The sequence below is a fragment of the Pteropus medius genome, unplaced genomic scaffold (genome assembly GCF_902729225.1).
Source record: "Pteropus medius unplaced genomic scaffold, Ma_sr-lr_union100, whole genome shotgun sequence".
Classification (NCBI taxonomy): domain Eukaryota; kingdom Metazoa; phylum Chordata; class Mammalia; order Chiroptera; family Pteropodidae; genus Pteropus; species Pteropus medius.
Window position 1 is genome coordinate 9,496,681 of NW_024347791.1, and position 62,905 is coordinate 9,559,585.

Here is a 62,905-nt window from a genome sequence, read left to right on the forward strand (position 1 = left end):
GCAGTGGAGGCAGCCAATAGAAGGTACATTATCAAGCCAGGTACCTGTGGGTCACTAGAGCACATGAGGAGCCACCATGAAAAATGCACCTCGGTCCTTTCCTACCCAAGGAGCAAGAGCTGGGGTGCCTATACACCAACTCCATCTGTCACTGGTTAAAGGCTGCTGGGCTGTGCTGGGTGGGGAGTGAGCATAATTCCCCAGCATTCCGGCCCACTCCAGTGGCCAAGGAAAAGCCCTGGGACAAACAGAGACAGACCCTGGCAGTGGGAAGTGATCCAGTGTCCACTAAAACGATGAGGACCTGAGGGACATGGGAGGGGTACTGACAGTACCCACTGCACTACTCACCTATAAGCATCAGTTTCCCCAGGTATAAAAAGGGACTGATAACAGCACCTCACAGGGCAGCTATGAAGATTAAGCCGGGTGATGTGTGTGAGGTGGATGGCTCACGGAGTTCACAGAGAGTTCAGTCCATGTGAGCATCAGAGGGAGACGGAGAGGGAAGCACAGGGTAAGCCCAGGGGGAATGAGTAGAGAGAAATGGGACAATAGGAAAGAAATAACTCATATGGATTAAAAATATAAAACACACGTTGTGAAAGATGCAGTGTTCTTCAGCACATTCCAGAAGCACACAGGCTTCCCGCAAAGAACTTTCAAGAGGTTTGCTTCTTGAGAGTCAGGAAGTGGGTTTGAGCGGCAAAACCCTCTATTCTCCAGAGAATAATTTCCAAATACAGTAGCAAGAAAGAGGAGAGAAGAGGAAGATCTGTCGTTTTGAAATGATGCTTCTACTTGTCTTTACTAGTGAGGAGGGTAATTGGTTCTTTGAATATGACAGACACATAGGTTTCTGTCTTTTCTAAGAGGGAAAGAAATTCGGTTCATAAAGGCATTAGTGTTATAAAAAAATGAAATGAAGCTCTTTTATTCATTTATTTTAATTTATTCTTTATTAATTTATTCATAGTGGGCCTCGGCTATGATTTTTTTCTTTCCAACAAGCCCTGTAGCTTGTACTTTCTTAATAGTTTTATATATCTGCTCCCTCCTTAGTTCAGATTCTAATCATTCCTTGCACAGAGGTTAGATGCTTCATTCAACATGTATCCATTCCACTAATATTTAGTGCATGCCTATATTATGCCAAGGATTGTTCTAGGCACTGAGGGTACATCACCAACAAAGTCGCAGTTCTGATGGAGTTTACAGTCAAGTGTGTGTGAGGGGGTGATTGGGGGAGGAGAAGAGAAACAACAAAGGATTTACCATATATGCCTCAGTTGGTATCAAGCACTAAGAGACAAAACAAAGGACCTTCGGTGGTGTGAAGGTGGCTTTGTTCTTTCCTTTGGGTGTGGGAGAGAAAGTTCTCTGGGAAGGAGAGGTTTGAGTTGAGGCCTGAAGGAAGCAGGAGGGTTGTGCAGACACCTGGAGAGGAGTATTACAGGCAGAAGGAAATGGCAAGTCCAAAGGCCCTGAGGCAGGAAAGTGCCTCGCGTGTAAGAAGCACAGATGGAAGCCTGTGCAGCTGGAGTGGAGTGAGCAAATGAGAGCCTGGGGGCAGCCGAAGATGGCATCCCAGAGGCCGAGGTGAGCAGGCAGAGGAAGGGAGAGAAGAGAGGGAGGGGAGGCAGGGGGAGGGGACAGAGTAGAGCAGATTGGGACTTATCAGTGGAGGAGAGTGAGCAGAAAAGTGACATGATCTGACTTACGTGTTAATGGGGTTTCCAGGTGGCTGTTTAGAGAACAGACTGTCCAGAAGCAAGGATGGGAACAGAAAACCCAGGGAGAGGCCCTCTTGTGACAATCCAGGTGGGCGATCGTGTGGCTTGGGCCAGGGTGGTAGTGGTGGAGGTGGTAAGAACTGGTCATATTTTGGATCTATTTTGAACAGAGAAACAACAGAATTTGCGGATGTATCGGATGTGGGATGTGAGAGAATAAAATGGAACCAAAGATGACTCGATTCGTTCAGTAAAACGATGTGTACCACATGCCAGACACTGGCCTGGACATAGCTGACGATCCTGCCCTCAGGAAGGTTCTTTCTAAGTGGGGAAAACTTATCATAAAAAATATAAATATAGAGCACGTTGGGTGGTGGTAAGTGATAAGAACAAAACCAATGCAGCGAAAGGGATAAAGAACGTCAGGGGCAGGGCTCACAGCTGTGAGGAGAGTTTCAGGAAAGGGGTCGCTGAAGGTAAGACAGGAGTAAAGATCTGAAGGGGTGGAGGTAAATACATTGATGTCGAGATGACAATTGGACCTCAAAGGAGAGCTGTCCCATAGGTAGCTGGATGCATAGAGTCTGAGGTTCAGGAGGAATTACTGAGACAACCTCCTAAGTGGTTCTCTTGGCTGTGGGTCCCCCCCACCCCACCCCCACCACTTCCAGGTAGGGTGACCGAATGTCCAGGTTTCCCTGGGACTGAGGGGTTTTCCAGGACACAGAACTTTCAGTGCTAAAAACAGGACAGTCCTGAGTAAAACAAACAGCTGGTCACTCTCATTCCAAATTATCCTCCGTCCTGCTGCCGGGGGGGATGCTTCTAAAACGTAATCCTAAAAAAATGGATCCTAAAAATCTTTCGACTGTTCCTTCTAGCATGAAGGATAATAGTTCAAGTTGTGCAGACCTCAGCACGGAAGTCCCTTCCCACACTGGCCCAACATCTCTTCTGCCCCTCCCTCACCAGCACCCCATCCTCCACCGGCTACCCTCTTCCTCAACATCTCTTCAGCTCTACGGCATCACTGCCTCCCGAATAAGGTGAGATTTTTAACCCTGCCTCTACCCTGGCCTTCACTCATCCTATTCTCTTTGCCCACCCCATGCCCTCCTCTCTACTTCTCCGTGTAGCTAAAATTCTTCTGTTGCTTAAGTCTCATTTCAAGTGCCACCTACTCAAAGCCTTCCTGATGGATATAGATGTTGTACCTGAATGTCCATGGTCCATATAGCCTGCTGAGGGCTAAATCCAGGCTTGGTGGGTCCTGAAGCTTATACAGTTTGAGGGGCACTCTTTAAGAAAAATAATACAAAATGACAAATACAAATTTAGTTATAAAAGTGGATATTTATCTAGAAAGAATACATACAAATGAGGACTCCCAAAGCTTCAGATTTACAATAAATTGCCCCCTGACCCCGCCCTGTCCATCCCACACGGAGATTGTAAGTTCACTTGTCTGCCTCCCTCCCTAGACTGGGAGCTCCTTGGGGGCAGAGAACTAACCTGAAGTGTCATTGTGTCCCAGGTGCCTGGTACCTAGAGATAGTTCAATGGATTTTTGTTTACCGACTAAATGAATGGTCAGAGTGGGTGTGACAAAGAACAAGGGTCTTTGAGTCAGATCCTAGTTTTAATGACACTTGCCACTAACCAGTTAGTTGTATTACCCGAAGATAAAACAGAAGGAACTTAACCTCCCAGAGACTAAGACAAGAGATGAGCTACGGGTGTGAAATGACCAAGTAGGGTGCCTGGCCAGAAGAAATTCTTAACAAATATTTGTTTCTCTTCTTTTCTCGCCCTTTGCGGGGTTCTTTTTGCCTCCCATTCATCACATGTCCCCATGGCTCAGACACAAGCCAGGAAGTATGCTACTGTCTATGGATACATAAATTTATTTAGTTCCTCTGTCTTACATTTCAGAACCAAGATCGATGTTTTAGCTGAAATATTTTCCCTGCCACTCACGAGTTAAGATTATTTAATTGATCTTTTGACCCTCATATTTGTCTGCAGGTCAGAAGGTACATCTATAATGTGCTATCGTACACTTGAACTCAATCCAGGGTCTGTAAATAGGGATGAGAAAGTGCTGTTTCTGCTATTTAAGCCAATCAATGTTACTGTTTTAAAGGAACCAATTTCCTTTCTTGTAAACCCAAGTATATAATAAATAAATAATTCAGCTTCCCTGAAATATTTATTACTGGCAGGTGGCATTCTGCTCTCTGAGAAAAGCAAGTTGTCTAAGAATCGGATGCCTTTGGGTAGCAGCTCCACCACTAATCACAGCGACTCTGTGTTGCTTTTGGTCATTTGTCTAAAGCCCACAACAACCTTGGAGGTTAGAGAGTCTCCATCTTAAAGACGAAGAATCATAAGAGATATTACATAAGGTTACAGAGCCAGTTCGGAAGAAAATATTCTAACTGGTCTCTTTGGGCATGCGGCTACTCTCTGCGTGGGGGCAAAAATTCAGTTCTTACAAAGGATAACAATCCCTAGAACGTCTTTCCAGATGAGCCATTCTGCTTCTCTGCACTGCCTGGATACAGCCCAGCTTTTACTGCTCTGTGCATTGTGTCTGATTCTCTGTGCCTACTTCAGTAGCCAGCATCCCAAACCAGTCTCTGGTCTGTCGGGCTGTCATGTATTTGAACCAAAAAAGATCTTCAGATGACATCCTCATGCATTTCTTTTGTAAATTTCTGCTTTTGAGATGACCTAGCACACCTTAGTGTTTGCTAAATATTGTTCAAGATGCTGGTACAGTGAGTCACTGCTTTTTCTTGGTTGGAAATCACCCACTGATAATAATGATGATGATGATATGATGATGGTTAAAATTATCATTTATGTAGTACTTACTACATGCCAAGGATTGTGCTAACAGCTTTACAAAATTTCTTTGAATTCTTAGAATGACTCTTTGAAGTGGATATTAAGTCCTCATTTTTTACCTGAGATACTTGAAGCCTATAAAGTTGTAGAAAATAACTAATTCTAGACCACACAGGTAGTAAATAACCAGCACAGCCAGAATTCAGGTCAGAGTCTTGCCAATCACATGATGTATGCCTTTAGCCACTATGATACTTCTAGTGGGATAAAAGTCAGCATTAGCCATTAACTAGCATATGCTCTATCTATATTTAGGAGATAATTTCATTCCTAGATAAAGTGTATCCATCTATCCATCCATCCATCCATCCATCCATCCATCCATCCATCCATCCACTCGCTCACACAGTTTCTCTTACCTGAAATGTTGCTCTGCTCTTCCTGTATTTATGGAGCAAAACTCTTCTCATCTTTTATGACTCATTTTTAAGTTTCACCTCCTGGAAATCTTTCTAGACCGACACAGTGTCCTATCTTTGTGTCCTCGTGGTTCTCTGTGTACCCTCCTCAGGGGTGGATCCAGATTTTGTGGAGCCTGTCATGTGGAGACAGTCATGAAAACGACTTAAAGGCTGATTAAGGGTAGAAACTTGAATTAAACAGGAGCTTAACTTCATTTCCTCTTTGAGTTTGATTTTCCTGGATGCTCGATGTAGCATAATCACAGCCATTTATGGCTTAATGTTGAATCCAAGTATTGGAGTTTTATTTCTCTAAGGTATTGACGATCTCACCTCAGTAAATAGACCAAGCTTCAAATGATTTAAAATTATAATTTCTGAGGTTCATATTGGAGGTGCTTATTTTTATATTCAGAATCCCTAACAGTTGTAGCTAATAGAAAAGTGAGAGCAAAAAGTGCTGGCCTAACTCGAGGCTCTAAATGCCAACATCTGTCATTATCATGTCAATCATCAGCTTAATTTGCAATGTGTGTTTATTAAAGTTATTTTTGCTTATATAGACTTTGTTAAAATTAGTTCACAATATTATACTGTATTAATAACGCATGCTGAAACTTAGAGATGTTTCTTACCTATAATAACAGGAACTCGACAGATGTTATTATCCACATTTTACCAATACAGGAACTGAATCTGAGACATGTGAGGTGATCTCTTTAAGCTAGTAAAAAGTAGACCAAACTAGGTTATGATTACAATATAAATGTCCTTTGTACTATGCCACACTGAATCTCCCAAGAGCCAAATCAAAATAAACAGACTTTACGGCTTCAGCAATCATATTATGGATTTACATTTCTGTGTACAAATTAGTCTCACTAGATAATAGATTGTACATGGACAATCCAATACAGTCACTACTTGAGGTATTTCCAAAGAACCCATGTTGGAGCTATCCAATATTATCCCCTCCCATTTACTCCATTTTATTGGCAATTAGGGAACTAAGTAGACGATGCCTTGAAATCTTATGTTGATTTATATGTGATCATCCCTCTTATTAATATAATTCAGCTCAAACCTTCTTCCCAGAATCTTTGCTTATAAATCCCTAGACATTTCAAAAGCTAACTCTAGACTCTGGTTCTCAGGGGGAATTAAAGGAAAGCTGAGTTGATCTTCAGAGTCCCTGTGTGATTCCTTGACGCTGCTGGGGCACCAGGGCACCAAATCAGTCTTCCTCCAAATTCTGTTCTCAGCCAATTAAGTAAAATAGCCCTGCATTATTTCTCACCTCTCCTCTTGTGTGGCACAAATTGTTTATCATCTAAATAAGCGGACTCGAAATTATAGGTGGAACCCACATCTCTCTCTCTCACCCTTCCACCCCAAGCTATGGTTTGGGGGAATAAAAGGGTAATAATGGGTTACTTTGACAGTAACAACTCATATTTCAATACATCCGTGCCACTCTCCTGTTCCATCTCGTTTTCTCAAGTTATTTCTGGAAAGCCTGGGGTGGGAGAGCTCATGAGCTCACCCATACAAGATTCTGGGCTTCCTCCTATAATGGCAGCCATCATTTCAGACCCCATGATTGAGGTCCCTGCCCAGGTCTCAACCACACAGAAAAGGACCAGCCTGGAAAAGGGCCAGAGGTACTCCCTCTGGTGCCCCCTAGGGGGCACTGTCTCCCATCACACCCGCTGCCTGCCTTTGCTCTTGGAGGAATTGGGACCCCCAATTGCTGCACCCAGGCCCCTCCTCGTGGCCAACACTGCTGCCATCATCCTTCATGCTCCCTGCATTGATCCCTCAAGTCTCACTGTGATGCCCACAGCTACTCTGCTAGAAGGAGGAAATGTCCTTTCTGTGCCTTTTTGGCCCTCCCCAAGCATGGCCCAAAGCAGTGCTGACTTGTATCCCAGACACTCACAGGATATGTGGGAGCAGCTCTTACGTTTATATTTGTAGCTTCTCCTCTAGGACTCTAGCAGGTGGACTGCACTATACTCAAACCACTCCTGCCTCAGACTATTGGGACATTGTTCTTGAGCTGAATTTGTGTGCCTGCATCTCCAGTTCTTTCCCAGGAGGATCTAACAGCCCCTAAAGCAAAGTGGCTCCTGTGTAAGTGAATCCAAGGAATGAAAGAGAGTCTTCTCCAGTCAGGACCCTTGGAACTCAGGCATACACGCAAATCGCCTGCTTCCAGCCCTGGGGTTACCATCCCTCAACTGCCAAACATACAGGAAGTTGTTAAGAAACTGGACTGGTCGACTTCCACAAAGCAAGCCCAGCAGATTCACCCCACTTGAGGCAGATTTTTCAGGCGTAAGGGGTCACTCCCGCGCCCTTGCTCCCCATCCTGAACATACCACGGAAGGAGCAGACAGTCTAGTCCAGCTGCAGATTCATGCTGTGGGACAGCCTGCTCCACTCTGTAGTTCCGTGTTATCTCCATAGATCTTCCAGTCCTGAAGTAATTCAGGACATCTATCTGCTCCCATATGGGGTGGCCCCATCTTAACAGTTGCTAAGGTAATAGAGCAGGAGTCAAGAAAAATATAGCAATTGTGAGTCTTTGCAATACTGGAATCCCTATGATATGCCTGAGTTGTGAAGGTGCTTACATAAGCTTGATGATGTCTTCCTTCTTATGGGATTTTTGCTTTTCTGAAAGATTATTTGCCACTGGCCCTTTGACAGCAGCAAATATGAGGATATTGTGGGCTCTGACAGAACCAATTTCCTCCTGGAAACCATTATCTAGAAAGAGGACAAATGAGGCCAAAACAAATACAAATGGTAACAAAAAACCTACCAATCTCAATATTTCTTCCTCCCTGACCCTACCACCAGCCCTGCCCCCTGAGCTTCAATTTTAGCTCATGTAGGGAGCTCAAGACAGCAGGGAATGCCGACTGCCAAAAATGCCAGTACAGATACGTTCTGCGTAGCCTCACCCATGCCATGGCTTCCTTCTCACCTGGAAAAATAATGTGATAAATGCTGAATACTCTCAAGACATATTCAATGCTCTATTTGTGTTGCTGCACTTATAGGACAAATGGAGAGCATATAACCAAGATGTTGACAGTGAGCAATGAATACTTCCTGACCAAGCACTGTTCTCAGCAAAGTCTGATTTAGTCTGAGCAGAGTGAGGGAAAATTCAAGGGCACAGAGAAAATGATAGAAGCTTGGCAGATGCCCTAGTCTTTTGTACATGTCTCTAGCATTCATCGGTTCTCTAAAATGAAGCAGACACTGTGAAGTATTTATCTAGTTCCCTCCTTAGTCTGCACAGCGGGTCCCCCCGAAATGGATATTGTTATCCCTACGGTCACCTAGGGCTCCCTGGTGACCTGCCATGGCTTCCACAATGGCAAAATACACACACACACACACACACACACACACGTGTATATATATATATATATCCCTAAAAGATTCTGACCAAGTCCTTAAATCATAACTGCATTAGTCAAAACCAGTTGCAAGAGACAGAAACACAATTCAAATGAGCTTAAGGTGGTGACAAAGAAATTTACAGATGATCTAACTAACTGCAGGCATGGCAAGATCCATGGACCGAAAAATGTCACAGGGACTAACGCCATCTCTCTTCATTGATTCTTTTTCCTCAGCTTGCTCTGCTTTATGTTGTGTTTGAATTTTAATCTCTTCTCCTATAGAATGTCCCCCATAAAATCAGGAAGATGGCCACAAATGGTTCCACCCAGCATTATCATTTCTCTTCTGATCCTAGATGAAGAGGAAGTCTTCTTTTTCAGAAACTGTGTGTAAGAAAATGCTGGCTCTGCTCAGATCACTTCGGTCCCTCTTATCCTTTGACCAGTTACCAAATTAGAGAGGTTAAATCCCATGAATGACAGCTGACCAAGGCCACATGGAGAGGGAAGTGGTAGCTTTTTGAAAGGCAGATTGTTGGACCAATGACGCAGGTGTCCACCAAAGACAGAATTTAATAGAACTAGCTGGGACTAACGTAAAAGTAATCCCTTATGAACTTGAGTCTACCAGTTTTCACAGTACTAATTTCCTTTTGTTTCACATATTCTTCATTACCTGTGATACGCCTGTGAAAATGAGATCAGAACGACAAACCAGGAAGCACCAACAGGTGTGTGTGTGTGTGTGTGTGTGTGCGCGTCTGTGTGTGTGTGTTTAAGAGATTAGCAATTTTCTTTCTAAACAAAAGTATATTGTTAAAATAGAGTTGCCAGAATCTTTTAAAAACTTTTGAAGAGAATGCAACATCACCTTCTGGTGTTCTTGCCAAAAATATTTGACTCAAATCTAATCATGGAAAAAGAATCAGACAAATGCAAAAAATTGGCCTAGACTCTCTAAAAATGTCAATTTCATAAAAGATTTTTTTAAAAAATGAGAGAGCGAGAGAGAGGAAGAATGTGACCAAATGTTAAGAACTGGTGAATCTAGGTGAAAGGTATATGAGTATTCATTGTATATTGTACTATTCTTGTAATTTTTCTCTAGGTTTCAAAATTTTTCCAAATAAAATACTGATGAGAAGGGAAAAACTAAGGTGCAGCCTCATAACAATCTAAAATTTAACTTCTCTATCCATAATATAGAAAGCGGAGCCCAGAAAACGCAGCCGTGCAAACATAGGGCCTTCATTGCCAGGTTAATTAAATGACTGAGGCGTTTTAACAGCCAGACCAGCGAGATCCAAATCTGTTCATGTCCTGGCCGCTGCCGTTGGTGCCACCTGGTGGCAGTGGTCTGCCTCAGTTTAGATAAGGGCGGAGATGGTCCTGGGTCCTATAAATGGTAATTCTAGGAATCTCCAGGTAGTAGCACCCATTTCTTTGATCCGGATTTTGGCCAGGAGTATTCTGGGAACCAAGAGACCTGCCCTTCCTTTTCCTGCTTCCCAAGCAGAGTTGCACGTCGTGGGCAGGGGTGGAGGCGAAGGGACCCGGGTCCAGGCCACAGGGGAAGCACTGGCGTCCACGTGCTGCCTGGCTGTGACAGCGGGCAGCAGGCTTAGCTGTTCTGGGCCCACAATAAAGTCCTTGGCTATGGGGACCTCATGTCTCCCAGCTCAGTGGGGAAGTATTTGGAAGAGTTTGAGGAAGTTCAGGGTGTCAAATCATGGCTCTGCATGGGGGCACCATTTAACCAGTCACATGAAAGGTAACAATAGCAACTTCTAAAAATCAACAGACAACTTAGAAATTATTTGAGGCATTCTTTTCACTATAATTGATGTCATTTAAAGCAGTTTTATAGAGAATAACGGGGAATGTATTTTTTAAATTTTATTTATATGGGGATTTAGATGACCATATTGTTTTAAAATATTTTTAAAATCACTTGTGCACACATGTATGTTTTAAATACCAACCTGTACACATACATATACATAGGACATGTTTATATATACAAATACATACACACACATACACATTACATTTATAGACACACAGAAGGTATTCTAGCCCGTTTTCTGAATGGAAAATTGGTCACGCAGTAACACTTTGATATCCCTTATCCCCACTGCTTCATCCTCTTTTTTCTTTAATGCTGTTATTCCAAATAGTATATATGGTATGATTTAATAACACTCTTTGCTAATGTTTTATATCTTGCCTATTTTAAGAAAAGATTTAATGAAGCTTATGATACTAAATCATATACAGAACAAGACAATAAAAAAATATAAGGTTCAAAAACCATCAAGAGAAAAGATGAGCATGGGGTAAGCCAAATGGTCACAAGTTTAGCTTTGGATTTCTTAGGGGGAAAAAGGAAAACAAGACAGGCCATTGTTTTTGGATCCTCACCAGGGTCTAATCTGGCTGGAAGGACTTCCAGGTGAGTAGGATGAATGCAGACACACAGTTGCTTGGTGGTGGCAGCTGGTGGCCCCAAATAAGAAGAGTAGCATTGTGAGGACATGGGTAAGGGGCCAGACTCTAAAAGCCAGAAGAGCACTGTGAATTGGCTAATCCAAGGGGTCCAAAGCAGGGACAGGACACCAAGGAGACAAGGAAAGAGAATTCCTGAGTGACAGCTGTTGGCCACAGCTAGGATTGCAGGTCCAGCCTAGAGTGGAAGGGAACAGTATTTTGAGGACCTGGGTCACATGGTGACTTTGATTTTGTAAATGATACATAAACATTCTTCTCATGACTGCTTCTCTCACTACTCCCACTACCAATAAGCCTCATGGTTTAAAAAGGCTGAATAAGAGCTAAATGCATTTTGTGAAAATCAATAGCATTTCTACATGAGAAGCTACTGGAAATATAATGAGAAAGAGATTCCAGTTGCAATTGCAAGAAAAAGATGATGCACTTGGGAATAATTTTTATGAGAAATGTGTATGACCTCTATAAAGAAAATCCAAACTTTTACCGAGAGAGTTAAAATACTCTACTAATGAAAAGGCATTTCGTATTGGAAAACTAAATAACATAAGATGTCAATTCTTTACAAATTCATTTAGAAATGAATGACATCCAAACAAAATTCCAACAGGATTGTTTTTATGAGAAAAAAGGGAAAACATTTTAAAGTTTGTGTGACTATAAAATAACTTTCGAAAAGCTGTAGTAGCATTGTTGGTGAGGTAGACAAATAGTGGTGAAGAGTCCTACATACAGGAAGATTTTAAAGCAATATTTGAAATAGCATGGTAATCTTTTAAGAACAGACAGATCACTGGACTAGAATAAATGTAAAAGGTGCAGATCCTACTACAAATAAGAGCTGAATATATGATTTTACACAAAGGAGCACCAAACACTGTGGAAGAGAAGAGTAATTCAATTAATGGCATTAGGATTGCCGGTTAGCAATTTGGCAGAAAAATCATTATTTAGATATTTATCTCACACATGCATCTCAATAAATTTCAAATGGATTGTCTTTATTTATAAAAAATCAAACCATAAAAAATGTAGAAGAAAAGAAAATATTTATCATACTTTTGGAGGCACTGCAACTTTCCATACTTGAAAGTGATTGAAGAAATCACAAGAGTGAGAGATTTCACTGCTCACATTTTAAAACCTCTTCATATAAAAAATATAGCCAAATGAAAGACAGACTGTAAATATGTGCATGTGTGTGTATGTGTGTATTCTAACATTTGAATCAGTGATCTACAAGAACCAGGATCTGCAAATACACATTCACAGGCTCCCTAGCCCTGTTCCAAAGTGGAGGGTCTGCTTTCTAACCATAAATTCATCTTTAATTCCAGCTGAGGAGTTTGCTAAACTTTTCTTCAGTCAGGAACCACATTCTGCCTTTACCTGTGTATTTATGTACATTTTTATGTTTAAAAAAGTGTCCAATAACCAATTTTTTAAAATTGGGTAATTTTCATGGGGGCAGGCTCTATTGAACAAGTGAATCTTAAAGGAAAGAAACTCATATATAAGGCTATTCTATAAAAATTCTTTTCCCAAAAGCTTAGTGCTTCACCTTAGTTTTCATTTCTGATGCTATTTTTTAGAACCACTGCATATTTGGTATGTATTGATTTTATTTTTGTTTCTAGAGATTTAAGCAGTGAATAGAGGTTAATTTGTTATCTGGTCCATTGATTTTTCTCCTAAAAGAATGAGTTTCATTTTCAGCATTTCCATCTGTTAATTGCCACTCATACCATAAATGGATTCTCCAAGCTAACGTCTATTGATCTCTTATCTATTTTCTGAGTCATAGAATATTTTTGTGGTTATTGTGGTATTTGGTCATGATTGTTTGATCTCACACTTCATTCTTGTTTCTAAACTCCCTGGGATATTGTAGATGTGTAGGGGACCCTCCAATAAAGAGTAACCCTATCCTTTGTTCAGACTCTGAGCAAATTGAGAAATAAAATAATGAGTAAAGATAGAAACCAAAATATTAATGGTATTTGTAATAGAAGCTAAATGGGAAGGCAAAGTTTAGGTTTTCAACCAAACAGGCCTGCTGATTGGATTAGGCGAATTTAAGCACCAAATTCTAGGCAAAATGAACTAGAAAATCTCCCCTGCTCTTACTCACCTGCCTGCCTACCACATACCTCCTGGAATTTCAGAGCAAAGTAGAATATTGCTCTGAGCAGGCAGGGTCTCTCCCAAAAGGAATAAGGAAACAATTCTTCTTAAATTTACCAATCAGATAAATTACTACCCCCTTTCCCCCAGGGAATGAGAAGAGGGAGAGAGGCCAAGTGTTACTCTGATTGAGCACCCTTATGGGAGAAAACATCAGGAGATGAGAAGAAGGGTTCTCCACTAATGAGATGCATATTGAGAAGCAAGAATAAGAAACGGAAAGAGCAAATAAATGGAAATCAAAATGTTCGGCATTCATCCTGATTTTGCCATATCTTCTAGCCATGAGGACATGAGCAAATAACAGCATCTCCTTGAGCCTCAGTTTTCTCATCTGTAAAGTGGAGATGATATCTGTTCTTCTTATCCTCCAAAGTTTTTACAAGACGATATAAAATAATGAGACATAAAAAACTGTTAAGCACCAAGGTATGACATTAGCAGATAAAAACATACACGAATCATAACTGAAAGCTATAGATCAAGAATTTGATCTCTTAGTGGACAGATTCTCTCAGCTTTTAGGCAGAGTGTGGCTATTTTAAGAAACATTAGACTTGTTTCTTAAAATGCTCCTAAATTCCTTCGCCCTCTTTCTGTGCACTTCTTATTGTGACTCTGAGGAGATGAGAAATTCCCCAGGGACTCTTGGATAGTTCTGACTCAGGCCCCACATTTCCTTCCTGTACTGTGTTAACATTCTGCCTTTCCTCAACCACGGTACAGATGAAAGCTTTGAAATGGTTCTCTAACAAAGCAAATGACCAGCTCCCAGGAGGCCTGTTGTATCTGATCCCTCACTACAGCTTGATCTTTCCTAATTGGTGGGCAGGAAATCTGAGGCAAACTTGCTCCTCCTCCAAAGTCACTGTCTCCAAGAGTAGCATCAGCAACTTCTCCGTTGCTAAACCAGAAATCTGGGTTTCATTACTGGTCCCCCCAGCACCCTTGATCTCCCAGGTGAAAATAATAGTTACCAATTTTTGAGAATTTGAGTTAGGTACATTTTTAAGTGCTCTACATGTCTTGTCTTTTTTAATCCTCAACACAATCTCATAAGATAGGCCCTATTTTCTCTTTCTTTTTTTTTTAAATAATTTTATTTATTTATTTATTAGCATTTTATTTATTTCCCCCCTTCCCCCTCCCCTCTGGCAACCACTAGTCCATTGTCCATGTCCATGAGTCTCTGTTTGTTTATCCTGTTCATTTGTTGTTTTTAAGTTTATACCCTACATATAAGTGATATCATGTGATTTTCAACCTTTCCTGTCTGGCTTATTTCATTTAGTATGATTATTTCAAGGTCTATCCATGTTGTTGCAAATGGCAGTATTTCATCTCTTCTTATGGCACTTATAATCTTCATCTCTACTCTTTACAACGACCTCACACAGTATATAATATGATCCCATTTTAGAGATGAAAACACTAAGACTTACTGGTCTTTGTATAACTATACTTGGTACACTCTGGGCAAAGTCATTCAATAATTGTTTGTTGAAATAAAAATAAATAAATGAATGAATGACTTCATAATCCTCAATTCTTTATCTTTGGAAAAACATTACACTTAAATATACATAATTCAAACAGAGGTAGAACATCAAGTTCATATAGAAAAGTCTTAGAACTATAATCTATCTGGAATTTTTTTTCATTGTGTCCTATTTAACTCTGTTTAAACACATTTGATATATTTTTCTGCTTTATCTTTTCTCTCTGTCTTTGATTTTCAAAAATCAAATAAATTGATTTCTAGTCCTCATAGAGAAGTAAGAGCACATGAAAATTTTCTTTCCAGCCCAGATACATCAAAATGACATTTATTTTAAAATTTAAAAATTTATAGTCATGATTTTTTTAAGTTTCTATTGAACAAAAAAAAGAGTCATCAATAGTTATGAGGGATGAGGCCACAAGCTTATAAACTCATGAGATAATCCAAGCCCATGAAAGATATTTAACAAACCAAACAAATAAGAAAACTTATATTCAAAGAAATAGAAATATAGCAATTCCCAAGGGTCTTTTAACTATGTTTGAAATCTTGAAAGAGATAAAGGATAAGGATTATAATCAAGAACAAAGAATTAGGAAAAATTACCAATACAAATATTTTGAAAAATAAAAAAATCATAATTGCCATGAAAAGGTATAAACAGTTCACTGTATTCGGTTAAAAAATCATTAATTGAAAATAAAGACATCATCCATAATACAGCACAGAGAGATAAAATGACAGAAAATATGAAAATAAAGAGACATAAAAGACAGATTTTTTAGGCCCTGATATAAGTTTTTAGGATAACAAGGTATCTCAAAAATATACAAAAAAGGTATATCAAGCAAGATAACTTTTCAAATTTTGTTCCACTCTTAAATACCTTGTAAAAGCAGAACTGCAGAACATCAAGAAAGAGAAAATTCATAAAAGCCACCAGAGAGAAACTATGAAGAATGACAATCAGACTGATGCAAAATGTCTAATCAGCAAAAATAGATGTCAGAATAAATGGATTTATACCTCCAAAGTGACAAGGAAAAGCAATAATCTACAATTCTATACGCAACTAAAATAACATTTAATTTACTTGAACTCTGTATGATGTGAAAGTATTCTTTTTTCCCAAAGGTCGGTACAATTTTTTAAGAAAGAGAACTAAAGAGAAGGAATAAAATAGATAAATTTCTGGCAAAGACTAAAATAGTTTATTATTCAAAGATCTTCCCTGACAAAATTACTAAAGGAAGAAGAAAAAATAAATCGATGAGGAAGGTGAGGGATGCAATTGTTGACTGTAAAATAGAAATAATTACTGGCTGCAAAACTAGAAATGATTGTTTTTTCTTATTTAGGGACAAGATGAACCTAAAATTCTAGATAATAACATGGAAGATGGTGGTAGGTGGGATTCAGAGAATAGATAAATATGTTAAGTGCCTTGTTCTCTTTGAGAGTAGTATTTTGTATGTGCGTTAAAATTTTTAATGTAACCATTGAAAAAGAGAAATAGAATGTTTGCAAACTGGTGGAAAGAAGAGGAGGAGAAAAGGAACAAAAGGCAAGAAAGAAGGAAACATAAACAAAAGAGAAAGTATGAAAATAGAAACTCAGAGTAAAGTAGCAGAGAGATTCCAAACACATCAGTAATCACGACAAACATAGATGTATTAAATTCGCATAATGAAGAGACTTCTAGATTGAATGAAACAAGGAAAACGAGATACTTGCCTGTGAAACACCTAAGTGGAATCAGTTGACTTCCTCCGAGCTGAGTGTGTATATGTGTACATTTGAGGTGTGTGTGTGTGTGTGTGTGTGTTTGGGAGTAGGGGTTCTGATTCAGTGTACATGCTCTTTTTAGAAATTTTGGTGGCATCTAAAAGTTTCAGGGTCCAGTAGCACCATTTTAACTCTCGTACATATTTTTTTACAAAGCGTAATTCAATTAAGTTTTTTTCACTGAAAGTTCTTCATCTGAAAAATACAGAAAACTGAATATGTAGCAGATCATAATGAATATTCAAAAGAGTAATATCTATGAGAATGATTAAAGAGACACCCCAAAATATCATCTGGTTTATTCACTGTATGAAAAATAGGTCAACATTCCATTTTATTCTAAATGTAGCCATTAAAATCCCAATGAGGGAAAATTTCACATATCACTGATTATTCATTTGATAATTTTAGCCAGAAGATCTTCATTCTTTTCTAGGGCCTGTACAAGTCAATTGCAACAAACTGTGCAATTATCATTCTTGCAACTGACTGCTTGTGGCAGATTAAATTCTGTTTTGCGAGAGAGCCAAAAACTCTCCTTTGCCTCCAAAGCTCAAATGCCAGAAAGCAGCTGAAAAATGGTCACTGCTTTGTTCTTGAATGTAGCTAATTACAGATTGTCTGCAGCAGGATGGGCACTAGGCAGTCAGTGTGTAAATAGGGACAATTCGACTCATTTTAAGCAGACATTACTTCTAAAAAAAGAATCCGAGCTTCAGATTTTAATTACTCTCAAAAGAATTGTTACATTAAACAGAACCTGACCATTCTTTTTCCTTACAATTCAGTTCGACGAACATGACAATTCTCTGACATAAGAATGCTCTAATTTTAACATTTCTACAGATGGTTTGGTAAGAATGTGAAGTTTATTCCTCCTTTCTTTCCTCACTAGATTTATTTTAATCCTGCACCACCATCAGTTTAAAATAATTTGCATAGTGTCGAAATCCGTATCTTCCTACACCTCCTTAGAATTGTCATTTTTTAATTTTTAATTTTCAACCAAGCAGCCATTTATTAAATTCTATATATGTTTTTCAGGCATTTCGCTTAATGCTTTAGAGACTTTTTCTTGCTTAACCCTTATATCTACTTTATGAGGAATATTTTATAGTTGAGGAAATCGAGGTGGGATTGCTTGTGCAAGGTCACACAGCTAGGAAGTGGTGATTTAAATCCAGTCTACTTCCAAAGCCCTTTCTGGCCAGCAGAATTTAGAAAGCAGTACCGAAGGGTGTCTGCCCCCAGGTAACTTAACTAAACCACTGTAGGAATTTTGGACGTGTGTGTGAGCATGCATGTGCACATGCACATGTGTGTGCGTGGGTCTGTTTGTGTGTCTTTCTGGGAGAGGGAGCACTACAGCCTTGGAATTCACAAGTTATCCAGATGCAAGGTTATGGGAGTCAGGACTGGGAGAGCAAATTTTAATGCACATACAAAATACTATTCTCAAAGAAATGTCTCAGATGAGGTGGCCCTGTGCTCTTGGCAGTTTTTAGGTTATGGTCCAAGATCAAATCACTGACCTTTCTCCAGGATCTCCTAAGCTTATGGACAGATGCTTCTCCTTTTTCTAATTTATGTTTATTTTTCTGTGTCCATGTTCTGAACCTGGTCACATTGTATTACCTCACTGATTTCTCTCTCCTTTCTATTTTTCTCTTTTCTCTCTCCTCTCTGTTATTCACATTATAGAAGTCAGTGATTCATTACATGTTGTTTTGGATTCCATTTATTTGTTTTCAGAATGACACCTCTGCTCAGATAGAATCATCCATCCTTAAATGACTTATTTGGCAAGTACAAAGCCATGTGCCAGAATGTTCTCTAATCTACAAAAATCCCTCAATGGAAAAGAACAATCGTATCACTTTGTTATTGTTCATTGAAAATTAATTAATAAATCTTTTTTTTCAAAGCCAGATCCTGTTCAGCCATGCCTACAACTCTGTATAGCATATAGGCTTGAGATTCTAAAATAAAATGGGTTACAAAGAGGGCAGGTGCTAAAGAAAAAATAGAGGTAGGGAAGTTAGTTTTATAATTCGTGGCCTCTCTCTCTCTCTCTCTACCTGTCATCCTCCTTCCCTCATTTCCCTCCCTTCCCTCCCTCCCTCTCTATTTTTTCCTGGAAAGAACAATATCACAGGTCAGGTACCTGAGGAAACAGACTCTGAGATAAAGATTTGCATTCTTCGTGTTTCATGGGGAGTGCTCTCAGGCCAACCCCTGCAGGGAAAGGGAAGGAAACAGATTGGGCAGAAGTGAGAGGGTGTGATGCTATCACCACTCTCAGGAAGAGTTGGAGCCAGGATAGCCTTTCAGAACAGTCTCAAACTGAGGCAAGGAGAGTGAGTCTTTAGACCTCGTATCAAGTAATCATTGACTAAAGGCCACCTCCATAGATGAAGTGGAGCTATTCAAAAAAAGGCAGTTAGGAATCGGGGAAGTTCAGAACTCCACTGTGAGTACAGAAACAAACCTGTCAAACTCTGGGCAGCTGGAGGAGTGAGTGTTTCACTCTCAAAAGCTGGGGTGAATCTAGGTGGCACACCATAGTATCCACTACAGTTTTTCTGTTTTATTTCTTAACTATGAAATACTTTAGATATACACATGGAGGATAATATAGCAAACACACACATACCCATAATCCAGTTTAAGAAATAGAACATTACAAATTCAGCTGAATTACAGCCAGCATACCTTTACCCACTCCCATTTCTTTCCCTCCCTCAAGAAGTAATCATTCTAAGTTTGACATTTCTCTTTTTCAGGTAAAGTGACCAATTGTCTTGGCTTTCCTGCAACTGGGGGGTTTCCCAGGATACAGAATTTTAAGTGGTAAAATAATGAAAGTTCGAGGCAAATTGGGGTGGTTGGTCACCCTATCAGGTATATTTTTTACTTTTAATACATATATCTATCCATTCCCAAATAATATATTATTTCTTATGATTAAACTTTACTTGTCTACGGCCATGCCACCCTGAACATGCCCAATCTCATCTGATCTCTAAGCAGGGTCGGGCCTTGTTAGTACTTGGATGGGAGACCACCTAGGAAGACCAGGTGCTGTAGGCATTAAGTAAATAATGAATGAATGAATGAATGAATGAATGAATGATAAACTTTACGTAAACGGGATCCTGCTGTGTTATCATTCTACAACTTGCTTGTTTTTTAAGCTCTTTATAAGTTTTGTGAGATTGAGTCATATGGATAATTAAAGCTCAAATTCATTCGTTTTTACAGCTCCAGAAGTTTTCACTGTTTGGATACAATCATACTGTATTTATCCATTCTGCAGCTCATGGGACATTTTGGTGGTTTCTAGATGTTCATTTCAAGTGCTGTAATTAGCATTATTGTATCTGTCTCTATGCACATGTCTGAGAGTTTTTCTATGTCGGAGTAGAATTGCTGGGCTGTCTCACACACATCTTCACCTTTACTAGATAACTGGAAAATTGCTCTCCAAAGCGATTGTACTAATAATTTTCATCCCCATTAGCTTCGTTTTATTGAAGGGGTGGTGGGAGAGGAGTTGCTATGGCTACACATCTTTACCAAACTTTGTTATTATCAGACTTTGAAAATCTAAGGGATATTGAAATCTAAGGGATGTGAAATTCTTGCTTTCTTTTAAACAAAAATCTACCGTTTATACTGTTCTCTACTGATTTTTGTGTGTGTTAAAATGCAAATATTGTTCTCACTGTGAATTCTATTCTTTGAGGATAGAATCCAGGTCTAATTATTTTTTGAAGACCCAGAAACCATCCCCATGCTTGTCACACAGCAATCACTCAATACATGCTTGCTAACTTAATGAAGGATCAAATTCATTGTGTTCTATTTCTTGTTAATGTTTAATTTCTTAAATATTTATGGAGGACTTAATAGTCATTCATTTATTCGACAAACGTTTATCAAGTACCTACCATGTTCCAAGCACTGTTCTATGTGGGGGAATGTGGCAGTGAAAAGGGAGACAAAAGTTCTTGCCCTCATGAGTATAATCTAGTGTAATGTACTTAGCTCCGAACCTCAGTAGATGAAGGCACAGTGGACCAGTTAGGCAAGAAGTGGTCAGAGACTGCATGAAGGAGATGAGGCATAAGCTAGGCTGGGAGAATAGCGCACTAAAGACAGCTCATGGGAAAAGGCAAGGGCACCGCGATGGAAGCAACTGGAATGTTTGTGCGACAGTGAAGAGAGAAGCGTTCAGGGCCATAGGGGGATTTTAAGGTTCAAACCATGGAGTAGACACAATGAAGGGCCTTGGAAGGAAGTTCAAGAATTCGTATTTGTGGAGTAAGAAACACTGACTCTAAAGTTCCGAAGCGAGGAAGCAACATGGCAAAAGATCTGTTCAAGGAAGAGAAGTCTGAGTGCGGCCTACAGAAGGTGTTTAGTGTGAGAAGTCTGGTGTCTGGGGTCAAATAGAGGCTGCTGCAGAAAGCTAGAAGCCTGGGAGACGCACACACACACGCACGCACGCACGCACGCGCACGCACACGCACACGCACACGCACACACCTACCTCTGCATCCAGGAATGCAGGGAGAGGCCAACTTGCATTGATCCTGTCTTATTAGAAGCTCCTGGAGTCACAATGCTGGTAGATGGAGTTTCTAGAAGGCAAACCCAACCATCTCATTCCTGTTTTACATCCATCAACAGCCTCCATACACCTCACAATAAAATCCAAGCTCCAAAACTTGCTTCACAAGGCCCCGCATGTCCTGGCTTTGTCCACCTGTTCCCCAACCCTCAGAAGTCTGCATTCCAAACTATGAACGAGGTTTCACATTTCCATACCTCAGCATTCTTCCCCCCTTTCTACTCAAAACATGTTTCCCCAAATGTCTGGAAACTTTTCTTCTTTCAAGGTCCAGCTACTGCATCAGGTCCTTAGGGAAGCCTTTTCTGGACACTTGGAGAGATCACCACTCATTCCCAATTAATGCTTATCACATTATATGCTCATCACACTGTGTTTGTAGTTATGCTTACAAATTTGTCTTCCCTGCTAATGGGTAGGCTTTTGACAGCACAATCTGTATCAAACCACATGCATAGACAGCACTTTTGTTAGACCGTAAGCTTTATAAGGGCTTGACCCTCATCTATTTCGTTCACCATTACCCAAAGCTGAGCACATATAGGCAATTAATAAAACTTTGTTTAATTTATGAAAGATAGCAAGTACTTAATAAATGTTGAATGAATGAGAGTTGCAAATGCTAGGTCATGGGGAGGGGGTCGTTGGACTAAAATTTCCAACCACCTAGGGGTTCATATTTTTGGACTCACTGTCTGCTGATTAGAAATTGTAAAGCTAGTCATCTGCAGAACCCAGTTTATTTAATATTCAGTGTCCCCCTTGTGATATGCCTAATGTTGTATGGCTCACAGTTACTTGCACTTGTTTGCTCTCGGATGCACCCCATCCCTTCCCCTGATCCCTCCCCTCTGAGCCCTATAGTCTGTGTCTTCCAGACCCCCAGGTCAGCCAGTGAAGGGCAGCAGTACAGGAAAAGGGAGAAACAGAGTTTTTCTCTTTCTCACTGCCTTGGGTGGCATCTCTGGCAGCTGCTGCACCTCCTTCAGGCCTGCTGTGATTTCAGCTTCCTGGGGTGGGAAGAGGGGAAGGAGTCCCAAGGATGTCACCTGAATTCCGCCGTGCTGAAGCAGTAGGATGTACCCTCTGTGATTCTCATTTCTGTGAGTAATACAGTCACTTTTAAGCTTAAGCTATTTGCCTTGGATTTTTCCACCATTAGCAGCAAATAATCTTCATGACTTTAATCCCTTGAGTAAGAAGTAACTTCTCACTTACCAAGTAAGTAGGAGAAAAACTGTTTTTGAGTCACTATAATGCAGGGTAGAAAATGCTACTTGGTGTAGGAGTGATGTAGAAGATCAAAAGAGAGGTGACTTCCATCATGACCTGTGGGAGGAGGGAGCCAAGGCACTTAGCCTTTAGTCACGTTGGTTGGGAAGCCATGGATGTTTTTTGTGTAGTGATGTATCAGGATTCAAGTTGAGCTGTAGGCACATTGCTATGGGCACAGCGTGGGCCACCATGAAGGGCCATACTACAGGGCCTCCATATTGCACAACTTCATCGGGTGCCATTTGCACAGAATGTATCATGTACAGTGTTCCCTAGAGTAGGGAAGCCTTGAGCCATGGAAGCTAAAAGTGTGGTCACAGAACTATTAGGGGATATTGTCATCCAGGAGAGAGGTGAGAAGGCCATGAACTTGGGCAGTGACAGAGGAATGGGTTGGTTTTGAGACATGTGCTAAAATAATTCCTAAGTTTCAATGTGGGGAGAGGAAGGGATGTCAGCAGAAATACGGGAGTCAAGAGTAAGAGTAGGTTTAATGAAGACAGTTTCTTTCTAGAGAAAAGATTTTGAGGTAGTAATGGGAGAAGGCTGATTGCTGCTGACAATGGAACTGGGGCTCGGGGAAACAGGGCTGAAAATAAAGATCTGAAAATCATTCGCACAGAAATGTTACTGTACTGGAAACCACAGTTTAGAAAAAACTGACAAAAGAGAATATTTATTAGAAGAGGGTCAAGGAATGGTCCTTCAGGAGTAGCTACATGGAAAGGACAGAGAAGGAACACAGCCAGAAAACAGGGGTAAGGAGTGAGGGATTAGAGAATCATGAGAAAAATCAGAAGTGTGTCAGGAAGATCACATGGAGGATTCAACAAAGAAAGGCTGGCCATTCCCACACACACTTCTCCCTCCACGGAAGTCACTGAAGCCTTTGTCAAGATGGAGCTTCCATCAGCTTGGGTCCCTCTACAATGAGCAGAGCCACAGGTGACCCTGATGGACATCTAGCATGAAAGAGAAGCAACTTTTGTTGCTACAAAACATGGAGTATTTTATTGTTACTGCAGCAAAGCCTAGCCCACCCTGATGAATACATAGTGGCCACTTGGGAATGATGGAGTGGAGAGAAAAAGGAGAGAGATTGAGCATGTTTGTGAGATTAAAGGGGAAAGCTGGGGGAAGGGAGAAACTGAAGATGTAAGAGAGGGTGCAGTTGGTTGGTCTTGGCTTTGGGGAGACCAAAGTGGCTGTGTGCAAGCATGCTGACGTATCACAGACGAGGCACACTGGACATATGGCCAACACATCTGACTATGAAAGATTTGTGACAGGCGTCATCAGCACATTTTTCGGCCCAATAAATCACTTCTGGAGAAAGCGAAAGAGAACTGATGATCAAGTATTTGTCTGAGATGATTTATTGCCAGGCGGTCTGTAACACGCAGAGGAATGAAGATACATCTTAGTGCCTCAGCTTTGTCATCTATAAAACAGGAATAACAGAATATACTTCATAGAATTGTAAAAATTAAATCAGTTGCTATGTGTAAAGCACTTAGAACAGTGTCTGGCACAAAGTGAGTTCTGTTTACATGAGTTTGGCAGAGTTCTGCTATCCTGGGAGGCACACGGGCATGGTAAGCAATGAATATATTTAACATTTCTACCAGTTCCAAAGCTAGTGTTGTTAAATAATCGATCTTAATTTATCTTACGTACACTTGTGTCATTTTATCTAATAGGTTTTTTTTTTTTTTTTTGGAAGATGCAAGAAAACACATAAAGAGAAGCAGAAACTTGGAGGCTGGCTAGGGTATGTTCATGGAAGCATGAGTGAAGGGGAGGGAACTCGGGCTACAGAAGGAAGATGAAATTACCTGTCTCTTGAGCTTCTAGAGCTGCCGAATGACTTTAGTTCTAATTTTTGCGAGATTCACTGTACAGAAATTTCTGGGTTGCTGCCAGATTCTTGTCCTTTTGGTTTTGTGTATCCATAGAACAACTCATGATTAAAGAAAGCCAAGTGAATCTGTCTTTTGCAACCAAACATACTAGGTCTTCCCAAGATGGCTATGGGTCCTTTGGGGCTACAGGCCAGTCAGGAAGATGCTTCAAAGGCCCACAAGGTGTTGAGTGATTCACAACAATGCATTTTACAGGACTAGTTTCCTCTGTCATCTGCTGGGCAGCAGGATAAGGCACTGAGATGTCGAACCACAGGAAACATCTTCTCAAAGCCGTGCTCCTTTGACACAGCTGAGAAAGCTGGAGGGAGACCAGTCTTCCCATATGCAGCTGGTATGACATCTATCTCGGCTAGGTGGCGCACTCGTAAAGACTGAGGTGGGGCTTAGTGGAAGTGGGGGAAGGGGATCAAACCCCAGGTTATAGGAAATAATCTATAGAGTTAGAGAAACATCTTTGTTTTAGAGACGCGCATTTCTTGATCTTTTAAGTAATGATTTACCCAGAGAAAGCTCAGATTCCTTCCTGTTCCTAATCCCTTATTTAGAATTTGATTCTTATTGCTTTATTTTCTGAGTAACAATTGGCGGTAAATGACTTGTTCTTGACTCAGCAACAAACACCATTTTTTCATTTTATGGGCTCCTCATCTGAAGTAATATGAGAAAAGGCAAGCTGTTCTCATCAAGGTGTTTTTATTCCATGGGTAAAATAAATCACAAAGAAAGAAATGAATGGGCTACAGTCAAAAAGCACATCGCATTTTTTAAACCACGTGAATGAAGATTGTATCTCCTGGAGAGCAGTGGCCAGTCTTATCACTATATCCCTAGCACACAACATAGCGGCTGGTAACAGAGTAGGCACTCAGAAAAATTGCTACATGTATCACTGCATTGTGGTTGAATAGATTGCTTTAAAACCAACCACAAACCAGTACTAGGAGGAGTCTGCTGGGCTGGACCCAGTGCATTTAGCACCCATTAAAGGGGCCAGCAACTGGGACAATCCACATAACCCCTGGGACAACTACCTCTTATCGTTTTGACGTCACTCTGCTGATCAGAGGTTGGTTTTAACGCTACAGCTAACAGGTTCTATCAAACCCCCTGCTTGAGTTTTCCCGATCCGTTCAACGTGAGGACTGAATTAGGTAGCAGCTAATCTAAGCCTATATATTATGTTCTGAGTATCTGGTTACAAGCCTGGAAATAAATATTTTAAAACAAAAATCTGGAAAGTTGGAACATTTCCAACATTTTCTTCTGTAAAACTGCAGCATTCTCTGTTGTATTAATGTGACCAAAAAAGATCCATTGCTTCGAGGCCACACTTATTACCGCCCTCTCCTTTCCTCTCCCAAAATAAAGTCATGTGGGCAGGCTCCTTCAAATTCTACCATGACTTTTTCTCAGGGAAAGTCCTTTCACGGTAGCTGGATCAACATTAGAGACTCTCTTCAAGCTTATTTCCATCAGTGAAAGGATATTTTCTTCCCTCCTTCCTTTCCTCCATAAACACATAGGCATTCAACACAGGAGATGTGATTGTCAACAAGCGAGACACAGACTCCCCATTCTAGGTTTGGTGAGGGATTTAGACAAGTTCATGGGAAACGGTCAGGAGCATTGCAATGACAGGAAAAGTTTAAGTGGGAGGCATCCAACACAGGCTTGGAGCATCTGGAAATTTCTAAGTAACGTTTAAGCTGCGACAGAAAGAATAATTGAGTCAGGTGAAGGGCTGGGGGAAGGAGAGGAGCAAGTCAAGAGAATAGTGCCTCTGAAGGCTCCAAACTTGTCTCCCTTCGTAGCTTTCCTTTGAGCTTCCTTGATATCAAAGGCTGTAATTCTCAGCAGTTGGTGTGTTTTTAACCTGGGAGGAGACCCGGGACTTCACGAACTTCAAAAATTATTTTTGCTGATGCTTAAGGTAAATGGAAACTATTGCAAATTGCTGTTTAAAGGCACTTGCCTTCATTTTACCTCGGTGCTTAGGATTAAAATTTTAAATTTTAAATTTCTCTCTTCCAATATACCTATTCTTCCGCAGCTTTTTGGGGGGGCTCACGAGCACCTAGCATGGTGCAATGAATTATTGGAGGGATCTACATGACACAACTTTGGATCACATTTTCAGGGCTGTGTGAGAGAAATTTGAATTTACTCCTTTTGGAAGAAGCTTATGAAACCTCACGTAGAGGACACTTATTTTTAAATGTTTTTTCTTTAAGTGGAGATTCTAGCGCCACCTACAGTAGTATCTTTGACCAATATCCACTTCCGTTGCACCGTCAGGAAACTGATTTTAATTGCTAATATAAGTATTTTGTGCTAGATTTAACCGATTTTTCTCTCATCATTTATCCAGCAAATTTACTGAGCGCTGTCCTGAGGATTGAAAATAAGATTAACACTGTGAACATAGTTAAGCGCTTTATAAATGTTAAACAAAAAACATAAGTATACGCTAATCTCTAAATCTATTCAAGCTTAGAATATTTAAAATAAAAGGCAATTCAAAAAAAATTAAATCAAGAGTTTTCTCAGGAGAAAACCAGGATGTCTTATTCCAGCCGATTTTTTTAAAAGATGCCAGTGAAGTCCTATTTTCTTTACCACATTAATATGAAAAGCAAACCAAGTTTGTGGAAAAGTATAGTAGGTAAAAAAAAAATTTATCTTTCAAATAAAATTCAATTAGTCATTCCTAATAGGTATTTTTATATTTACTGTCAACGTTCTTGAACATTAGTTTCATCATCTACAAAGAGAATTCATTCATTTACTTATTAACAAATATTTATAGAATGCCTACTATGTGCCAGGCATTGATTTAGGCTTTGGGAACTCAGTGTTGAACAAAACAGATGCAATTCCTGTCTTTATAGTGCTTATATCCTAATGAAGATAATAATACTGTCTCATGGAATTGTTCAGAAAATTGGATGTTAACGGCATCAAGTGTTTTGTGAGTTGCAAAGAACTATGTAAACCCAAGGTTCTTGAATGTGATGACTGTCTTCTCTTTTTAACTCCCACGACTCAATAGGTTTTGGTAAAAGTGACTGAGTAGTGTTTCAACACTGCCACATTTGACCACTAGAGGTCCTCAACAGTCATATCCAACAGTAATCCATTCTATTTATTGTATTTGTTCATTTTCATATGATAATTTGAGATAATTTACCAAAAGTCATTTAAGAAAGTTGGCCTCTTAAGTGTATTATATGAAATTCTAAAAGACCAGCCACGAGAGGTTAATTATTATAACACATACCATGTACCCAGATACCATGCTGTATTGTTGTTCCTGGCCGAATATAGAAATATTCAATATTGATGTTTTATCACTGCCTCTCAAAATATACATAAGATAAATCAACATCTACGTCATTTTAAATGGCTGTATGGTATCTTATTTTATGGTTATACCAATATTAATGATGTGCTATAACTAACTTCCTTATAGCTAAAACAGCTTAAATTTTATAAAATGTCTATATTTCCAAATTTACTGGCAAATGTTTTAATATTTTTCTAATATTCCCCAAAATTTCATAAAAAATTTAAAAATTTTACATTCACAAATGACTAGGAAAATTAAATAAGAATTTTTGCCTAACTGGTGTTTTTCTGTATTCTTTTTAAAACATAGCAGGAAGTACATATTGAATTACTTTTTATAATTGCTCTGATCATATAGAAAAAAGTTTTTCAAGAATATTCTAACTGTATTGAACTGTGAAATTAAAACAGAATTACAGAAATTGAAAAGTCCTACAATCAGCCTTCTGTGAATACAATATTTGTGCAATCTATAGAATTATGTTTTAATAACTGATAAATTATTTGTTATCTCAGAGATTATTAAATATGAGTCCAGCCATACTGAGGTAAACTTCTGGCAGATACGGCAACTTGTGGAGATCAAATATTGTTATTTAATGGCACAATCTTGTAATATTCTGGATGCAGTGAAATAAATTCCATAAGGAGGGCATTTTAAATAGCAATAAAATTAAAACTACATGCAATGTCTCATTTGAACCAAGTGATCAGAATATATTCAGAACACACAAAGAAAAGCAAACTGAGAACTCCATATATACGTTTAAATTTTAATACTTGAGAAAATAAAGGTTAACATCTGATACAAATGCTGCTGGCACAAGAAAAAAATTTACACAAAGTTGTATTCAAAGAATCAGTCTGTGAACCTGGATGTAAGACTGTATCATACCAGCCTGTTATTGAAGCCTTTTAAAGAATAGATTTTAAATCAGATAGAGATAGACTGCAAAAGAAATAGTAATGTTTTTCAAAACAATTTCCCTCACCAAAAATCGTAAACTCAGTGCAGAGAGGAAAGTTAGAATTTATCTATCAAGGCAATTTAAAGATTTAAGGCTTATGAAACACCTAATGTAATCCCAAACAATGTAAAAATAATCAGAATTTCATTTTTCTCTGAAGATTAATTTGCTATATTAGCCATCTTAACAAATTATAGCAAAAAAAACCCTCCATTTTTTTTTAAAGTAGACATTTCTTCTGGTTACTTCAGTAATTTAAACTTAATATTTAACAGTAAATATTAAATAAAATATTTTACAATCTTGCATTATTAAGGAGAAATGAAAACTTTTTTCCAACTTTAACAATATATTTTAAAAATTGTGAAAATATTAGAGGCACTAGTTCTTTAACAACATTTAAAAATATATTTGAAGAACGTATCTTTTAGCAACTGTTTATTTTTTTTTAATCTTTATTTTGGAAAGGTAAGCTATACATAAACAACAATTTATTCAACATGAATTAGACAATTTCCCTACTAATGAAGAATAAGGCTATTTGTATATTAATTACCAATTTATCAAAAAAACACGATTTTTGGTTTTTGTGCCAGATGTCTGTGTAATAAAATACTTTTATTCTTGATGACTCTCGACACAAAAGTGACTGTTCACATATTGTAAAACCTACTTGGATTCATAGGTTCACTGTAACATCATTTATTTTTTTTTAAGTTCTAGAAGTTAATGATACAGAAGTACTCTTTCATCTTACAAGGGAATAAATGCCGCCCTGAAGGTAAAATTCTTCGTCTTTGAAAGATCCATGAAATATTTCTGACCACTGAAAATGTAAAGCTTCTAGCGTTTCTAGCATTTCTTGAACACTGACTTCACTTTCCAAAGATGTACATATCTGGGCGTCTCTCAACAGTAGAACTAAACCAAATATTTTGTGACCGTTTCTTAAGAGAAGCATCCATTATTCCAAAAACTAACCTGCATATATCTTTGATTTTAACTGCATTCCTCAGACAAAAGGTCACTTAGTTTTATACAGTTTTCCTACTTTATAATCTATGGAACATTAGTAGTCAGCTTAAGATGCTTACTCTACAATTGCACATTTGTGTAAACCATTACTGTTTAATACAGTTATAGAAAACACATTATAGTTTAAAATAGAGAAATACAAACCTCAATATTGAACATAATAACCTGTGATAACTGATAATACTGTAATATTATTAAACATACCCCTAATACTTCTGAACGTACATTAACAATTTTTTAAAAAACAGTCACAATGTCTTAAAAAACAAATTATTTACAAATATCATCTTAGATTGATGGAGTCTTTGCAGTGATACATGATCTGGATATGTTCCTTAGAGAATCTGCCTACAGAGCAGAAAATGCTGAATGTGTACTGTTCACTTGCCATTGGAAAACTGAAGGCAACATGATTTATAAAAGAAAATTAATGTCATTGGAAGAATCTAATTAAAACTGGTATTGTGCTATCTAAAGAAAAATAACCATATGATAGCATTTTATATAGCACTATTCTAAGATTCTTTATCACCTTAATTTTAAGATTGTTAAAATGTAATTCTGATATTAAAACAACATATTAATGTAAAAATTCATATCTGCAGTCATAGGTAATTACATTAGTAAAAAATATTTTTAATATGCTAAAAGCTATTAAATCAGTTTCCCCTTTCACATTGCACAACATCCATCTAAAATACAAGGTGTAAATTCTTATAAATAACATATGAAAAATTCTGTTTTTTACCAAAAATATTGGTAACAAAATATTACCAATATTAATATAATCCAGTTAAAAAATCAGTGCTCTCTGATTTGGAAAGCTTAAAAAAAACGTAATAAGAATTTTACCAAACCCAGAATAACGCCAAGCTAATTATCAGCAGCCACTGGTATTTGGTATTGTTTGATTGGGCAATCCTGCTAAGAAAATTAAATTAGGTGCCTTTTGTAAGACAAGTGCCAAACCATTACTGTTTTACTAAAACGCAATACTAATATTAAGAGCACCACTGCTGCTATTAGCAGGTATGTAAGCTCTCTACATAAATATAAACCTATACTTAATATACATTCCAAATGTAGCAACTGTAGCTATAGCTCTAGTAGTGTTATTTGACTTTGTATTTCCCTTAAAGGGCAGACATTAATAAAGATTCTATGGACTGAAAATCAGGTAAATATGATTTAACAACTGCCTGCCTCGAAAGGGTACTTTCTGGTAAATTCAGATACATAAATTCTAAGGCCCCCTCTCCTCACCCCAAACTCTACCCTCACCTAGACCTCTAATGCCCACATTATTGTTTTATTGTCTGAATCTATTCAGACAAACACAAATAGAAGAACCTTTTACCATGTGAAACTAACACATTCACTCTCTTCCTTTCCTGTTTTCTAAAATGACACATTTGTATTTATTTTCTAGGTTTCTTACTTCCAGTCATGACAAAATAATGGTCATCGTCTTCTTTTTTATTTGCAGTAGGTTTTTTATCTCCACTACCTGCTTCCTTACCAGATGAGGGTGGTTTCCTGGTTGAAGTTGGGGCTTTGCTACTTTTTGGAGGCCCTACAGCCAAACGCTGGCTTTTAGTGGCAGTCTGTGCTGACTTTGGTATAGTCTGTATTTTAGCAGAAGACTGGGGTAGACTCATGATGGACAGTGGGGTACGGCCAGGGGACTTTGGGGAGCTGGATCCTGTCTTCTGGGATGTACTTTTATTCTGAGGCTGCTTTTTGGCAACTGAAACTAGATTCTTATCTTTCAATTCCTGTGCATCTTTTGCAAGAGCAACTGAGGATACAGAAAGTGGTGGGTTTAAATTCAAGGCTGACTTAAGTTTCTGTGCTGCCACAGCCCCTGGTCGCGGGGCTGCATCAGAAGGCTGAGACTGTGTTCCTAGACCTATGGTTATGGTTTTGGAACTGGATTTTGTCATTTTTGCTGAGGACTGGACAGTAGGAGAAGGTTTAGGCAGTTTTGGACACTTTGATGATGAATTTAAACGTGCAGCTGAAGGAGATACAGCATTAACTCTGGAAAATATATGACTGTGTTTCAAGTGCTTTGATTCAGTTTTCCCAGAACACTTATTTGGCAGAAGAGGAGACTTGGGCACATCTCTTGACTTCTGGGCTGGAATAAACTTGGCCTTAGCAGTATTAGGTGATGAGATTCCTTTTCTCAATGACTCAGATACACCAGGTGCAGTTCTTGATAAAGCTGGTGAAGAAGTGCTTTTATCTACCGGATTTAAAGTAACAAGTGAAGATGATGCGTTGTTTGAAGGAGCTTGTGGTTTCTTTGTTCCACCTTTTGAAGATTTGAGTTTGAGATGAGAAGACGCTGCTGGAGAATTTGGCATTTTAGAACGAACTGACACGGAGCCCAGGTTACCTGCTTTCAGGGAAGATGCTGGCAGCAACACACCTGGGGGATGTACCTGCTTTTCTTTACCCCTTGGAACACCAACTGGAGTACCGGGTTTTGATTTTTGTTTCTGAAACATGCTAACTGCTGACAATGGATTCATCTCAGGAGGCTGAGGCGTTCTGGCAGGCGAGTCAGGTGCACTTTCATTAGAAACTCCTTTTTGAAATGCTAGAATTTTTTGTTCTAGTGTGGCAAACTGTAATATTCGACAGGGGTCATATTTAAGCAAAAATCCTTGAAGAGTATCCCAGCCTCCACCAACACGAACCATGACATGTTTTCCATGAAGCATCTTTCCCCCAAAAAAGAAGTAAAAAATAAAGCTGTAAAACTGTAAGGTTCATAGTTATAATTCACTAGCAGGCACGATCTGTGATGGCTGTGATCTATGAAATTCAGAGTATCTGCCAACAGCTTTACTTGACACTCTTCTTTATGTTGTTAAAATAATAAATTTAATCCATATTTAAGCATGCAACTAACAAGCCGTACCATTTAGTTTGTAAGGAAGATATTTACGTATAACTTACATCCTGAAAAATCCAAATTACTAATATACAAAATTACAAAGGCAATGTTTTTCAATAAAAAGTTGAATATCAAAGGAATAAAAGAGGAGAGAGGGAAGGAAAGGGAGAAAAGGAGAAATGGGGACATATAGAAAAAATGCCTCCCAAAAAAGAAAAAAAATTATGAAAGATAAAAATGACTAAAACTTGTACTTTACAATTTAATAAATTACTTTCATGTGTATTATATCAATTTAATCTTTCAAAACCTTTGTTATAATTTATTACTAGTTCTTCTTTGCAGATGAGAAAATTACGGCTCTGAGAGATTAAGTAAATTGTCCCAAATCACAGAGCTTAGCCTGGCCTCAAAGTACTGATATTTAATTTTATTAGAGGTATTGGTTTGTGTTTTTTCTTCATATTATAATGGAAAATTATCATTTTTTTAGAAAATGTAGAAAATGAAATAAGTTACCTAAGGTAAACAAAGATTTTTTTTTTACTCAATTATATTCAATGTCTAAACAGTCTTAGTTATCCTGTAGTTAGTTGTCTGTTGTGTTACCTAAATTTATTATACATTCCTGAAAGCACGCATCTTATATTTTTCCTTCACAGTAAAATTCTTTCATTAATAACACCCTCTGGTCCAATTTTTTAAAAGTAAAAGGGGAGCAAAAAGAGGCTGGTAAAGCGATAAGAACTGTGTGTAAATGGTATGTGAATGGACTTACTCTTATAAAGAGTATTTTATCCCCTAGTCGGTACCGTCCTTCAGATAAGTATTCAATAGAAAATCGATGAGAGCAACTACAAGGAGGGTCTTCAGCAATGTGTGTCACCTAAGATTAAAAATAAACAACAATTAGTGCTGTGACAAAAAGTGTCTTAATGTTAAAATGCAAGGTTATTTGATAGCTGGAAAAATCAAACTCAAAAGATAAACATTTAAAGACAAATATTGACATGAGACATTATCTAATCTAATGAAACTAGCCGTGAGGAAGTCTTGAGTCTCTCCCTCTCTCCAGCACAGTCAGGCTTGTAGTGCATTCACTGACTACTGGAGAAAGTCTGTGACTGTGTACAACAGCAAAGTCAATTCAAAACACATTCATTAAGTCACAGGAAACACATGGGTTCATCATTAGGCTTGAATTGTTTTAAGAACTGGATTAACATCATGTGTCAAATCAAAGATAGGGCCAGTCAGATAAAGCTTACATAAAAATTCTCATCCCTTCACATTGTGCTAACTTAATATTGTGGGGGACTATCTAGATTTGTTCCAAAATTACTGTTAAAACAGGCAGCAATATATTTATATCTTATTTACCTAAGATTGGGTAAACTTCAAAAAATTCAAGACATATTTTTCTAAAAATGCTCATTTTATGTCAATAGTCTGCTAAGGAGATGAATGTCAGGGAGAAAATACCTATTTCTATCTCTCAGGAAGCTTACAGAATTTTTAACTGCAGCAAATATCTATAAAATGGTAAAAACTGGAATAAATGTAAAAAGCAATTCAGGAATTTGATATTTAAAATAAACTGGTTAAATGAAAATATCATCTGTTGAGTTATAGTTCAAGTTTATCTAGTCCACTGCCTGGGTGTATGTGCACAGTCACACACACACACACACACACACACACAGCTTAAAAATAAACTAGGGTGAAAATTTACAGTTGTTGGAACCATATACACATCAGTTAACCAAAGTACTTTGAAAAAAAGGTATTTATTTCAGTCACTACTTTCTATCCATAAAAGTTTCATGTACACAGAATTGCAGGAGTATACTTTTCAGCAATACTCTAAATAATGAATCAGGTAATAATTGTTCCTTATTTTAAACATGACCCTAAGATCTCTGTAAATCACTTATGAATAGGTTAAACACTGAATGTATTCATATAGCACATATATGTTTAGAGAAATGTGTTCCTTTTTTAGTTTTCATAACAAGAATGCAGACATGAAAAGTCACCTATTTCTTTGTTAAAAATATCCAAATACCACTTATATTCAGCAGTACAAATCAGCACTGACCCATAATCTAAATAAGGGGGTGAACCTAAAAGAAATAAGCACTGTGGATAAGAAATATTACTTCTGGTCTCATCTATTGCATACTTAACATTATGACACTAAAGGAAGTAGCTAAAGAAATTAAAAGCATTAGCAAGGGCACTAACCTACTATCAACTACTTCCAAAGTATATACTTTGTCTATATATACATACTTTACACAATATAAACACTTTTCTTATTGCTACATAGTCCTCATAATTACCACATAAAATGATTACTCTGTTAAGACAATGAATCCTAATTTGCCTAGCCATTGCCCTATTTGAGTATTTACATTGCTTCCAATTTTTCGCCATTTTACATAATAGTGCAGTAAACACTTTCATTCATGCTATTGTCTCTCTTCAATTACAATAAAAATAAAAGAGGAACATTTTTGTGGCTCTTGATGTCCATTTGTCAAAGTTTTTCAAAAGTTTACATCATTTTCCATTGCCAATAGCAATCCCTAAGTATAGTTTTACCAGAATTTACCAGCACCAGGTTTCATAATTTAAAAAATTTTTGCTAATGAGATAAATTGAATATCTAATTTCTTTGATTATCAGCAAGTTTCGACATTGTATTTTCCTCTTGTGTGCACAACAATCCTTGCCCAATTATCTACTGAGAATGCTTTTCTTATCAAACTGTGTATGGTCTTCATATAATAGGAAAATTAACACATTGTATTTCCTATTTAATAAAATATTTTCCCAATGATTTCCTTTTTATTTATTATTTTAGGTTATATGAGATTTAAAATAAGTTTTATTTTTTACCTACCGTAGTATCACTGCATCACATATTGATATTCACAGTCATCATATAAATCAATAATACAATGTTCATAAATATACTTTGGCCCAATAATGAGTTGTTTAGGCTGACATTTTCTTTCAAGGCTATCCAAATGTTTTACTATAGACATTTATTACATTAAACAAAACAATTAAAGTAACACTTTCTAAATGTTTATGAGTAATGACTTGTTATTTCTTAAATAACTTTGTGCATAAGCACCTTCATAAAATACTAAAATCCAAAAAAGACCATGAATTCTAAGCAACAGCCTAAGCAGAAAAAAATGTTTGATACTCAGTTCACCTCCATCACTTATTACGTTAACTTATTACATATTAACTCCTACATAATGATGAACAGTTAAAGTTAAGTAGACTTTCCAGTTGAAACCCACCATCTAACAAATCTGCTTATATTCGTTCAGAAAAACCACATCAATTCGCTGTCACAACTTTTCCTGCTCTTATATTTTCCAAGAATCAGTGTACTATTTACCTAGAAACCTTAGAAATCATCCTTGATTTTCTCTACCCCTAGCAGAATTAGTATTCCTGTCAATTTTACTTCCTAAATATGTCTTTTATTTGTTCCTTTTGCTTCATTCCGGTTGCTACTGCTCGAGTTCATCATCTTATGCCTCGATTATTACAATAAAGCCAATATAACCTCTGTATCACCGAAAGAGTAATTGTTATAATTTGCAAATCAGATTATAACACAACCGTGTTAAAAATAAATAAATAAATAAAAGAACCAATGAAATCTTGTGGCCTATAGAATGTTTCATGATGGATTTCAGCTTTTTGCCCCAACACTCAACTACACATCCTTTCCTCATCATACACAAGCAACAAAAAGTCATCTTTATCTTACAATGCCTTTAACTCACCAGGGAGTAGAAATAAGGACTGGTGTATATTCTAAACAAGAAACATTTTCTTTTAAACATGGCAACACCTGTGGCAAACTATACGACTTTAACACAGCATACTGTGGCAATTACTTACAGCTTCATGCAGCTTTTCATGTTGACAGCATGATTTTGGAATGCTGATGGAATCTTCAGGCCCAGAAGTATTAAGTAAGGTCTCTTCTAATTCAATTTCTTTCTCAAGTTTTACTAACACTGGTGGCTCAACTCCATATCTGAAAACCAATTAAGGGATTTCATCATTGGAGCAAAGTCCAAACCAAGCACTTCCTTGAATATCACAATAGGTTATATTTTATTTTTTAAATGAAGTCTGTATGACACTCTTCTACTAACTATTCCATTGGGATGTCTGGAAATGATTTTTAATGCCGCACAGATTACCAAAATTCAAATTACAATCTTCACATCATAGCATATATTTGGGTTACTGGATGCTCCCAATATTTAACCAAGGATCCTGAAAGGTACCTTTAAAATCAGCTTGTGAGTAAAGATGGGGCTGAGCTAAGTATGGAAGATACCAAGCCTTGGCTTTCTTATCGGATCCTCTTTGTGTCTAGAGGGTTTGCCTCTCCTCAAACTGATAAAAGACTACATGCTCTTACTTTATTCCTAATCTAAAAAATTTAAGTAACCGCTTTTATAGTTTAACGGTAAATGAAGGCAAGCTATATGAGCAAGTTGTTGACAAATGATGTAGCTCACACAAACAGAATAAAGAAACATAAAGAAAAAATAAGAAAAAGACAGAAAATTAAGTTACTTTATTCCAATCAAATTTTTTTATAGAAAATAGTGTTCTCACTATTGACACTGAAATTCTGAAATATTGTGGAATACATACCTTGATACGATTCGACCAATTTCAAGGAGACAAAGATATACCTGTCTTGGATCTTTGTGCAAAACTGTGAAAAAAATAAGACCACATATTTTAAAGGGCAAAATTAAATTGAGGAATATATTTCTGGCATAGAAGAAGTTAAAAAAAAAAAAAAGAATGATGAAGACAGTAGGTTTACTTGTCTGGAGATTTAGATAAGACATTTTGTTTTCTCCTTATATTATCATCTTCCATTAAAAAAAAAAGACTAACAAGGAGATGAAAACTTATCATGGACCCTTATTTGTATAGCACTTTAATTCTAAAACGGTAAGGGCTTAAGTAACATTAAATTATATTTTAATTCTTTCGACAGGAGATACTATTTAAAGAGATGTAGCACATCAATTTTATTCTAAACTATCTTTAGCATAGAACGATGTGTTAATAGTCTTCTCAAACTCTTTCAAAAACAGAAGAGGAGGGAGCATTTCCTAACTCATTCTATAAGGCCAATATTACCAATACCAAAGCCAGACAAAGACATCACAAGGAAACTAAAGACCAACATCCTTTATAAATATAGATATAAAAATCTTCAATGAAATACAGGCAAATTGAATCCAGCAGCAAGTGGGATTTATCCCAGAACGCAACAGTGATTCAACATATGAAAATCAATAAATACAATATACCATATTAATAGAATAAAGGAAAAGAAATACATAATTATCTCAGCAGACACAGAAAAAGCACTTGACAAAATCAAAGACTCTTTCATGATTAAAAAAAAGACTCAACAAACTGGGAACAGAGGGAATTTTATAACTATGAAAATGGACATATATAAAAACCCACAGCTAACATCATTAGTAATGGCGAAAGACTGAAGGTCTTCCTCCTAAGCCTAGGGAAAAGAGAAGAATATCCACTCTGACCACTTCTAGTCAACAGTGTACTGCAGGTTCTGGCAAGGGAATGCTGGCAAGAAAAATAAATAAAAGGCATCCAGATTGGAAAAGAAGAAGGAAAACTATTTCTGTTTACAGATGACTTGGTCCTTTGTATAGGAAGGCCTAAAGAATCTATGAAAAAAATATATCAGAGCTAATAAGCAAGTTCAGCAAAGTTGTAGGATACAAGATCAATACACAAAACTCACTGAACTTAACACACTAGTAATAAACAATCTGAAAATACATCTGAGAAACTGATTCCATTTATAATAGCTTCAAGAAGAATAAAGTACTTAGAAATAAATTTAAAGATCTGAACAGACATTTGTCTAAAGAAGATATACAAATGGCCAATGAGCCCATGAAAAGATGCTCGACATCATTAGTCATTAGGGAAATACAAATCGAAACTATGATGAGATACCATTTCATATCCATTAGGATAGTTATAATAATAATAATAGTAGTAATAGTAATAATAATAATAATAGAATAGTAACAAGTGTTGTTGAAAATTAGAAGAAACTGGAACCTTTATGCATGGCTAGTGGGAATATAAAATGGCATGGCCACTGTGAAACAGTTTGGTAGTTACTCAAAAAGATAAACATAGATTATATGACCCAACAATTCCTAGGTATAGTCTTGAGATAATTAAAAATGTCTGCATACTCAAAAATTTGTGTACAAATATTCATAGCAGCATTAATTACAATAACCAAAAAGTAGAAATAACCAAAATGTGCATCAGCTAACAGCATATTTTAAAAATGTGGTCTTATCCACACAATGGAATATTATTCAGTCATAAAAAGGAATGAAGTACTGTTACATGCTACAACATAAATGAACCATTATGCAAACTGAAAGGAGTCCAACACAAAAGGCCACAATATTGTGTAATTCCATGTATATAAAATGTCCAGAATATGTAGATCCATAGGGAAAGAAAGTAGATAGATTAGCAGGTGCAAGAGGATAGAGGCAGGAAGCACATAGTTGGGACTAACTGCTAACAGGTATGGGTTTTCTTTTGAGAGACATGGAAATGTTCTAGAATTAATTAATGGTGACGGTTGCACAAGACAGTGAACATACTAAAAACCACTGATGTGGACATTATGAAGTGATGAATTTTATGTTACATGAAGGATATCTTAATTTTTTAAATGCTATAAATAAAAAATCTCATATACTTAAAAATGGTTAAGATGGTACGTTTTGTTCTGTATATTTTACAATTTAAAAAAAAAATTAATTAAAAGGGAACCTAAATGCTAAGCCTAACAGTTTAGAGATCCTTAAAAAAAATAAAACAAAGCAAAAAAAACCAAAGCAAAACAAAAAAAACTCTGATCATTAGAACTTGTGCTAAATGTACCAATATGGTAATGTGGATCATCTACCTTTCTATTTCTGTTCTTAGAGTTAAAATCTGTAGGAAACTTCTGAACCCTAATTAATAATGGTATGTGTGATAAATTGCATGTATACTGACTACTGAATGGAAATTACAGTTCTTTGATTATATACTCCAAGAACAAAGCAACAAAGAGGCTTATATCTGACTTTAAAATTCATACCAAAAAACAAAAATAAAATAAAATAAAATTCATACCAGAAGGAATTTATGCTGAAATTTTCATTAAAGTTGTTTCTCTGAACACTTAGATGTACCTTTAAATGGTATATTTGTTTTTTTAACTGCTTTGAGTTCCTAGCAAAACATAAAAAATGCAGAGGCTCATCTCTGAGACCTTTAGAAAGTAAAAACATTAGCTCATCAGTTCAATGCCTAAAAATGAATTAATGTTATCGGCAGTGCTTTATTTATTCCTATACTGACTATCAGGACAGAAGAAGATGCTTTCTATTGAGAACGAGAAATACACAACAATCTTATAACCTGTCAGAAATAATAAACTATAAACTAGAGAACTCAAAGCATTTTCACTTCCCTTTGATTTCTAGAAGCTGTACATGCCATTAAATCAGCCACACTGTCAATAATGATCAGCACACCTGTATTAAAGCGGGGTGCAAGTGGAGGGATGGGGGTGGTAAAATATCAATCACATTTTATGTTTTCCTCTATTCTACACTGGATAGGACTATCCAGAGACATACTAAACAGGTAGCAGTAGGAGCAGGCTACCTGCATGCAGGCAACAAGGATGTGCAAGGTCAATAAAGAATTTAAAACAATATTAAAATCAGCTAAAAGTCAGTTCGCTTTTTATTATCACCATTAACCAGCAATTCCAAACAATGTCAGTAATAAAATACTTCTCTCTACCAGGGCAGACTATTACTCCCACGACCCCCTCCCCAGGGGGGGCTACTGCTCCTATCAAAACATTATAAATGTTTTGTATGTATGCGTGTGTACATCACACATATATATGTATATACATGTGTAAATGCTTTGAAGAAATACATATACATACATATAGCCTAAAGTTCAGATAGCTTCCACTTTAGTTACTGCATAGATACATCTGTTGACTTAAAGGAAATGAGAAAAAATGTCAATAATTCTTCAGTAGAGCATGACTTTCTCAAATGAAGTGTCAAAAACATTAATTCATTTAGATAATCAAGTTGGCAGCTGCTGTTTACAAGGTAAATCTAAACACCATGAACATATATCATTACTAGCAATTTAGAATCACTAGTAATTTAGACTTGGTAGAGTAATTCTTAATGAAAATATTAATTAGCAAAGCATTAGTCCAGAAATTTCCCATAGGCAAGTCATTTAGGAAGTAAAACATTTCTAGGGCATTCTAGATATGTAAGTTTGAACTATAAATGAAAAGCTTAATATATCTGAATTAGAATTGGATTCTCCAATTGTGTCACGTGTATTTAAAGTATACATTTTTCTAGGAAAACAATGTGTAGCATTCAAGTCTTTATTCGGAAAGAAAAATTAGAGGTAAAGCATACAGAAATATCCTAACATTAAGCACAAAAAATAATGACAAGAACACTTACCTAAACCTTCAGATTCAAAGAGGTAAGTTTCATCAACCCCAATGTGCCTACACCAGTGAAGGAAGTTTGCAGTATTATCTCTAGCAAAGAATGAACCCGAGGCAGCATCTTTCTTACAGGGCACCTTTCTCATTGAAAAATTCTGGAACATACAAAAAAATAATAATTTAAAAAAATGCATCAAGAATATTTTCATTAGATATCCATTTTAATATTACTGAAGAAATGCTCAGTGCATTGAATGAAACTAAAAAGTATACAACGGTAGGAGGAAAAAGTATCTTCAAAACTATTTTATTTTACTGTCCTTTAAGTATATTTCAGAAAATGATTCCTAGGTCAAAATTAGCAGAAGAATAAAGTACCTCTAACCTCTTTCTTTTAAGAAATGATACAAGAATCCTTTAAATTTAAATTTTAATTAAAAATAACGGTCTAATAATTCCAAAGTACATCTCTACAGTATGTCTCTCCACACATAGTTTAATATAAACAAAAAATTACTGCTGTGTTAGAGATTAACAGACACACTCATGTTTCCTCACTTCCTTATTTGCAGATTCATAAATATAATTCTGAATTTCCTGAGGAGACTATCAAATAAGGAAGCAGTAGGCCATTCTTAATTCGAGTTCTTTGAAATTTGATGATCTAAGTTTTGCAGAATCCTGAAGAGTATTTAGATAATCCTGCTGAGGCTGGGAAGTTTTTAGTTTTATTTTAGTTTACACTTTTATTTGAATAAGCAATTCATGCATATGATTTTAAAAAATGCAACAGGCACAGTAGGGTATAATATGTCTTTCTCTCACATCTACCCTTCGGTTCCTCTCTCTCCCTAGAGATAACCACTATTACCAGTTCCTTATATATTCTTCCTATTGCTATTATTTTCAAGAATTAAAATAGTCTTGTGATTTTTTCTAATATATACAGAATATATGATTCATTGCAAAATTTTTTAAAAATCAAAATCAAACAATACAGCTAAACACAAAGGTGGTTAGTATCAACTGAAATCTCTTACCCACATTTTAGCGAGCCATCACTGGGCACAAGTATACACCTGATACATACCTCCAGAAACTTACGTAAGCACTATTCTGATATCTGATTTGTGTGTGTATGTCTCATGCACACTTAACAATAGATAGGTTGTAGGCATCTTTTAGGATAAAAAAATAACAGATTTAAATAGTCATTTCTAATGAACAGATAGATACTATTCCGCTGTGTTTAGATACTGTAATTAATTTTTAACAACTTCTCTACTGATGAGCATTTAGGTTGTTCTTAATTTTTTGCACAATTGTGTTTATGAATTTGTGATTTTCTTCTTAAAATAAATTCCTGGAAGTAGAACTGTTATGTATCACAGGATGTGCTTTATTTTCAATGTGATATATATTACTGTTCCCCAGAAAGATACCACTTTATACTTCTACCAACATTGTGTGACTGTCCAGATCCCATGTTTGATGAAAAGAGAGAAAACCTTATCTATTTTAAAATACAACTTGAGTGTCAATAGAGGAAAACTAGCTAAAAAATTATTATTCATTCAACCAATATTTATAGAATTTATCCACCAAGACAATATATGAAGACTGTAAAGATGACGATGATGATGATGATGATGATGATGATGATGATGACGACGACGACGACAGCTCTTAACTATGTGCCAGGAACCATCACAAACTCTTTTCTCATTTAACTCTCACAATAATCCTATATTCCTGTTCTTGGGAAGAGCCAGCTACTGGATATTTACTATGCACTAGGCACTAAACTAAACACTATCTATAGATTATCTCATTTAATTTTGCTGAATCTTTGCAAATAAATCCTACATGGTAAATGTTGATATCTCCACTTTACAAGTAAAACTATTTTTCCAGATTCTCAAAAAAATTAAGTAAATGAGCCAAGGTCTTACAGATAGCTGGGGTGGCCGTTTACAGCCTTGTAGAGATAATAAGAAACGTACATAAATAAATTAGTATGTACCAAGGTATAAAATCACTACTGCTAAACATCTTCTTACCCTGGGCTCTTCGGAGTTGCATGTCTTCACTATGTTTTGAAGAACATCAATCAGCTGGCATAACAGTACTCCATTATCGAGTTCTTCCAATAACCTTTCTGCCTTAATTTCAATACCTAAAAACATATTTTGAAGTTAAGCTTCTAGAAACAGTAAATTTAAACAATGTGGTTAAAATTTAATTAAAGGTAATTGGATTAGAGCTGAAATACTAGACAAATATTAGATTAGACTACAATTATTCACTCTTGGAAGGTACAGTTAAAACAGCAAAGAATGTCAAATTAAAGAAGTCAACTAAAATAAAAATATCTGATGTAGGAGTACAGAAAAAATAAAGGAAACTGACATGAATCTTTATTTCATTTTAAAAAGATCAGTGTTTTATATGTAAATATTCACTATTAATGTTAAGTTTTGCTTCACTGCACATTACTGCTTACACAAGAAAAATTCTCTATGAATAAAATGTGCTTTGTTGCAATTTAAAAATTAAAGATGGTAATGTAACAAACACCCAGAGAATACAACTTTTCACCTCTAAAATACCTTCTTTAGAGGCTTTATTACACAATAATTTTTTTTTAAATTTCCAAATCAAACTGATACCAGATATCTAAACTGAGTGTTTGCTGTGTTTTTAATTATCTTGGGAAGGCCATAGATAAGCTTTGTGTATTCCTCTTCACAAAAATCTTGCAATGCTACATGAAATTTTATATTAAAAAGAGAATTTTTTCTGCAGAGAAAATTCAGAGTACTTTTCATATTTTTCAACTAAGTAAAACAATATGATGCCAAACATTCTCCGACATGACATTTCCTCCTAGGTTTCATATGCCTCCACCCCTCAATGCCTAGAGAGAGTCATCATTTCAACTACAGGATAAATTCCACTCAGAATCTCATGGCTTATACAAGATTAAGGGGGCAGAGGGATCAGTAAAATATAGATCTGAAAATTAGACCTATATACTTTAAAAAAAGATTTTAACATTATCAGTGAAAATGTTAAACCTCAAACTTCCTTACTATTTATTCAAGCCCTAAGGTCAGGGTGAAATGGAATATCTCCCTAACTAGAGTATAAGCTTTGTAAGGACAAAGACATTGAATATTTCATTCACTGGAGTATCCCCAGCCTCTAAAACAAGCACTCCTTGACAACAAACACGATTCTAAATAAATATTTACTGAGTAAGAGAACACAATTTTGAGCATCTTTTTAAGCCTTACCTAATAAACTGGATAACCAGATTGACAAATCTTCCTGCATGGGCAACAGGGTGGCTTCATGCCTCACAGCTATCCACTCGTCATACTGACAAACATCGGCCAAACCTGGCCCATGTCTGGGGATCAGAGGACTCCGTGGACTTAGAGGCAGGTCTTCTCCAAACCACATCTAGAGAAAACACCAACCAATTAAATGGATGAAGAAAATACAAACTAAAAGCAAACTATTATTCTAGGTACTTGAGACATTTTCAATTTTCAATATTGTGGCAAATTAAGTGAATCTCTAATCAATGAACAGATTCTACTATCAAGCCAAGAGGATAAAAGTCAACGAATAATATTTTTACTTCACTTGTTGGATGAGTAAGTTTAACAAATTACTTAACCAAAGTCTCAGCATCTTGGCTGAAAAAATGGGCTAATGATATTTGCCTTACAAGATATACCTCTGTAACATCTAGCATTGGACCTAGCAAGATTTGTTGAATAATAGATAAATGATTATATGAGTGCATAAATGGCATTTTGTAAACTTTAAATCATAATACAAGTGTTATCTTAAAAAAAATTCTAAATAATCTGGTCTGTCATCTGATTTTGCTTAGCCCACGAGCTAAGCATGGTTTTTACATTTTAAAATGAAATGGTTTGTTATATAAGTACCTACATAATAGTCTTGATTTTGCCTGCTGACTTGCGAAGCCAAAAATATTTACCACCTAGCCAACCCTTGGTTTAGAATAAAAATTGACATAAATGTAACTACCAAATGAATACCTGCAAAATTTTAAAAATTTACGAAAGCTTTTAATACAAGATTGTTTAGAAAAAGACTATCAATTCTCAATTCAGAAAGGGGTATAGAGACCAAGTAAGGTTCTTGCAGGAAGGTAACTTGAAATGGAGGGTCAGAGCTTGAATGAGGTGAGCAGGTATCTAAGGAGGGTGTCCACTGGGGACAAAGGGAGAATATCCCAGTGCAGGGTGTCAAAGCTCAAGTAAGCTGAGAAAGGCATCGACTCAGGGCAGGGCTGGCAGCAACAATGGAAGATTGGTTACATACGTGAGATTTATCAAATGGGAACCAGGTTCTCATTGCCAAAGAAGAAGGCTACAAATATGGAATGAGAGAAAACTAGAATGAATCCTATAGTGTTGGAATGGAATTTCTTTCACCAGAAAGCAAAGAAGTGCTCAAAGAATGATGAGGACATGCCAAAAGGACACAGAAGTCAGCCTGAAGGGACTTCTATTGGCTAAATCAAGAACAATTTGAGAATCAAAATAATGATTTAAATGAATAACACACTGAATAGACAACTCTAAGTCTGTAGAGATATAAATAAATGAATAATTGGAATTTTGATGAGAAATGAAATTTTTACATAATTTCAAAGTACTTCCCCATAAAATACTTATTACAAAGGGAAAAGAGAGTTATTTTAAAGTAGAGAAACCTGACAGTCGGCATTTAAACCATGTGATGAAAGTGAGCTCTATCAGTCAGTAATGGGACAAATCAAAATCATATGCCACCTGATAAGATGCAGTGAGAAAACACAGCAGCCTTCTGTGACATTCCTGCCAAAGATGCATAACCTGAATCTAATCATAAGAAAACACCAGGCAAATCCAAACTGATGGACATTGTGTAAAATAATTGATCTGACATGTTAAAAAGGGTCAAGGTCATTAAAGACAAGCAAAGGCTGAGATACTGTTCCAGAGGAATAAAGACATGACAACTAAATGATAACCATGACTCTGAACTGAACATTAATGGGACAACTGGCAATGTCTTACTATGGTCCAAGTATGAGATGGTGGTACTGTACCAATGTTAATATCCTGATTTTGATCACTGTACTGTGGTTGTGAAGGAAGATGTCCTGGTTTGTGAGAAATACACACTAAAGTATTTGTAGGTGATGGGGCATCTGACTGGCAACTTATTCTGAAATGGTTCAGAATGTGTATCTCTGTACTATACTTACCCATTACTTTGTAGGCTTGTGATTACTTTAAAATAAAAATTTTAAAAGTTAAAAAAATCTATAAGCATAGGTAGTAACAAGCATCCTTTCTTATTTTTAAAAATAGTTAAGTTTTCCCCTAAAACATAATCCGCTTCCTGAGGTTTATTTGAGATAAGTCTTACTACACCAAATCAAAAGCCACACCACCACCATAGTTAATCTAGACAAACTCTGGAGAAAACAACAAGAGCAACTGTTTTTAATCTTTCCTGATGAGAAACAAACATGCTTTTAAAAAATCCCAAGAGCAGAGAAAGAACATGAATAGGTAACACAAGAGGCAAGAGAAATGGTGAAACTCAATAAATTACCCAAAGAATAATCAAAACAAGTCATTGCAGGGACATTAATCCAGAAATTGAGAGTAGGAATTGGAGAATGAACTCATATATACATATATATATATGAAGATCCTATAAAGTTTTAGGATAAAAGACAGGATGTTATTTATTTCCCTGAATTCTCTTAAAATTATTTCTAAGGGAATACACCAAAGATTTACTATCTAAATCTTCCCTTCATAAGCATGTCTTATTTCTGTTTGTAATCCCAGAGCTCAGTATAATACCTAGCACATGGCATTCAGTCAAAAACATTTGTTGGTTTAACTGAGGAATAGATATCAGCAAATGACTTTGTACTACCAAAATTGAGATACACCTTACAATCAATAGTATCTTATAGTCAACGGAATGTTATTTGTCGTTTAACCATTTGCCTGAACTGAAAAAACCCAAGGCAAGTGTTTATCAAGGAAAGATGTACATTAGTTAGGAGGGTAGTTTTGAAAAAATTATGTGTGAAAATGAAGAAGCTAACATTAACAAAGGTCATTCTAATTCCTTGCCATATTAGGGAGAAGAGTATTTAGATTTTCCTATTATTGGAAGCAGAAGACTCTAAAATAAACTGGGCTAGTCAATAAGTAGCATATTATTGTTAAAAGTCAGATATTTATAACCAAAATTACATGTATAAAGGTTGTTCTAAAGCATGCTGAAAGCTGTCACATTGCAGAGATTCTAAATCCATCGGCAATCTATAGATGAACCTAAATATGTACACTTGCTTATATTTAGGCAAAAATTTATGCCTGAGTACAAATGGCCCTTTACTTAGTTCATAGCCTTCGTCAGTTTCCCAGAAGGGGCCTATAACCCGAAAGAGATTAGGAACTGTTGTTCATTGGTTTTTAAACTGTATGTTTTATACTAATCAGAATGAAAGGCATTAAAAAAGGCAAGTAAGATCTTAATGGATTAAAGTATTAAGAAACCAATTGATAACAGCTATCTACTGGATTCCCCTTTCTGTAAGGCACCTATGAATAATTGGATAACTGTCTTATATAGTTAGCCGAGAAAGAGGTAAAAAGTCTGAAAAGTTCTCACAGACATCAGGTAGAGAAGCAAAACTTCCATGACAGATGTCAAGGGTGCTGTTGGAGAAGAATCAGTAAAGACAGATCTGTGGAATCTAGATTAGAGGTTTCATGGAACTATAAAACAAAACTATGAAAATAATCACCAAGTTAAGAAAATATTAATGGCCATTAATGTAGAAATGAGAAAAACACTGTCAGTGTGGCAATTATAAAAAGCACTCTATAAGGAATCAAGAAAATATAATCAACATGAAAGTGATGACATTTCTGAGACTTGAATAAAAAGTCCACAAAGAAATAATGAGATAATAAAGGGTTGTGAGTAATAAAGAAGTTCTGATCATACTCAGAATGGATTTGAGAAGATCCGAAGGAGAAGAATGAGACCTTTTGGGAGACTGCCATAGACTCCCAAGTCCCAAAAGGAAAACAGAATAATAGAACTCTTTATTAGTAAAGTAGAAGGGTATAGCTGCATTGCATAGGAGGAAACACAAGGAAGATAGCAGAGTTATTCTTAACCATTTGATAAATTCTCTTCTCTAGGCTACCACTCACTGCTAGCTCAATAAGCCTTCTTTCTTAATTAAAAATAAAAAAGAAAGAAAAAGAAAGCTATGCAGAGGTATAATCTCCAGTTTTACATCTGGATAATTTTGTTGTCCAAATGATGCAGTCAAACTTCTGAAGTGCCTACTATGCAATATTCTAGTAGCTACCTTGTGCATGTTAATTTCATTGATGCCTCACAACTACCCTGCAAAGTCTGAGTGCTGTTATCCTCACCTTAGAGGTATGGAAGCAGAGAGAGACTCAGAGAAGTAAAATAACTTAACAGAATCTCACAACCAGAGTGGCAGAACCAAGATCACAAATGAAATCTGACTGACTACGTTCTCATTTTTCAAAGCAAATTTTATTATCAGCTAGCTGCCTGTGTCTTTCTAGGTAAGCCTTCGATGTGATTTTTATCTTTAACATTCAATCATGTTCTATTTATAGCAAAAGGAAGAAAACTTAAAAGGATATAAGAATAATATAGCAAACACTGTACCAACTCTGGAAATCATTCGAATGTAAGATTATTCTGATTTGTCTCGTCCCCTCTTCCCTACCCCCACCAAAAAACAAACAAACATCTTTAAATTTTAATTATTGGTTATTTATAAGTATAAATATAAATATAAAAATTTTATATTTGTGTTCACTGAAACCCTTTTAACCACAAATATGTGGTTTATTTAGTACACAAAATGTACTAAATTGTAATGAGAGGAAAACTACAAAATATTCCAATTCTTTTCCCAGAGCAGTATAAGTAAGATGGACCCACCATTCCTAAGGAATTTTTTTGATTCTTACAAAAATTTAATATAAACCTAGAATTAAAACCTTTTCAGAAATAAGAAGTCAAAATACAGTATTCCTGTTATTAAAATATTAAAATAATAATATTAAAATTAAAAAACTGGTATGATAAAAACATTTTGATAATTTTAGTATTTTACTAACTATTACAATTTTATTATATTAATCTCATAATTTTAAAATACACTTTCCCCCCCAAGAAAAATACTTACTTGAATTGTAGGCTGCATGGTCATCAATATTGAAATGAAATTGCTTTTCTGAAAAGAGAACAAAACATTAATATGCAGATAATGGCAGCTTTCCTTCTCTCCCAAAACCCTCAAATTACAAGGAATTCGCTTGTACTCTGACTGAAAACCTAAAGCTTTTTCTTCTAGGTGGAATAATTTGACTGTAAGAGAATTCAACAATCACTCCTAGCTTCTTACTTCATGAAAGTACTCCTCATTTGAAACAGGAAAACATGAAACACATTTTACTGTGTAGCTTCTGGCATTAGTATCAAAGTAATTCTTTTCTTCCCCCCTAGGATAAAGAAGTTATGCAATACAGGGAAGGGGGGTGATGTGGCTCAAAAGTCCAAGCTTATCTCTCTCTTTCTCTTTTTTTCTCTTTTTTTTTCCCCCCCTTTCATAATCAACCAAAAATGAAAATGCTGTGTGGTGGGAACTTTCACTAACTGTATGATTTCAAGGTAGCCAATTCCTGACACACCTGGCTTCAAACTAATTCTTGAAGCTGCTGGTTGGTAAAATTAGCAATAAAACCTAGCCATATAAAAGTCTCTCAGAATTTTCCCCTGTAAACACGATGTAAATGTAATATAAATACAAATATCACAACAGCTGATATTAAAAGTCAAGTATCTCTCATCTAATCTTTACATGGAGATCATAAAAGTTCATCTAAACCTTGTATAAATTCCCAAACTTAACCATAAGCTTCTTTTGCCAGATGACAAGGTAATAAACATAAACATCAATTTTAACTATGAAATAATACACAATGCCTTTCTATAATAATTGTTCATAAGTTATTTTCTCCATGATTTGCTAAACATAAAACAAACAAAAAGGACATCATAATTTAGCTCCAAAGGACTATTCTTAAAAGCTACAAGAAAAAAAAACAAAACAAAACAACAACTTTAAGTTAGGTTAATACAATTCTCCAATGTATTTTTAGAGAAAAAAGTGAAGTTTAAAAACATTCAGAATAATTAGACTATATAAAACCTATGATTTTTAATTGCTTATAGCAGCATAATAGTTATTTTTTATTGTAAACCACCAGTAAAAGATTCTAAGAAAAAATACACATAAAATTGTTTCTATGGCTATAACGCTATCAATTTCAGAGTAAAGGTTATTTTCTCCTCTCAGTTATACCAGACATACCTCATGCACAGTGCCAACTACACATACCACCTTCCTATCAGGAACATTTCTTCTGATACCACAGTTGAACTTGAGCTAAACCTAACTGCAAAGTCTAATGTTACATCATATTTTCTTTGTGGGAAGGCAAAGGACAGCAGAAAGTCCATTTTGATGTCATTTTCCCTCTCTCTACCATAGCAAAAGGCCAAAGTACAATTGAGCATTACTAATGAGCTTGTTATGCTTCCCACGAGCTAAGTCAGTGGGGAATACATTTTCCTTTAGCATAAATAATCCTTTGTCCCCAACAAAGATCCACAGTAAGACGTTTCCGAGACCATTTTTTAAAAATGCAGCAAAGAAGCTGCTCCCATTAAAATAAGGAGTCCCACATAATCAGACAAGAGCTTTAACAGTTGGAACTGCCAACCCAAAACAAAGGAAGGCCTAAATTATAAGGCGTGTGCAATTCAAGAACAGTGACACTTTCACAAAGAAGCGATCACAAGAATGTTTAGGAGTTGCACTTTTTATGGAAAATTCAATAAAATTAGTTTCATGAAAGAAATGAAGAATTTGTGCACAACCTTAAGTCACCCGAACTTTAGCAGAAAAGTCTTTTTACATGTTTTTTTTTTTTTTTTCATCATTCTTCTTGTGTAATGGAAAGGCCTACTTTTCAGATGACAAAAAGAATCATCTGGATTACCTTTAAAAAGAAATTCTTTAATAAAATACTCGGATAAGTACTCAGATAAGTTATAATGTTATCTTCATACATAAGAAACTATCAGGTACAGAAATATATGCTTTTAGGGAAAACTTTTATAAACTGCAGAGATTGCATCGGTGAATCCCCATGTACTAAGTTATTGATATTTTCTAGTCACTCACTATTCTCATTCTAAACCATTTTTGTGTCTCAGGCATTTAATCCCAAGAGTAGCATCTTTTCTAGTTAGTCCCAGCACTCAATCTATATTGCAATCACAATTCTTGACGGCTTCTCACTCATCTCATTACCTATTTCCCTCTTTCCTACTTTTCCCTGAAGGTCTCAGTCTCTATTTTTTTCCTTCATAAACCAATTACGCTAAACTGGCGACACTTCATTTTTGAACCTACGTCTTCATTAGCAACACATTGGCTTTATTTTGTTTCTGTGTTTGTCTTTGTCTTTTTAGAGAAATCTTCTTTAAGTCTTTGCTAACTTGAGAAAGTCTTTTCCCTTAGGTTTGTGGGGAAAAAGCCCTCTCATGTGACCAAGTATGAAATGTGCTCTGACCCTGCCAGGCACCTGTCACAAGATGAGGAGCTTACACTGAGATCATAGGTGACGACTACTAAACTTCATTCTTAAACCTGGGAGAAACATTAGAAACGCAGAATGTTCTCGTCCACCTGAAACTTGAACAAGATTTAGGCGTAACCCACTCATTTATAAAGTTTCCGTCACGAGGTCCTCAAGATTATTTTCGGTAAGGCTCTTCATACTAATGTGACTTTACATCATGACGAAAGAAGATGTCAACCTGTTGAACTGATCCTTTGTCCCATAGCTGTAGGCTCTGACAGTCCATTTTGATTCCTCCCTCGTGTTATAGGATATGATGAGGAAAGCACAAGGTGACATGGCTCAGCCCTGGTACAAGTCAGGGGTCAATTTAGAAAAGAATGGCAAAAGAGCTAAGAAATAAGGTAAGTCTCTGAAGAAAAACAGTAAAATTACTGCCAGTGGGACACACGCACATTCAGCGCTCAGCAACCAGATTGTCAACAAGATACGTGAGCTGCAGGGACATGATAAACGTCGAAGATGGAAGGTTACTATTGAGGAGAGGGAGGAAGATGAGACTGGGAAGGCACAGAGGCCTTTCAATGGTACCAGGAAGATTTTACCTCAAGATAAGCAGTGAGAACACAGGTGTTATTATGCCTTTCTGTATATCAAAAAAAACATTTTATCTTTTTTAATATTTCATTTAGAAAAACAGTTGAAGAAGATATCATCTCTGATTTGTTCAGGGGGGAAAAAAAAACCCAACAACTTTCTTGGCTTTAAAATTTTGAGTTAAATATTTTGTAATTGCCTAATAGAGAAAATAGAAATGCTATACCCATACCAAATATGTTTCATATTTTTATGGATACTAAAATAACTCAGCGTAAAGACACCGCTGTGGTAGCAGAAAGCAACAGACACATCTGGTTTGAATTCCAGCTCCAGCATTTATGAGCTATATGACCCTGGGACAGTTAACTCCTCAGACCCCCAGTGTTCGTATCTGTATAATGGGTTACCACGTCTCCCTCATACAGCTGTTGTAGAGATTATATGAGATGACACAAATAAAGAACCTGACACAGAGCAGCACTTAACAAATGAGTTGCTATGATCAATACTATAATGAGACATAATTATAGTTCATTTATTGTAATTTATCAAATTAAAAAGATAAGAAAACAAGGCTAATACTACTCAGAAATGATTAAATGTAATTTGGAAAACTTCTTTTACTAACACAAAAATAAATATGGTTATAGATGAAAGTAAAAGCTTTAAAATAGCCGCATCATAATTGGAAGGATACCGAGATAGGAATTGGTGAATTAATTCTCTTGCTTGAATAGAAGTCTTTGAGAATGTAACATAGGTACTTTGCTCCATTCAGCCTGTCTCCTCACTGTCCTCCCGATCAGTTCGGCTCATTTCTGTGGCTCTATCACTCTTCAGAGTGTCTGCTTTTTCAGGCGGGATGCACTCATTCATTTTATTCAGCGAGCATTTACTCACATCCTTTACTGAACTAGGCACACAGGCAAGAGACACAGTGATGTACATAACAGACATGTGACTGCCCTCATGGAGCTAATACATTCATTTGTGTACGTAATGAATATACAAACAAATACACGATGTGAAATCATAAATTTTTTGAAGGAAAGAACCGAGAGGGAAACATCAGGGGCCTACTTTGGACTTAGACTGGGTGGTTAAAAATGGTTTTGCTAGGGGAAAAAAAATAAATCTGAATAACGGTAGGAATTAGCCAGGGAGAGAGAGTTTTGTTCATGGCGTATAAATTTTGCAAAGACTCTGGACAGAGAACGATTTTGGCGCATTCAGAGAATGGAAAGAAGCCAGTATGGCTGAAGCTGGAGAACGTGTGGCTTAGGATAGGGCTGAGAGGTTAGGGAGCAGCCCCATCACAAGGCCATGGTGAGGAATTCAATTTTATTCTAAGGGCGGCGGGAAGCCATGGGAGAGTTTTCATCAAGGCAGAAACATAACTCTAATCAGTTTTAATAGAGCTCTCTGAAGGGGAGAGAAAAGCATGAGAGTGAAATAGTGATGGCTTTAACAGAAAGGGGGTAGAAAACATAAAAAAGGGGTGGATAGAGATGTGGGGGAAAGAACTACGGGAAACGAGGAGAGAAGGATAAACTGAGATAGGTAGAAACAGTGAGGGAAAAAGAAACGAAGCACATAGGAAATGAGATGGACAGGAGGAGCCTGGAAGGGAAAGAGTTAGGAATCCACGGCGGTAGTTCAGTGACAAATGATGGCACCTGAGCTAGAATGCTGACAGTGTCTCCACTGGAGAAGTGGATGGACTTGATATCCATTTTGGAGTTAGAAGCAAGACTTGATGATGGTTAGAGATGGAGGGATGAAAGAGAGGATGAAAGGGCAGAGTGAAGTACGACTCCCGTGTTTCCGCCCTAAGCAACTGAGCAAATAGACAGTAGTAGCATGTACTGAGATGAGGGTGATGGGAGTCAGAACAGATTTAAGCAGGGAGCACAGCATCGATAGGTCAAAAGTGCTGTGTTTTGGTCATGTTAAATTTAAGAAGCCTTATAAAGACACTCAAGTGGCAATGTCAGACTGGCAGTTGGAAAAACAAACCTAGAGCTAAAAGGAAAGCTCAGGAGGGCATAGAAATTGGCCGCAAATATTTGAGAGGTAAAGCCACTGGCAAGAGTGAGATCACCTAAGAAATAAAGAAAGCAGTGATGAGGGTCTAAGAACAAGTCCTCTGAAAATCCAATTTAGACAAGAGAGAAAGAGTCAACAAAGGAGACAGAGAAGGAATAAAGAGACTCATCATCTTCTCAACTAATCTGGGATTATAACTTTTTTGATTTACCTCTTCCCGGTAGCCCTTCCTGATCTACCTGAATTAATTATATCTTTAGCTCTTGAAGTCGCATAGCATTTCTACCACTCACTTGCTTTTACAGTGCTTTATACTATTTTTTAGCTATTTCTGTACATTGCTTGGCCAAGTGTAAGTTCCTGGAGTGCTGTTGGAAGTAGTGTTGACAGAGTATGTGAGTCTAAAGTTTAAGAAACACTTTTGGTGAGAGAAATGTGAAAATCTCTAGGAAAAACCAGGTTGTCTCCCTTATCCACAGTTTCTGCCACAGAAGAAATGTGACAGCAAAACTTGGAAGCAGCCACCATAGTAGACAAGTGTTCTAAAAAAAGGGAGCCTTTTTTTTTTGGTATTATCATTTTTTAATTTTTATTATGTAACCTGAATTAATAAATGACTCTGCCTCTCTCCCAAAGTGAAATATGTTGAGTGGTTACTAGTCAAAGTATCTGCAGGTTAAGTGAGCTGCCCAATATACCAGAGGAATCACGAAGAAAATGACTAAGCCTGGTGTGTAGGCAGAGGGGCCAAGTAAACAGGATAGAGTAGCTGTACCAAGAAGTAAGGATTCTGGGCACTGTGCAACTCAGGAATTCGTAGGACTGTCCCCGTGGATGGTACATTTTTTTATTACACTTAAATAAACTCCATTTGTGGCAGACAATATAATGGTCCCCAAAGATGTGTGCATCCTAATTCACAGAACCTGTGAATATACTACTTTCATGGGCAAAATGGACCTTGCAGATTGAGTAAATTAAGCACCTTAAAATGGGAGAATATCCTAGAGAGCCTAGTATAATCGATTACAAAAGTCCTTAGAAGAGGGATGCAGAAAGGGCGGAGTCAGAGATGATGTGAAAACAGAAGCAGAGAGGTGATGGATACCATGACAGCAGAGAGGCAGAAAAAGAGAGATTTGAGTGGTGACACTGCTGTCTTTGAAGATGCAGGAAGAGCCAAGGAAAGCAGGCAGCCTCTAGAAGCTTGGGAAGGGAAAGAAATGGACTCTCCCTGGAAGCCTCCAGAAGGAACAAGCAATCTTTTTTTTTTTTTTAACTCACTTCAGATTTTTGTCCTCCCATACTGTAAAATAATAAATGTGTGTTGTTTTAAACCACTAAGTTTGTGGTTATTTGTTCTAGTGGTAATAGGAAACTAACACACTCATTAAGTAAAGAAAGAAGGATTTGCCCAGAGGGTCAAGACCTAACCTAGAGAAAGCAATACATATCCAAAACATGATTAGAAGATGTAGTGAGCCTAGCATATTGAAGCGATAAGAAAAAGGGCACCAGTTTAAAAATAAAGAACAGATGCAAAATTTATAGGCAAAACCCACTGTGAGCACTGTGTTTGCTATCATCACCATCAAATGTCCTTGCCTTTGTATATCTGAGATCATTTATTCATTCATTCTCCCATTTAAATATTTACAAAGATTTCCTGTGTTTACTATCTCAGGGAATGACACCAAAATTCACCAAGTTACCAGATCATCCTTGATTCCTTTCTCTCTCACGCATCTACCTCTTCCTCCCTGAGTCCCTATCTTCCCTTAGCCAAAACTTAATCAATGGCCACGTCTTGTTGCTTCTACTTCTAAATTTTCTCTTCAACACCTATGGCCACTCCTCTAGTTCAAGCCACCATCATCTCCAGGTTTACAGTAACAGCCTCCAACCAGTCACCCTTGCTCCAGCCTTCAAGCCTCCAACCTGTTCTTCCCATCCTGCAGCCAGAGGGATCTTTCACAAACTCCCTTCTGAGGAGAGGATACTATTCGCCTGCTTAAAACCCTTAATGGCTTTTCACTGCCTTCAGGAAAAAGCCCAAACTCCTGAACAAAGCTAACAAAGCCTTATGGGATCCCCTCCAGCCTCATTTCTTGACCCTTATGCTCCAGTCATGTTGAACTTCTTTTAGATTTGAATTTCTTGGAGCATTTTTTGTGGGTCTTTGCACAAGCTGATCCATCTTTGTGGAACACTCTCTTTCCCCTCTGTTCCAGCTCACTCCTACCTATCCTTCAGATTCATTTCCTCTAAAAAGCTTCCCTGAACCCCCTCCCCAATTTAGGTTATACAGTAATGTATGCTTCAATTTTACTGTACTCCATACTTTTAAAAATAAGATCCTTGAGGGGTAACACTCTCCATTTCTTCTACTACTATGTAGAAATCAGTACTAAAATTAATACTGGAATTACTCCTAAATACGATAAATGTATTTATTACTAAAAGGAATGTGAAACAATAATGTAATAAATCTGTTGTGTATTCATTTAAGGGAAAGGCAGCTTCCAAAGCCACATGGAAGACTTTTAAGAGAAAGAAATAAGATTCTTAAAGTTTAATAAAACATCACATACTATTTGCAAAATATAGAGGCTGTTCATTTGTTGGGAACCTTTGATGTTTTAATTTGAAATTTTCGTTTAAGCTGTTTGACAGAGATTCGACCTGAATAAGTTAATTTGATATTAGACAAACTTATTAATTTGTCATAAAATTTTGTGGGATACAAAAAGTTTTTTAAAGAACTTAAAATCAATTTGCCTTTTTATATGATAGACTAAAAGACTTTGTGGAAAATATACACATACATAGACATTAATCTAAAGAAATGTAAAAACATTAAGTGTCCATTAGCAGGAAACTGCTCAAATAAATTATGGGACATCAATTCAGTAGATTCAGTCAGCCATTTGAAAAAACAAGATAGAACTATAGCTACTAATACAAAAATATGTCTATCATATCTTATGCAACTAAAAGCATTCTGCAAGACAGTATATATAAGTATGTACTGAGATCACAATGTTTTCTAAATTTGTGTGTGTGTGTGTGTGTGTAAAAAGAAAAACTTCTGAACACAGTTAAACAATTTTTTTCAACAGACAACTTTATTTTGAGAATCAAAAATATTAACAAGTCATCTATCAAGGAAAAACAAAAGTCATTAGGTTTAAAACTATATAAAGTGAGCCCTTTACCATAGCTAATATACTTACTTACAGAAAAGTTTATGTTGTGTGATAGTAGGCAGAGGTCTCAATCAGTCAGCACTTCAGCAATATCCAGCATATAACTGATGGTCATAATACAATTCCTTTGCCACTTTTCAGCACCAAAGATGAAATTATATTTGGCGTTATCTGCTACATTTTATTACATTCTAGTTCTTTGGAAACTACTAATTCATTTACGAAATGCATGGTAACTTTGAGTTTTTAGAAGGAGAAACACTAAAGAAATGCAATTATAATTATTGCCTGTATCTCGTAAACATTACTTCTCAGGCATTTCTCTATGGCAGTTAAATTTCAATTAAAAATAGGAAAACTCAAAGTGAGACAACTGACAGACTTAAGTTTCCTATTCCCTCAAATCCTATGTACGTCACATGTTCATTAGGTATGGAAAGGTTTATCTGATGTCAAAGTATAGAAAGCACCAAGTAATAAGAAGTAAAACACACACATATAAGACATAAAGACACAGACATGTTACTGTAAGAAAGTAAAATACATAGTAACCTTAATCCCTTACTTTCCCCATCAACAGTTGGCTTGAAAAAAAATTATTGAAGTAACTGAACTTCCTTCTCTTATCTCCAAACTTAAGTTAAGATTTACAGGGGAAAAAAGATATTAGAAGAGTGCTGTTGAGTAAAAATATAGTGAATAAGCAAAAATTAAAATGGGAAAATATAAATTAGGAAACAATACTTCTGAAGACCAATTTTCCAAATACCATGGGAGTTATTTAGTTTTTTAGTAATAGTATGTATATTGTTGACATTATTCTCTCATCACACACTCTGATTTACCATCACAAGTTATTTCTCATTTTTTCAATTAACGAAGTATTCAAAATAAGCCCATATCCACAGCAGAAATGAACCTAGGCCCTAAAAACAACGCTGAGGTGCAGAGAAGTTGCTTAATGCTGGGAACATGAATGCAAGGGCAGTATGATGCAAAAAAGAAGTTGGACCTTGGAGTGAGACAGTCTGGACTGAATTATGATGGACTTTACTAGGTTATTTCCTTTCTCCGAGCTTCAGCTTCCTCATGTATAACATGGAGATAACAACAACTACAGTGCAGTATTACTAAGAGCTTTACCAATAATGTAAGTAAGCTCCTAGAACACAGAACCTGGTACATTCTAGGTAATAACGTATTTGATAAATAAGAGTGTACAGTATGTTAGTATGTGCCAGGTACTGTTGTAAGTGCTTTACATGTATTAACTTAATCAATGAATAATTACTTCATCTCTGCTCCTCTTCATCCTTTCAGGATAGCTTGAAACTTTTAATCCAAATTAAACGGCATAGAAATAATAATAGCTATATGCCAGGCACTGTACTAGTTATGTGGATTATTTCATTTAACCCTCATAACAACCCTTGCAACAATAAGGTAGGAACCACATTAACCTTCTTTTACAGATTAGAAAATTTAGGCTTAGAAAGATTGAATAACTTGCTTCAGGTCACACACATAGTAAAGTCTGATTTCAGAGCCCGCATGCTTAGCAACTCTGCTACACTAAATAAATATTACTTTTAATTCAGTAATTCAAAATAGCAGAGACACCTACTATTCATAGCCTGCTGTGAACAGCCTAGTGTTTGAAACAGATGAGTCAGACATGTATCAGTATCTACACCAGAAAACTGTCACCAGAGTTTCCACTTTTTCATTCAAAACTATTCTAATCTCCTCCCACAGGGAATCTGAGCTGGCAAGAATTCCGATTTCTAATCATTTAAGTGCCAAGAGAGGTGATCAGATAGCAATTCACAAACTTGAGAGAGTAGTTATTAGCACTCTCCACACAAACGAAGCAAAACCCAAACTCTTATCTAGATTGGGCCTGCAACAAACCATCTCTTCACTTAGTAACTACTGAATTGGCTTCCCCACCATACAATACCGCAAGCATTCTAAATTCACAAGATTCAATCCTCTGGTTTGAAAAGATTAGTTAGGAACCAGGGGTGACGTCACAGGCAAGCATTCCCTCTAAAACGTTCTTCCCATTTCCAAGGAAATCTACAAGCCTTCCTTTTCTTCTGCAAACCCCCAAACCCACGCAGCGCTGCAATCAGAGGGGTGTGGGTAGGAAAGCATCACGCGGAGCCTCCAGTTACATCCCCTAGTTTGGTGCATTTGAGAGATCTGCGCCTTGCATGGATAGAGAGGACAAACAGGGAAAAGAGTCTAGGGGAAAACGACTATTTGTACCGTTTCCAAGATCTGTAACTTCATCAATACTTCCTGAGGATGATGTTAAGGAATCGAGTGACCCAAGGCGTTTGGGGATGAGGGTGCCCCTGAAAGCCCTAAACTAGCTTCAGGCTCTGATCTCTCTTTGGATTCTAAAGAGAGGTAGCGGCTCCATACGTCTTCTCAAGCAAAGAACGCCCGCATCTGCCGTCCGTCGCCCCAGCACACCTGTTGCCTCTCACCCCACGAGAGTCGGCAGGTGAAGGCAGGCATAACTTCACATTGACGGCCCGAGGAACCAATTATAGCACGCGACTCTCGCAGCGGGCCAATCGCAGAGCGTCTTGGATTCCGCAGCTTGCAGCTTTGGGGGGTCCCGTCCGAACCTCCCCTTTGATTTCGCGGAGCGCGAGGGTTTCCCCGAACCCACACGCCCAGGCGCGGAAGCCCGGAGAAAACGAGTAGAAGTTCGCGCGGAAAAGAGAAGGCAAACAGGGAAATACTCACCCGCCCTGCCCAAGGAGGGTCACTTCTCCCTGCGCAGCGACATCTCGGCTCAATCTGTGCGGTGCCGGCACGCCCTTAAACAACCGCCGCAGCCGCCTCGGCCTCGGGGTTCGCGGCGAATCGCCGCCGCCTGTTTCGAAGGGACCAATCAGAAGGCAGGGAGGGGGCGTGCCCGGAGGCCCCGCCCCCGGAGCACGCGACCTTGGCGCGCGGCTCAGGAGCGGGGGCGCGGGGCTCTCCGCCAGCTGTCTCAAGACCTCCGTGGCCACGCCTCTCTGTTCACTGAACGACCGAGTGGCATAGTCTCAGTGCATGTCCTCCCATCTGGCCCCTCAGCGACAGCAACAGTCCGTCCTATTAGTCCCCATAGGCTAGAGAGTTGAGTCAACCCCTCCTGGAATGTTGCCCGGTAAAGTTCAAGGGCGTTGTCCTGAGTTTTCTCGTGATCTGTTAAGAGGCCCTCCCAACTTTAAATCCACCCGCGATCTGGCCATGCTGAGGGCGTCATGGTTTCCGGAGACAAACTGTCACCAAGCAGGAATGGGAGTCCTAAGTAGAAACCTTTCAGAGAGGCCCTACTTCTACTGAGGGGCGGAGAGGAATCCTATAACTCCAGGCCACAACCGAAAGCAAAAAGGGGATGTTAGCACTTCCTTCAGGAAACACAGGAGCAAGGGGAGAAAAATTAACCTCACCATAATGAGATATGCTTACCAGCTCGGGGGATTGAGATAAGGCAGAGACTGGACTTAAATGTAACAATAGATAGGTCTGTGATAACTGTTAATGTGGCTTATTAATAGCAAAAAAAAGAAAAAAGAAAACTTAATGGCCAAAAGCCTGGAGGTCCAGGCTGTTCCCCTCTTCTCGATTGAATTTTGTCAAACCATGTCTCCCCTCTGCGACTCCGTTGTCCATCTGTAAAGTGTGGGGATTAACTTGGAATGATGATCTTTCTAACATTCATTCCTTCATTCACTCATCAGAAACAATGAAGAGGTTCTGTTGCTTGCTGAAGATAGTTAAATGAACAGTCCCTGCCTTCAAAATGCTCAGCAGCGTGGTGAAGGCTCAATCAGTGAAGTCTGTGCAGGTCTGTGGAAGAGGGAACACCCAACAGTCTTGGAGGGTGGTGGTCAGAGGTTTGAAAGGAGATGGATCCTAAAGGATAAATGGGAATCTGCCAAGAGGGAGGATAATTGGGAGTAAGGAATGTTTTCCAGGCAGAGGGAATAACAAGGCTCTTGAGATGTGAGAGCACCTAGAATGTTCTGGGAATAGCAGTTTTGAATGACTCAAGTTTGGAGATGGAGAGATACATGAGTCTGGAGGACTAGGCACAGACGACAGGCCTGAGAGGTGCCAAGGAGGTTAGATTCTTTCTAGCAGGTAGTTGGGATTGATTATAAGAAGGAAATGGTATGAACAGATTTTGTTTTAGAAAAAAAAAATTTCAAGGATTTTGGAAGAAAGGAGTAAGATTGGCAGCAACTCTAAAAAATTAAAAGATGACAATTACCTAAACTAGCTCAGAAAGGACGGTGAGAAACAGATGTCTGGAGGTACCTTAAGATGCTGACTTACCTGGATTTGTCATGTGACAATGATATCAATCTAAGGAATACAACATTGGGAAAAGAAGAATGTATTTTGATTAGGGGTGTGTTCAGTTCAAAGTGTAGGAGGAATGTGTAGGTAGAGGTGTTCTAAAGATAGTTGGATGTTAGGTCTGAAGCTGATTAAATTGGTTCGTGCAAGAGATATAGACTTGAGAAATCAATCCAACAAGGACTACCGAGCACTTGCTCTTCACCAAACTGCATCCTAAGCACAGGGGTCCTGCTCTCACAGAGCTTATCTTCTGGGCCGGATGGGTGAAGATGATCATCAAAAGGTCGACATGTAAGCTGTAATTGAACCTGATTCTCGACAGCAGTTTCTCCTTTTTCACAGAAGTGATCCTAGAACACTTGGCTACCTATGACTACCATAGATCAATTTTCACAGGACCTGTTGTTCAAATCAACCTCTGTTTCATAGTGTTTCTATTTGAAATTAAGGGGGCAATTGTCATACCACTTCGTTTAGCCAAGCTTCAAGTTGAGTTGTGGCTTTAAATTGATTCTTTGAGCCCTAATATCGAAATATGTATACTTCTCTATGGAACCTTAAAATTAAGTAAATTGTATTATATAGCTATTGTTTGATGAGTCATTAGTTAACAGTTGTTTTATTTTTCCTTGCATGCATATAATGTGCCTAAACATTTGAGTACAACTTATTAAAAGTTGAAACTATGCTATATAAGATATATTCACATTCTCTCTCTCTCCTTACACACACACACACACACACACACACACATACACACACTCCGCCA

The 62,905-nt window shown here is 37.2% G+C and overlaps 1 protein-coding gene and 1 pseudogene across 1 annotated transcript; one reads left to right on the forward strand and one right to left on the reverse strand.

The window, feature by feature from the left end:
- Nucleotides 1-19,421: 19,421 nt before the first annotated feature.
- On the forward strand, nt 19,422-19,534 carry LOC120615277 (uncharacterized; annotated as a pseudogene).
- A 9,497-nt stretch (nt 19,535-29,031) lies between these two features.
- On the reverse strand, nt 29,032-60,668 carry GAS2L3 (growth arrest specific 2 like 3). Its single transcript, XM_039877990.1, has 9 exons — nt 60,526-60,668; nt 49,450-49,497; nt 44,447-44,615; nt 43,211-43,326; nt 41,164-41,305; nt 37,232-37,295; nt 36,461-36,599; nt 33,309-33,416; nt 29,032-32,354 (listed from the first exon to the last, which is right to left on the reverse strand). Exons 2-9 carry the CDS (start codon nt 49,471-49,473, stop codon nt 31,044-31,046), a joined length of 2,073 nt encoding a protein of 690 aa, XP_039733924.1. The 5' UTR covers nt 49,474-49,497; nt 60,526-60,668; the 3' UTR covers nt 29,032-31,043.
- Between the last annotated feature and the right edge of the window lie 2,237 nt (nt 60,669-62,905).

Excerpts from the sequence above, each read along its gene's own strand:
- GAS2L3 (XM_039877990.1), bottom strand. The coding sequence starts at position 49,473 with ATGACCATGCAGCCTACAATTCAA. Across the intron at positions 44,616-49,449 it reads CCATGCAGCCTACAATTCAA|ATGTGGTTTGGAGAAGACCT; the intron begins GTAAGTATTTTT and ends TGTTTTCTCTAG. Across the intron at positions 32,355-33,308 it reads ATAAAATACTCTTTATAAGA|ATGCTTCATGGAAAACATGT; the intron begins GTAAGTCCATTC and ends TTTGGGGGAAAG.